At 45.2% G+C, this 69,248-nt stretch overlaps 8 protein-coding genes across 11 annotated transcripts; 6 read left to right on the plus strand and 2 right to left on the minus strand.

Moving 5' to 3' along the window:
- Positions 1-14,282: 14,282 nt before the first annotated feature.
- LOC120667136 (protein FAR1-RELATED SEQUENCE 5-like) lies at positions 14,283-16,597 on the minus strand. 2 transcript variants are annotated; one of them, XM_039947180.1, is made up of 4 exons: positions 16,352-16,597; positions 15,457-15,601; positions 15,296-15,382; positions 14,283-15,218 (listed from the first exon to the last, which is right to left on the minus strand). In XM_039947180.1, the coding sequence occupies exons 2-4, from the start codon at positions 15,598-15,600 to the stop codon at positions 14,310-14,312; spliced, it is 1,140 nt and encodes a 379-aa protein (XP_039803114.1). In that variant the 5' UTR covers position 15,601; positions 16,352-16,597; the 3' UTR covers positions 14,283-14,309. The 2 variants fall into 2 exon arrangements, with proteins under 2 accessions (XP_039803114.1, XP_039803115.1); XM_039947181.1 differs by lacking the exon at positions 15,457-15,601 and having other exon boundaries at positions 14,286-15,218; positions 16,321-16,597.
- Positions 16,598-18,326: 1,729 nt separating this feature from the next.
- Positions 18,327-25,002, plus strand: LOC120667135 (probable serine/threonine-protein kinase WNK2). Of its 2 annotated transcripts, XM_039947179.1 has the most exons (9): positions 18,327-18,544; positions 18,662-18,699; positions 19,738-19,965; positions 20,221-20,444; positions 20,526-20,683; positions 23,056-23,233; positions 23,327-23,407; positions 23,515-23,661; positions 23,737-25,002. In XM_039947179.1, the coding sequence occupies exons 1-9, from the start codon at positions 18,470-18,472 to the stop codon at positions 24,546-24,548; spliced, it is 1,941 nt and encodes a 646-aa protein (XP_039803113.1). In that variant the 5' UTR covers positions 18,327-18,469; the 3' UTR covers positions 24,549-25,002. The 2 variants fall into 2 exon arrangements, with proteins under 2 accessions (XP_039803113.1, XP_039803112.1); XM_039947178.1 differs by having other exon boundaries at positions 20,221-20,683.
- Positions 25,003-26,210: 1,208 nt separating this feature from the next.
- Positions 26,211-27,589, plus strand: LOC120667138. The gene has a single exon (XM_039947183.1). It carries the CDS (start codon positions 26,446-26,448, stop codon positions 27,382-27,384), a length of 939 nt encoding a protein of 312 aa, XP_039803117.1. The 5' UTR covers positions 26,211-26,445; the 3' UTR covers positions 27,385-27,589.
- Positions 27,590-36,560: 8,971 nt separating this feature from the next.
- LOC120667140 (general transcription and DNA repair factor IIH subunit TFB5-like) lies at positions 36,561-38,295 on the plus strand. Its single transcript, XM_039947186.1, has 3 exons — positions 36,561-36,748; positions 37,533-37,596; positions 37,715-38,295. The coding sequence occupies exons 2-3, from the start codon at positions 37,562-37,564 to the stop codon at positions 37,890-37,892; spliced, it is 213 nt and encodes a 70-aa protein (XP_039803120.1). The 5' UTR covers positions 36,561-36,748; positions 37,533-37,561; the 3' UTR covers positions 37,893-38,295.
- On the plus strand, positions 36,720-42,471 carry LOC120667139 (general transcription and DNA repair factor IIH subunit TFB5-like). 2 transcript variants are annotated; one of them, XM_039947184.1, is made up of 4 exons: positions 36,720-36,748; positions 37,533-37,596; positions 40,543-40,610; positions 42,068-42,471. In XM_039947184.1, the coding sequence occupies exons 3-4, from the start codon at positions 40,576-40,578 to the stop codon at positions 42,240-42,242; spliced, it is 210 nt and encodes a 69-aa protein (XP_039803118.1). In that variant the 5' UTR covers positions 36,720-36,748; positions 37,533-37,596; positions 40,543-40,575; the 3' UTR covers positions 42,243-42,471. The 2 variants fall into 2 exon arrangements, with proteins under 2 accessions (XP_039803118.1, XP_039803119.1); XM_039947185.1 differs by lacking the exons at positions 36,720-36,748; positions 37,533-37,596 and adding an exon at positions 39,565-39,684.
- Positions 42,472-43,450: 979 nt separating this feature from the next.
- On the plus strand, positions 43,451-44,935 carry LOC120667141 (cysteine protease XCP2-like). Its single transcript, XM_039947187.1, has 2 exons — positions 43,451-44,378; positions 44,492-44,935. The coding sequence occupies exons 1-2, from the start codon at positions 43,497-43,499 to the stop codon at positions 44,705-44,707; spliced, it is 1,098 nt and encodes a 365-aa protein (XP_039803121.1). The 5' UTR covers positions 43,451-43,496; the 3' UTR covers positions 44,708-44,935.
- A 6,756-nt stretch (positions 44,936-51,691) lies between these two features.
- LOC120667142 (cytochrome b5) lies at positions 51,692-56,628 on the plus strand. The gene is made up of 3 exons (XM_039947188.1): positions 51,692-52,057; positions 55,944-56,010; positions 56,104-56,628. Exons 1-3 carry the CDS (start codon positions 51,980-51,982, stop codon positions 56,358-56,360), a joined length of 402 nt encoding a protein of 133 aa, XP_039803122.1. The 5' UTR covers positions 51,692-51,979; the 3' UTR covers positions 56,361-56,628.
- Positions 56,629-59,255: 2,627 nt separating this feature from the next.
- On the minus strand, positions 59,256-59,915 carry LOC120667143 (subtilisin-chymotrypsin inhibitor-2B-like). The gene is made up of 2 exons (XM_039947189.1): positions 59,746-59,915; positions 59,256-59,694 (listed from the first exon to the last, which is right to left on the minus strand). Exon 2 carries the CDS (start codon positions 59,633-59,635, stop codon positions 59,411-59,413), a length of 225 nt encoding a protein of 74 aa, XP_039803123.1. The 5' UTR covers positions 59,636-59,694; positions 59,746-59,915; the 3' UTR covers positions 59,256-59,410.
- Between the last annotated feature and the right edge of the window lie 9,333 nt (positions 59,916-69,248).

A 69,248-nucleotide genomic window follows, 5' to 3' on the forward strand; every position in this document is an offset into this window, starting at 1 on the left:
CTGCATAGTGCTGATGGACAGAACGAAACAAGAGAATCTTCGAGCATCGTCGCATCGATCTCTGACTCCGATTCAGGTGTTAGTTTGGTTAAGGCCGAGTTGCTTTAGAGAGTTACTGGCCGCCCTGAGCTTGATGTTGTACCCTTTGTCACAAATATTTAGTTTCTCTTGTTGTTTGTGTGTGAGTTCTCATGGTTTTATTTTATGTAATCACAATATTGTAACCTCCCGCTTGCTTCCTCCTTAAATGCATTGCAATGCTCCTGCATTATTTTTTTAAAAAAAAAAGAAAAAGAAAATCCACTAATCTTTTTACGGTTCCACTTTTACCTTTTACACGAAATTAAAAAAAAAGAAATTGATCTTGATCAGTATAATAAAAACAAAAAAAAAGGAATTTGATATCACTTACTACATCCTTCCAAGTTGGCAAAATATCTAGTGCAAACCAGGCACCCGGTGGAAGCGTAGAAACCAAAACAGGCTCCGTTAGATGAGAAACGTTCGGTCCAGATGAGCCTCCTGGGAACATAGCAAAGTTTGCGATTAACCCCTACCCCAACTTGAAAGCACTTCGCAGGGAAAACCTTGGTAGATGTAACATTTGTACAACTCTCCTCGTCTACATCAGCAAGCTTGAGTCGAGTTCACCAGCTCTGATTCTCTTCGGAGAAACAAGCCGTCGACAACCACTAACCGATTTCGGCGCTTTGTGTGTTAAGAAGCGACGGCGAACAAAATGATGAAAATAGTAAAGATTAAACTTCAAGAGACACAAGGATTTAACGTGGAAAACCCCTCCAATGCGAAGGGTAAAAACCACGGGCGCCAGCCAGCAAAAACTTCACTATATCGGGTGTGTGTTTACAACGCTTAACAGCGGCTTACAAGAGGAATAATCGAATTGATGTTCTCCGGTGAACCCTATGGGGTTAGATATATAGGAGAGTCATATGGTCTTCTCAACTTCTACTAGCAATGTGGGATTAAAAGTTTGCACCACATGGGCCTTTGGGATTTATTTGGAATAAATGAAATAATTAATGGGCCAAGCCCAAATTCCAACAATCTCCCACCAGAATTTGGATCATAATATAACATACTCTACCTTGAGACAAATTACTTCTTATAGCATATCAAAATCATCACCTGAACTCAACAAATAATAGAAATTCTAGCGCCAAATAGCTTCTTGAGCTAAGCTGTCAAACCAACTAAGCTTGAGCAAAGCTCAAACTCAGCTACAGGAACTGGTTTAGTCATCATATCAGCTGGATTATCATGAGTACTGATTTTGCATACCTTCAATTTACCTTGTGAAATAACATCACGAACATAATGGTACTTGACATCAATATGCTTTGTCCTTTTATGAAACATCTGATTTTTGGTGAGGCAAATAGCACTTTGACTGTCACAGAATAGATCAATGCAAGAATCAACTCCACACAGCTCAGCAAACAAATCTTTCAGCCAAACTGACTCCATGCACGCTTCAGCAATAGCCATATATTCTGCTTCTGTGGTAGACATAGCAACAACAGGCTGCAAAGTAGCCTTCCAACTCACAGCACAACTGCCAACAGTGAACACATAACCTGTGAGTGACCTGCGCCTATCCAAATCAGCAGCATAATCTGAATCCACATAACCAATGAGTCCCTGATCAGTTCTCCCAAATTTCAAACAAGAATCTGCTGTTTCTCTGAGGTACCTGAAAATCCAATGAACTGTCTTCCAGTGTTCTTTACCAGGATTAGACATGTATCTGCTAACCAAACTCATAGCATATGATAAATCTAGGCGAGAGCAAATTATGGCATACATCAAAGAACCAACATCACTAGAATATGAGACTTTTGACATGTATTCAACATCCTCATCAGAACTAGGACACTGAGCGGCTGACAATTTAAAGTGAGGTGTAATAGGAGTACTAACTTGCTTTGAATCATGCATATTGAAACGCTGAAGAACCTTGTTAATGTAATTATGTTGACTAAGAAATAATAAACAAGATTTTCTGTCTTTAGTAATCTCCATACCTAGAATTTTTTTAGCAACACCAAGATCCTTCATATCAAATTCACTACTCAACAATTTCTTTATTGTAGTGATTTCTTTTCTGCTCTTAGCAGCAATAAGCATGTCATCAACATATAACAGCAAGTATATAGGTGATCCATCAACAATCTTAATGTAAACATAGCTATCATATTCAGATCTTTTAAAACCATGTAACAACATAAATGAATCAAACCTCTTATACCACTGACGAGGAGACTGTTTCAAACCATATAAGGACTTCTTCAATTTGCAAACATAATTCTCCTTGCCTGGCACTATGAATCCTTCTGGCTGGTCCATGTAAATTTTCTCCTCAAGCTCTCCATGCAAAAATGCAGTCTTCACATCTAACTGCTCAATCTCAAAATCATGCATAGCAACAATACTAAAGAAAGTCCGAATTGAACTATGCTTCACAACTGGAGAGAACACATCATTATAGTCAACACCAGGAATCTAACTGAAGCCCTTTGCAACTAACCTTGTCTTAAATTTTAGAGGCTCACTAGGAGACAAACCCTCCTTTCTCTTGAAGACCCATTTGCAGTGAACATACTTCTTTTTCTCAGGTAAGCTCACAATCTCCCAGGTGTCATTTTTCTCAAGAGACTGCATCTCCTCTTGCATAGCTGAGATCCTCTTCTCCTTATCAACAGAATCAACGGCTTCAGAATATGTTGCTGGCTCACAAGTGAAGCGCCCCGACCCGAAGATCAAGGCTAAACCATGTATTAATTACCGAATAAGGTCTCCGGCATAATACATGTTACATCAAGTGGAGTCCAGAGTCATACAGAGCTTTATTTAACACGTACATGAGGAGTAAAGTGACAACACAAAGCTACACAGAACAACCATAGGATAACAACTAGCATAGCGACATGCAGGACTAGCTCTTCATCCATCACGGCTCCACTCGATCAGCTTGGGTGCGGACACGATCTACTCGTAGTCTTCTGGCACAAAGTCAGGATCCTCTGGAGAAAAATCAACAGGGGTGAGTACAAAAGTACTCAGCAAGCTCCACCTCACCCTACAGGAGGGGAAACGACATGCACAACACATAATAAGCACATTCTACTAACAATGCAACTAATGGTATGCAACCCTTGCAGACACAACCCACAATAGGTAGCTCACTAGTTGTCAGGACCACACCGTAGCCTGTCCATACCGTGGACACGGACCATTCGAATGGATTATACACTCTGCAGAGGTCGTACACTGTACCCACACGCTCGGCTGCCCTAACGGACAACCGACATAGCCGACACCCAGCCGTGGTCACGCCCCAGCCCGGCCGCACAAACCCTCGGGCCCTGACCCCAATGGTCTATGCCCGTAAACCCTCCCTGCGACCGTCAGGCTAACCAGTGGGATTAGGCTAAGTCCGGCCCATACCGGAACCTGTGGTCGTACTAAAGTAAGCTAGGTGAGATGTCAAAACAACTCGGTCCTTATGGTTCACCAGGGCAGCCACCATCCCTCAACATATCAACTCGAGCCTACCACCACGGTAGCACTCACCTGCCAGTCTACCACCACGGTAGCGCCGGCTCCAACATACCCAGCTGCCCTGGTCTCAGCCAGATCCCTTCATATTCTATTCTCAGCTCCGGATATGCATGACTACTCAGATGCATGCATGAGCACACTCAATCACTCAAGTACTGGTATATGTAATCAATCCTAGACCCAGGCTACAGCTAAACGTCCTCACATGGATGCAACCGCTCACGTAGGGGTCGATGAAACTTGACTTCGCTTTCGTACGCGTCGGCGGCGGCTTCCTGCTCGTGGTACGGGTCTTCTGGCTCCTTGGCAGGCTCCTCCTCGGTCACTCCGTGATCTACGGGCGAGAACAGCACAACCGGCAAACAAACACAAGCAAGCAATAAAATAAGCTCAAATGGAGATGAAAATAGGAGGAAAAAGAGTTACGTGAAAAGGAGTTGATATGAAGCAGATATTGAGTTTACAGTATTGATTGGTAGAATGATTTGGATTAAGTGCTCACGGCCTAGGGGTGTTTTGGGCCTTTATTAGTGGAGTTAATGGTCGGGGGAGCTGCCTGCCATCTCACCTTGGCGCGGAACAGGTCGAGGAAGAGGATCAATTATTGGAGCTTCGTTTCGTGAGTGAGCTGGGCTCGGGAGGAGTGGTTCAGCTGGTGGAGTGAAGCGGCTCGGTGCGCTTGGGTTGGTGACGGGGCTCGTCACGGCCTTGCTCCTTTTATAGGCGAGGAGAGCAGCAGCGGCGTCGCGCAAGGACGGCAACGGCGTGGGCGTAGCTCGCCGTCAACGCGAACAGTGGCAGCACTGAAGGCGCGAGCGCCGAGGCGGCAAAGCCGGCGAGGGCTCTGCAGCGGCGTGGGCGAGGTGGGGACGTGGGGGTGGGCGGCACGGCATGGTGCCGGCGGCAGTGCGCGGTCCCGTCGTGGGGCCGGCGTGTCGCGCGTGCGCGAGCGAGGGCGAGCGGGTGAGGCGGTTCGGCGGAAAAAAGATCTCGGCCGGCACAGTTCGTGGCGACCCCGATTTTTTTTAGCGAGGTGGGTGCTGCCATGACGGGTCTTTTCAAGGTCAATGGTGTGGGTACTCTATGGCTTCCAGGGAATGATGAAATTATGGCAAAGGAGGTAGGCGCTGTCATGATTTCTGGCATGGTACGGTGACTCAAGAGGTTTTTATGGAGACGAGATGATTTTTGTCGTGGGTGCAAGCATGCGTATGCTGGTTACTGGAGGGAACGAATGTACTAACGCAAGGCAAGAGTATAAAATAGTTTACCTAGTAGTTATGTAATACCTCGTATAACGTTAGTATTATTTTACGTTACTAGTTTAATTGCAACATAAGTTTTATTTTAGTGATTGAGGCAGCCCTACTAAGTTGAGGACCTACACCAACTCAATTCAGAGTCGGTCAGCTTCTAGTTACTTAGTGTACCGGGTCCTTTTGACGACAGAGCCGCCTTTTGCTTCTGGGAGGCAGAGCCTACCAACAGATGAAGCTGGCTTCCGGGTGGCAGAGCCAACCTTCGATGAAGCCCAGACCCTTTTGTGATCCCGGGTGGCAGAGCCAACCTTCGATGGATCACAACTTATACACTAAGTACTTAAATTTAACCGGGAGACTAACACTTATAAAGACGCTTACCTTAATGAAGCAACAAAGGAACACACACCTAGCACACTCTACCTATGCTCACTTCTACCATGCCCTTGGATGTGTGTGGGATGGAGTGGAGTAGTATGGCATGGCAAGGGGTGACACCCTCCTTATATAGGCACTCATACCCTCTTGGATGAGTGACACATGTCACACTCTAGGAGGTTCCCTACAAATATCTAAGTTCCCTACAAATATCTAAGTTCCCTACAAATATCTAATTCTAGAAAATTCTAAATTTTACCATGGCAAGAAAATATCCAAGCTTCTTGTCTTCTTATGATTTTTGTGGAACATTCTAGAACCTTGTCATGGTGAACAAAATTACGCCATGGTTTATCCTTATTTTTATAGAACCTTCTAGAAGTTTGCATTATAAATTTCAACACTCCCCCTTAATCATGATGAAAACTGGGATGTTACAACAAGTATCCTCCACCTGTTCAGCACAACTCAAAGCATAATAAGTCAGATTACACTCCTCAATTAAATGGTTTGGAGGTCCACAACTCCTCTTTGATCTGCGAAGAGCAATAGGTAAATCTACATCCTCCTTATGCTGCAAATCAGACTGTGAAACTGGAGGTGAGTGCTGAACAGTATCAGGAACACTATCTGAAATATCATTACCAACAACTTCATTTTCCTGGCCATCCATAAGCTCCACCTGCACACTAACTTGTGGCTGCAATTTTTCAACTAAAGTATCATCTATGGACAGACTGTCAATAAACATCACAGACTCATTGAAAACAACACTTCTGCTCATGAAAGTCTTTTTAGTTTCAGGATTCCACAATTTATATCCTTTGACTCCCGAACCATAACTAAGAAACAGACATTTAATAGCTCTAGGCTCTAATTTTCCATTATCAACATGAGCATAAGCAGTGCAGCCAAAAACTCTCATGTGTGAATAATCTGCAGGTGTACAAGACAATTCCTCAATAGGAGTCTTCTTGTTGAGTGGAATAGAAGGCGACCTGTTGATCAAATAGCATGCAGTATTAGCAGCCTCAGCCCAAAAATGTTTGTTCATGCGGGCGTTGGACAGCATGCAACGAGCCTTCGAGATAATGGTCCTGTTCATGCGCTCGGCCACACCATTCTGCTGCGGAGTGTATGGGATGGTGTGATGCCTAACAATGCCTTCTTTTCTGCAATAATCATTAAAAACATCCGAACAAAATTCTCCACCATTATCAGTGCGAAGCACCTTGACCTTCTTCTCAATTTGCCTTTCTATCATAACTTTCCACTCTGTAAAAGCAGCAAAAGTATCATCTTTGTTTTTCAGAAAATAAGACCAAACTCTTCTAGAGTAATCATCAATAATGGTAAGTATATAATGAGCACCACCATATGAAGGCTTACGGGAAGGACCCCACAAATCAGCATGAACATAATCAAGTGTACCCTTTGTGGTATGAACAGAGGTATTGAATTTGACCCTCTTGTGCTTACCAAATGCACAATGCTCACAGAACTTCTTGCCACTCAGAATGCAGCCATCCAGCAGGTTTCTCTTTATCAATTCTGCCATACCGAGTTCACTCATGTGTCCAAAACGCATATGCCAAAGGTCAGTCTTACTAGGTTCAGCATTAGCAACATTAGCAGTAGAAACAGAACCATGCAAAGTATAACCTCTGAGAACATATAAATTTGAAGGATTTAGATCACCCAGCAAACATACAAGAGAACCTTTAGATACCTTCACAACTCCACCTGAACCGGTGTATTTGAGTCCTTCTTTATCAAGTGTGCTCAACGAGATCAGATTTCTTTTCATTCCTGGTATGTGCCTCACATTCTTCAGTGTGCGAATCATGCCATCATGGGTCTTGATCTGAACAGAGCCAATGCCAACAATCTCACACGGGTTATCATCTCCCATGCGCACAAAATCACCGTTCTGCAAAGACTCATAGGAACTGAACCAATCTCTATTAGTGCAGATATGAAAGGAACATGCAGAATCAAGAATCCACTCATCATGACCAGCAACACAACCAGCAAAGACAACCAAACAATCTGACTCAGAGTTTTCACCAGCGGAAGCAACACTAGCCTTATCATCAGATTTATTTTTCCTCTTCTCCTTATTCTGCAATTTCCAGCAATCCTCAATCATATGAAATTTCTTCTTGTAGTACTTACAAAATAATTTCTTCTTGGAACCTTTGGATTGGAAGCGGCCTCTACCGTCATTGCTCTTGCTACGATCGTTGTTGTTGCTGGATGATCTTTGCTCTGATCTGCTTCTAACATGCAAGGCGTCGCCCCTTGAGGACGATCCATCTATCTGCACCATGCCTTTCATCTTCTCCTTAGACTGGAGTGCCTCAAAAACTTCCGCAAGGGTTAGTTCATCACGGCTTAATAGTATGGTGTCACGAAAACTTGCATAAGAACTTGGCAAAGAGCGTAATAAGAGAAGACCTAAGTCCTCATCTTCATACTTAACATCCATCGACCCTAGGTCAGCAACGATTTTCTTAAAGACAGATAGGTGACCCATCACCGAATCACCCTCCTGCATCTTAAGGGTATACAACTTCAACTTCATATGCAATTTACTGGTAAGATCCTTTGACATGCAGATCGATTCCAATTTCAGCCAAAATTCTGCAGCAGTCTTTTCTGCAGTACTTCTTGCAGAATATCATTAGATAGATGAATCTGAATAAGAGAAAGAGCCTTACGGTCCTTGCGCTTCTCCTCATCGGTCCACTCATCCTTCTTCTTCTTCTTCTCGAATTTTTCCAGCGCCTCGTCAAGATTATTGGTTTGCGCCAGAATAGCTCTCATCTTGACTTGCCACAGCGAGAACCTCGTCTTGTAGTCCAACATCGGTAGATCATACTTCATCGACGCCATCACGAAACCCTAACTTGAAACCACGGCTCTGGTACCACTTGTTAGAAGCGACGGCGAACAAAACGATGAAAATAGCAAAGATCAAACTTCAAGAGACACAAGGATTTAACGTGGAAAACTCCTCCAATGCGAAGAGTAAAAACCACGAGCGCCAGCCAGTAAGAACTTCACTATATCGGGTGTGTGTTTACAACGCTTAACGGCGGCTTACAAAAGAAATAATTGAATTGATGTTCTCCAGTGAAGTCTATGGGTTAGATATATAGGAGAGTCATATGGTCTCCTCAACTTCTACTAGCAATGTGGGATTAAAAATTTGCACCACATGGACCTTTGGAATTTATTTGGAATAACTGAAATACTTAATAGGCCAAGCCCAAATTCCAACAATCTTCCACCAGAATTTGGATCACACTATACCATTGTGGCCGTGTGTGTGCCTGCGGTGCTGCGTACGCTCGCGCCTGCTCGCGCAAGGCAGCTGCTGCCAGGGATTCAGAAATCCCGTCCATACCCCATAGGCGGCGAGCACGGCGGCACCCAAGTGCGCCAGGCGGATGGGGCTGGTGGTGGTTCAAAGGCGGACAGTGACGGCGTCCACAACACCCCCTGCACCTCCAGCTCTCTATCTTACGGTGGCACTGCTGCTGACGGACCTAGCATGTGAAGCCGACGTCTACGCACTTAGCTTGTTCGATGAAATTAATAAGATGAAGTTGTCTGGGCTCTGCACATAAAGAGGAAGTTGTTCACCTTCAGCTTTTCTCCTGCGATGAATTTTTATCTAGTCAGTGATAATTTAGATCAATTGGCTTATAAAATAGGCCATACATGCAAATTTTAGTCTGTTAGGATCTATCACTCTGTCAGTCCACAAGCTACAATCAATTGGCTTATAAATCTCAGGGCATAATTCATGGTTGTTCAGCATGCATATCAGTGCAATTTTCTTTTCCAGTTTTGCCACCAATACAGCACAAGGTATTGATTGAGCGATAAATCTGCCTTGTGTCGGCATGTAAATCCGTTAAGCACGACAAGTTTGACACTGCAATTGATGCAATTCGAAGATATCTAAGATTTATTCATCAAAGAATTGCACAACTGCTTAATTTGGCCTTATTATAGTAGTCAAGTTAGTGTGGCATGTGGCTAAAATTGACGATTTCTACAAGTAGTAAAATTTCATTTATGTGATACAGTCAAGGTTGTTGTAACTCATAAAGATGTGATTGTCAATCTGTAAAATCAGTATCGACGGAATGCAATGCAATTTAAAATTTAGCTGAGTAATTCATGTGCTTTTCAGAGCCGATATATATGCCAACGTCTTGTACTGGAATCTCACTGATATGGGACAATAGCAATACAGTTCAACTCAGATGCATTACTAATAATATAAGTTTACTGAGATGTGAACATGACAAAGTTGTCCCTTCCATTCCATCTGTTCTTCAATGATGACTCACAGGTCATAAATAATCACATTTGCCTGTGCAAAGTTGGTGCACAGAAATAACTATTCCTATTAGCGAAAGACATTTACTGCATCTTCACACGAGGTGTTAATTTTCCTTTTTCAAAATGAATACCTCCCAGTCAAGAACTGTGAGATGTTTTTATATGGTGAGCCAAGAAGCCTAACTTAATTACCCTATCAAGAAGCACAACTCATCACATGAACCTGGAAGCCATGGAGTATTGCTATTGCTCAAGGTCACAACTAAATGGTAGTTTTGTTGTACATCAAATCTTAATTATATTAAATGTCAGCGATGAGCAATATACAATCATACAAACTTGTCTTGCATGAGGTGCATTTATTTAGTGTACTAGTACTAGCAATACAACATCAAGACAGCTTCATAGTAGCACTATTGTTTCACATCGCAGCATCCAAACTACCTTGCTCCCTCCAACTGTAAGTCTGCAGGTAGAGTTTCCATTACTAGCAGGAGCTAATGTATGAATTACTTAATAATAGAGTGATTGGTTAAGAATGAAAAGACGAACCTAGTCATTGGTTATTTGCTTTCTCCGGACAAGTTCTACGATCATGCAATCCGACCTTCTTGCATGTGCTGCACCTTCGCGGCTGTACCACATTCTTCTTCTTTTTTTGCTTATTCTTATTTTGTTGTGGCCCCTTGTCAGCATGTCCCTTGATTCGTTTGATCCTTCCCTTTGAGCGGATATCAGTGGGGGGATGAATTTCAACTTGCATTGGAACTGGACATCCTAAAAAGTCTTCAAACTCTTCAATTCTGCTTAGTTCTTTGGCTGGAATCATACCACTTATTTTATCCCCAAGTGCAAATACACCATCCCTTAAAATTTGCATAGCATCAGGTGAATTCTTAGCTTGAACGAAAAGAGATTCTATCCTATTGGATGTCTCAGAAATTAATTTTTGCAGCACTGGGTTCACCGGACTATTGGCCCTTTCCTCCAACAAGATACCTTCTGGAGTCAATACAGATTCTCTCTTGAAGTCCTTCCTGAACCTTTTCAGTACATACATGGTTGGGAGTTGGTCGATCTTGGCACTTCTAAGGGCATGGATAATATGCCGGCATGGTATGCCATGCGTTCCAAAGAGCATGCATGAGCAGGAAGCAAACATTGTGGATCTATTGAGCTGTACCAGCCTTACTTTTTTGAAATTATCAGCTACTCTCATGATTTGCAAGTCCCCATCTTTTTGCATGCTTTCAAAGACGCAATACTCTCTAGCAGCTAGCAGCTCCTGCTGGAATTCCCCGAAGACCTCATGGGTAAAGAGCTCACTACCATGTTTTTCCATTCCCCATGATGTTTTCAAGACAGGGGTTGTGTCGAGAGACACATTATCAGCTTCTAGCTCCTTATGTCATTGATCTTCCAAGGCAGTATCAAACCTGAGCCAAAACTCAACCAAAGCATGCTTAAACCCAATGAAACAAGAGAAGTAAGAATTGGCACTTTCCGACCTAGAAGTGGTCCTCAAAAGCCCTGACAAAGGAATATCTCTAAAGTAAGCCGGTACCCATGATGATCTGATATCAAACCTCCCAACAAACCACTCATGGTATTTCAATCCATATTGTATCATAATTCTTGCCCATCGTTCCTCAAATTCTTCTGGAGTTTCAGATGACCACACACATAAACTAAGAGAAGCATGGAAATCATCATCCTCCTTGAGGTCAGGACCAACCTTTTCAGGAACCTTCCGCAGTATATGCCACATGCATAGCCTATGGACTGATGTTAGGAAAATATTTTGTATAGCAATCTTCATGCTGGCATCTTCATCAGTTATAATTACAGCAGGTTCATGAAGCGTCCCCTCAGAAGAGAAGACTTAAATGTGATATAATATCAGTCCTAGGAGGCTGATAACACATTTATTACATCAGATGGTACATCACCGTACAACTCTACGCGGTAATGGGCAGTGAAGCGCCACTATCGCGAGGATAACAACTAAGACCCATACAACGACATTGACTACGAAGAGGTCATCAGAGTCTTGCGCCATACGGAGCTCCTGCGGGTGACCCTATCCACAGGCAAGGTTGGGTGCAGGACGGAACCTCTACTCAATGTCCTCGGGAACGAAGTCTGGATCTTCCTCTGTAAAAATTAAGAATGGGGTGAGTACAAACATACTCAGCAAGTCCAACCACACCCACGGAAGGGTATAAACAGAATATAATGCACAAGATAAATCAAGAATAAGGCTAGGGTTTAATTCGCGGAAAGTTAATTTTTATGCAGGGGTTTGTTTGAAAGAAAGGGGTCTTCAAAAGTCATTATCTTGCATGAGTAACACGTAGGGTTGATCCACACAGGATCCCAATTTTAAGTTGCTACCGGACTCCTCATCCGCCGTAACACACGGCACAACTGCCGGACACTTTTCCAAAACAACTCACGCCAACCCATCCATTCCCAGAAGAAACACTAGTTGTGTGACCAAACCGTAACTCGCCCAGTACCGTGGGCACGACTATTCAAACAGATTTTAACTCTGCAGAGGTGTGCAACTTTACCCACAAGCTGGGTACTACAACACAATCACCTTAGTGTCGGTGCAGACCCCAACAAAGCCATTACCCACCTTAGCTAGACCTGACTAGCCACAACAGGATCCGCCAAGGGGTCATCAACCTATCACCGAGGTTTAACCGGGGCATCAGTCACACAGAGTTTATCCCTTCTCCTTGGTCACCCGTTGCTCTCAGCTCTCTTGATGGCTATCAGACTAACTAGTGGGGTTTATGCTAAGCTGTTGCCCATACAACGGTCGAGTGGTTTGCACGGTAGTGGACTTAGACAAGATGACACACCAACTCGGTCCTTAATTGTGACAAGATAGATATCTCCCTTCCTTACTCAACACACAGGTACGAGCACACCATTTGGCAATTCACACAGAAATGCCATCCATCCCGTCTAGACTCATCTTTCAAAAATTCCATATTTTCCCTTCCCACACACACTCACACATTTTCTTTTTATAAAACAAGTTGTACCGTGTTTAAGGTCCTAAGCGTTCTAGCAGCGATTATCGTCCAAGCAAATCACATTCAGACATTAATCTAGGTTGTTAAGGAATGGTTATAGCAAATCAAGGGGTGGCTATCCAACCATGTTTTCAGCAGTTAAAATATATGCAATTTAGTAAAACAGGCCAATAGGTTGTGTTTATAAAAACTGGGACAAAACATGCATCAAAGTATGAGATTGAACTTGCCATTCTCAAAGCCTTCCGGGAAGTCCTGATCGAGGTACTGTCCTTCGGGTTCGGGGTCGCAGAACTGGTCCTCGTTCACTTGCTCATAGTATTGCTCGTCGACGGGTTCTCCCTCGTTCACACCGTGATCTACGACGCACACAAGCAAGCGCATAATCAGAAAAAGAAATAAAGATTTTATCGTTGAGCTCGAATCGGGAACAATTAAGATATGGAGATAGGAGTAATATTTTTGGGCGGTTTTCTAATGGTACGTCCGAAATTATATTGGAAAATGCGCGGTCGAATTTTGGGAGAATCGGAGGATGTTTGGCGCATGAAATGATAGGTTAAAAGAGTAGTTAGGGGCTAAACCGGGATTCGGGGACCTATTAATAATTATCTGTGGTAAGGGAAGGGGCTTTGTTGGAATTTCTGAAAATAGTTGGGCTACTCTAGAAAAGGACAGGGACCTATGTATAATTATTTTGTATAGTGGAAGGGTTGATTGGAATTATTAAAGATGGAGGGGGTTTTCTTTAAAAGGAAATAGAGAGAGTGAGAGGGCTCTTAAAAGAAAAGGAAGGAAATGAGGGGGTTTTGGGCAAAACTGCCCTCCTTGTTCTTCCTCACGATGGACAGAACAGAGGAGGCCATGGGAGGGGGCGGCGACCTTGGGCCCGTGGCCCTGGGGGGACGGCGGCGGCCGGGAAGTGGGGGAAAACGGAGAGGAGGCCGAGGGGGTCCGATTCCCCTACTCACCTCGGGCGGAGGTGGTCTGTGGAGGGCGGGCGGAGGTGGCCGGCTATGGCTGTGGCGGCGGCGCTGCAGACTTGGGGAGGGGGCGAGCGGTGGTGAGGGTGGTTGTGGTGGAGGAGAGCTGCGCGCAGAGCCTATTTATAGGCGGGGAGAGGCGGCAGAGCGCGGTGGAGGCCGGCCGGCGAGCTCGGCGGCCATTAATGGTGCTTGGACTCGTCGGGGCGTCGCGGAGCGGCGGCGCGATTCGCGGCGGCGGTGCAGACGATGGGACGGCTCGGGCAGAGGCCGAGCGGCGCGCCGGGCATCCCAGCCGCATGGTGCGCATGGGGGAGGTGCTGTGCTCTGCTCTGTGCTTGTCCGTGCGTGGGAAAGGAGAGAGGAAGAGAGAAGGAAGAAAGGAGAAGGGAAAAAGAAAAGGAGAAAAAGAAAAAGAGAGAAGGGAAAAAGAGGAAAAGGAGAAAAAGAAAAGGAGACGCCGGCGGGATTCGCGGAGACGGTCGTGAGCCGGGCGTGGTGTCGATGAGAAGCGACGCGCATGAGAAATGAGGGAAACAGGAAAAAAAATTAGACGGTGACTGATGCGGGTACCGGGACGGTGGATCGCCGGGGGATTTCGGGAGATTAGGAGTTCGGACGGAAAACGATTCGAGCTCAGCGACGAAAAAGTTTTGAGAATTATTTTTAGCGCGTGATTTAATTTGGTTAATTTTTTTGGGATGTTACAGTTCGATACCACCCATTGCATTCAAGAATGTCTTGAACAACCATGTGTAGGAATCTATCTTCTCATTTGATAGCAGTGCAGCCCCAAACAACACATTTGCCTTGTGATGCTTGATTCCAGTGAAGGGTGTGAATATCATATTATACTCATTCGTACTGTATGTAGAGTCAAAAGATACTAGATCCCCGAAATGAGCATAATTTTTCCTATAAGTGGCATCTGCCCAAAATACATGGACTAACCTTCCCTTCTCGTCGATGACATAATCAAAATAAAATGCTGGATTTGCAAGCGTCTTTCTGCTCAGTTGGTCAACAAACATTTGAGCATCCGATGACTTTATCAAGCACCTTAACTTCCCATGATAATTTTGTAGGTCCTTTAATGTGCACCCAACATTCTCAAAACTGCCAAGGCCGACACGAAGGAAACGATATGCATCTGAAGTGCCAATACTAGCCCTATGAAAATTGAACAATGTAATCTTTACCTTCTCACCAACTTCTCTATTTGATCTTATGAGATGCTGCTTATCAGGAGAGACAAGTGCATGTGTATGCTCTTCCACAAAAGTGGTTATGATGTATTTACTTTTCTTTGTCCGCTTGAGAGCAATCATTGCTAGACATCCACAACGAGTAATTTTCCTTTCACATTTTCTTTTCCCATTGAATTCAGGTTCAGATTGTGTCTCATCTTTAGCCTTACGGAACCCCTCTCTTGAGCAGTAGAAACGCTTATTTGTCACCAAACCATTCTTTGCCTTGTGCTGACCCACACGTACTGGAAACCCAACATGTGCAGCATAGGTTTTATAGAACTCTTTGGCTGAGTCTATGTCCTCAAATGTCATGCCAACTGCTGGCTTTAAGGAGTCATCACGTTCCGGTGTGTAAGATGATCCCTACACAAAAAACAACATTCCAATTATATGTTTTGCATATATCAACTGTCTTTTGCAAACAACACATAATTGCTTACACAGAAAGGTGCACTCCATGATTTTTGTGGTGTTGTGTACGCCATACCCAAAGTGATATTCTCACTTTCCAATGTGAAGGACGAATCCTACACAAGAAAGCATGAACATGTTACATGGTACATGGTGCGTAAGAAATGCTGAACATAGAACATTTTCTTACATTGAACGGTACACTCTGTGATTTTTGTGGTGTTGTAGATACAACACCCAAAGTGGCTTCCATTTGCAATATTGATTCTGTATCAGACATCGCACCATGCAAATCAAGTGAAGTAGCATTTCTCGTTTTAAGATTGCATTCCATCCTTTCAACAATGTCAAGATGTTAAGGTCAGAAACTTTGCTTCATGCTCGTGCCTGCCTATACTAAAACAACAATAATGCAAAAAACATTTTGCAATTGTTTTCTTCGAAACTAAAGAATAACTTAAAATGATGCAAAAGAAAAAAGAGCTCAAAGAGCTTTCATATTGATATGAAATTGGTAGGCTAATTTCAGGTATGTGCTTTAAGATTGAATTTAACAAGCAAGATTATTGGCTGGAAGTCATTTGCAACATGCTGGTTTCTGAATGGAGACAGCAGGAAAATAAGCGAATTATCTGCACCATCCAACATCAGTGCTAGCAACTAACAAGCCATGATTGTTTCAGATAAAAGTTCCTGTCAAATAGCTAAAAAGATGGCCAAAATCAAATCATAAGATTGAAAGGATCCCAAACATTCCTAAAGCCACACATCCAGAATCTAGTCAACTTTATTTTCAGCTTGTTATCACATATTTCTGCAGGCACACTGAAAAAAGCAACAGTGCCATCATTTTAACTGATTCGGTAGCCAGCCCATAGATGAAGCATCTTGTAAACAAAAGTATGTAGCATAGCTGCATACAAATAACATGTATGTAAGCAAAGAAACAAACACTAAGCATCTCACATGTATGTAAGCAAAGAAACAAACACTAAGCATCTCATGTGCATCTAGGGGAAGCATCTCACGGAAGCACAATTGTGTGTATCAATACCTAAGATGATGAAGCCACTCATGAAGCAAACCTGGGAGCAAATCAATATTGGTGAGGCATCAATCGTGAGCTGTTCTGCCGCAGAAGTGGCCGTTGCCACCGCCGCCGGAGTCGCCACCGCTGCCGTCCCAAGTCCGATCCCTCCGGCCACCTGTTGTCCCCGTGCTGACCCACAGTCTTCAATAGAAGGGTGTTTCGAGTGGAGGATTGGAGCTGCTGCGGAGCCGTTGCCTCGTGTAAAACCCTACCTCGACATGGTTTGAGTTTGGGGGGTGGGGGTGGGGGGAGGGGCAAGCCAACAGAACAGAACCAGGGAGAGGCGTGGGGGACAAGCCAACAGAACAGGACCAGGGAAGACACGATCTTCAATAGAAGGGTGTTTCGAGTGGAGGAGAAGACACGACAGGGCTTTTGCGCAAATAGTCTATAGAGCAGGGTGTTTCCTACGAAATGCTTCGAGTGGAGCGCAGGGACTGATTGTGAAAATGTGCTGTGCTGGTCGGAAGCTCATATAGACCGAAGTTTTACATCTAATGGATCGAAATTTGGTTTCTACGCTTCCACCGAGTACCTAGTGTCTTCCCGTCTGGGCTGGGTCTGAGTTGGGGTTTTTTTTTACATTTTTATCATTACAGGGAAGGTCACTCGCTGGTTTAGCACTCTTAAACGGGCTTCTACAGATTTAGCACTACTGTAGTTGAAAATCTTAGTTTTTACCACTTTTGCCTACGTGGCAGGACACAGCTGCAGGCCACGTTGGCGCCCAGTCAGTAAGGCGATGCGAAATGTCCTTTGTGCCCTGCCCGTGACCTGCACCTCTCTTCTCCATCTCCGACAGCTGGACCCTGCAGATCCTCTCACCACCAGGTGGGCCTCACTTGTCAGATTATCTCCTACCTGGCAGGTGCGCACGGACGCCGCCCGCCTCATCCGAAATGGCCCCGCCCGCCCCGGCGAAGTGCCCATCCAGGCGCAAGAGAGGTGCAGCCTTCTGAGCGGCCAGGAGCTGGAGCTCGTCGGCCCCTCGCGCGCTGGTGCTGGCCGTGGCGACCGCGCCCACGGCGGCTGCGAAGTCCGCGCTGCGGCTGCCGCCCGCTCCGTCGTGCAGGCAGGCGTGCCAGATTCGGCATCGATCTAGCTGGCTGGGGACGAAGGCCCAAAGTCAAAATGAAGATAGAATGGGAGCAACGGTTTTGCACATGAGATTCTGATTTGTGCTAGACTGCTAGTGTTGTTCGGAATACGAGTGATTAAGATGCTTTTCACTGGAACATGTCTGTTAGATCCAAATCCAATCGACAGAAGCATGGGTCGAGTCACCCATCGTTGTCATCGCCTGCCTCAACGGCACCAGACGGGCAGCCCAAATCAAGCAGGAGCAGGTCAGCTGTAGCAGCACTAGGACCAGCGCTGGTCCTCTCACGCAGCGCGCTGGTCCTCAAATCATCTCCCAGCAGTAGCAGCACCAGGAGCAGCGCTGGTCCGAGGACCAGGGGGCGTGCCGCGTGCGGCCGATGAGCAGGGCGGGCAGGTGCCCGCCTGGCCGCGGCGCGGGGCCAAGGGCGACCAGCTCCTCGCGTGCTCGCGCGTCTTCCCGCCATGGCCTGCTCCCGAGCGTGCGCCTGGAGAGGATGGCGCTCCCGAGCCATGGCCACCGGCTGTGCGCCGCTCCCAATGCCCCCGGGGCTAGGGCCCAGCGGCGCGGGGAGCGGAGGCCGGAGAGGAGAGGGAGGGGAGGAGCTCGGTGACCGGGCTGGTGACAGAGGTAGAAGACGAATATGACAAGTAGGTCACGGGCACATAAACAAAAGGGCAGGGCACAAAGGACATTTCGTCTTGCCTTGCTGACCGGGCGCCAACGTGGCCTGCCGCCATGTCCTGCCACGTAGGCAAAAGTAGTAAAAACATAAAATTTCTAGCTATAGTAGTGCTAAATCTGTAGGAGCAGAGTGCTAAACCAGCGAGTAATCTTTCCTATAATGGTAAAAATGTAAAAAATCCTGAGTTGGGTCGCTCAGAAAGGTTGCTTTCCGGCCGGAAAGGGAGCCGACCGCGAGCCCCCTGTGATCCCAATTAAGCGCCTAACCGCGACGCCCCCAAAACGGCAAGCTCCCTCCCGAACCGCCGTCCGCCCCCCTTCGCCGCCGCGATGCCGCCCACCCCGCCGGAGCCGGAGACGGAGCCGGAGTTCGCCGAGGTCGACCCCACCGGCCGCTACGGGCGGGTAATGCCTCCCCTGACCACGTTTGTCTCCCTTCCCCTCCCTGCCTCTGCTCGATTCCGCCTCTGATGTCTGATCCCTCGGCCCGCCACCGCGCTGACGCATTCTGCCCTCTTGCAGTACACGGAGGTTCTTGGCAAGGGAGCCTTCAAGACGGTGTATCCTTTCATTTTCATTCCACAGGACTTAGACGTCTGATTCCGATTTGGAGTCCTTCAGGGGGGTCGTTTGACTTGGAGCTATCGATTAAAGATCCCTCTTTTACGCGGTCCATGCGGTAGGGGGGGTCTTCTTAGGATCTCAGTTCTTTGCTCAGCAATGGCCTGCGCCCTTTGGATCGATTTGATGCATTCTGATGCGCTCATCGCCCAGAGTTGCAGCCCAGATGCCTCTATTTGTGGCCTCTTGGGGGCGTAGTTAACTCTGTCTGCTGTCTGTCATATGTTGCCTTTGTGTGCAAATTCTGACCTTTCATTTAAAGACGCGACTGGCATTACTCTGCTGTGATTTGCTTGGTGCATTGTCTTTCTTGCAGTTCCCCATTTAATTATGTACCTGCTGTCCTAGGCTCGTTAAGTTGACATTTTGCTATGTCACTTCCAGCCAATGATTTGAGACGTATTCGACTGCCGTGATTACTTAGCAGTTTTATTTTTGGTTTCGTAAAGTAGGAGAAAGGCTATCATGCAGCGCGTTACTGTTATTTACAGTAACATTTCATATATTTGTAAGAATAGATGTGTCACTTTAGTGTACATTTATAATTATTTTCCCCTTATTATGTGCAGGATAAATATATGTTCGATATGTAAGCTTTCATGGTGGCCATTAAAATTACTTGGAATTAACAATGTTTGTGCCACATTAATCTTATGCATTTGATGCATTGGTCATGGGGTACTAATTTTTTAGATGATGCTAATAGAATTGTTTTCCTTACATTGTAAAATGACCAATTCTATTATTTTTTATTTATGATACCATCAAGGTTGTGTGTGTATGCATTTTCACTTGAAAAATTCTTTTTGTTAATCGTGATGAAAAAGCAAAGCTACTTCTACTTTAAGATATCTGTACTCGTGTTTTTTTAATCCTGTGGAGATATTACACAATGATAATTTGTATTGCCAACTGATAGTGTTATCTGCACTAATTCTATGCACTTGGGATCCTTGATTTACATTTTATCGGCATAGATACAAGGCTTTCGATCAACTTGAAGGGCTAGAAGTTGCTTGGAATCAGATCAAAGTGGGCGATTTACTTAGAAACAATGATGATTTGGAGAGGTTGAGATCAGAAGTGCGGTTGCTGAAGACCCTCAAGCATAAAAACATAATAAAGTTCTACAATTCATGGCTTGATAGAAAAAACAACAATATAAATTTCATCACAGAGGTCTTCACATCAGGGACATTGCGCCAGTAAGTGCCTCTTTGAAATGTTGCCATTCAGATGTTTCGCACATCCTACATTAAGAAGCTGAAACCGTCTAGGTTGACATTGTTGTTGTCACCCAATATCCTGCCCCCCTGAAGCATGATAATATGTCATGTTTGCTCCAATACTACAAGCACTCAACATTGATATGAACCAAGCAAAAACTATACGCATGTTAGGTCTCTCAAAATGCACCTCTCTCATGCTGATCCTTATATCTATCTCATTCTTTTTTTCAGGTACCGCATTAAGCACAAGAAGGTAGATATTAGAGCTTTAAAGAAATGGTCAAGGCAAATATTGAGTGGTCTTGTCTACCTGCACAGCCACGACCCACCAGTAATCCATAGAGACTTAAAATGCGATAATATATTTGTAAACGGAAACCAGGGTGAGGTAAAGATTGGAGACCTTGGTTTAGCAACTATCCTGGATAATGCACGTTCAGCTCATAGTATTATTGGTAAGGAGTTCATTTGTTTAAAATATTCTAAGTTTTTCATCAGGCATTTAGATATTCTCATGTGGACTCTATTATTCGTAGGTACACCGGAATTCATGGCACCGGAACTCTATGACGAGGAATATAATGAACTTGTAGATATTTATGCATTTGGGATGTGTTTACTGGAGCTTGTTACATTTGAATACCCATATTGTGAATGTTCTAATGCGGCGCAGATATATAAGAAAGTTTCTGATGTTAGTTTACTTATCCTCTGTTTTTTTTGGGCTATCTAATCAGTTTGTCTTTATGAATTGGAAAAAGTCCATTTTTGGCCATCGAACTATTGCCCGAGTTTGGTTTTGGCCATCGAACTCCAAAACCGGATATCCTTGACCACTCAACTCTCAAAACCGTTCATTTTTAGCCATCGGACGGTTTTGGAGAGTGGTTTTGCTGATGTGGACGCCACGTGACGGTGGGGTCCACCTGTCAGCCTTTCTCTCTCTTTCTTCTCTCCTCTCCCTCTCTCTCCCTTCTCCTATCGCTCTCCTCTCACCCTACGCCGCCGGCCGCCGTCCTCCCCTGGCGCGCCTCTCCGGCTCACCCGCCCGGCGGCGCTGGCCCGTGGCGGAGCTCCAGTTCGCCCGGCGGCAGCGCTAGCCCGCGTCGCCCCTGCTCCTCCTTGCGCCGTCATGCGGGCCGGCCGTGGCGCCCCTGCAACTCCATCGGAGCAGCCGGCGAGGCGCCCCCGCTCCTCCTCCAGTCCTCCATCCCCACCGCCCGAGCTCCACTCCTCGACGCGTGGTCCACCGCTGGCCAAATCGAGCCCCGGCACCTCCTTCCTAGCCACCCCGAGCTCGAGCACGTGTTGTTGCCGGCGAAATCGAGCCGCGCCGCCCTTTCCCCAAATCTGCCGGCCTCCGCAGGGAGCTTGAGTGCTCTGGCGCGCGCACGAGAGAGGATGGCCGGGAGGTGGGGGGAGAAGAGTGCTCCACCGGCAGCAGGGGCACTCGGAGCAGCCGCCTCCTCGTGCGCGCCAGATGCCGGATGCCGCCGCCTCGACTCCACCGCGCCCCCGCCTCGACTCCGGGCTGTCCACGGGCGCCGGATGCCGGGCTAGGGAGGCCGGAGGAGGCCCGCCGGTAGAGCTCCCCTGCCCACGGGCCGCGGCGGCGCGGAGCTCCCCCGCCAGCAGGCCTCTGCTCCGCCGCGATGGCCCTGCACCGTCGGGGAGGAGGGCCGCGGCCGGCGGTGTCGGGGAGGAGGGCGAGCAGGCAGCGGCGGCGCATGGAGGCAGGGGCGGCGCAGAGAGGTGGGGACGGGCAGGGAGGGCGGCGCCGCCGGGGAGAGAGAGCAGGGAAGAGAGAGAGCGGGGAAGAAAGAGAGAAACAGGAGAGAGAGAAAAAAATAATTAAGCTGACATGTGGGCCCCACCGCCACGTGGCGTCCACATCACCAAAACCATCCGATGGCTAAAAATGAACGGTTTTGAGAGTTGAGTGGTCAAGGATACCCGGTTTTGGAGTTCGATGGCCAAAACCAAACTCGGGCAATAGTTCGATGGCCAAAAATGGACTTTTTCCTTATGAATTATGAGACTCTGTGCACGTTTATGGTTAGGATAAAATTTAAACGATGTTTTATTACATAATGGATTATTTCTTATCATTACAGTTAACTATGAACCATATACTATTTTGTAGAAATAAATTATATTTTTCTAATGCAATCTCATACTAGGAATCTTGCATCTACCAACATTATTCAAAGGTGTAGCATCAAGATAAAAGTTCTAAAAATGTGCATGCTCTCTAACTCATACATCTATCCAAAGAACAATTTTGACGTTCTTAAGATGGAAAATGGAAAGATCTTGTAGGCTTCAATGGAGGGTTTCTTTTTTTTTTCATTTTAGTTGCTGGAGTGTTTGTTCATTGCTTGCCAGCATACACAATGTGGTCTAAGCGAAACTTGAATATTAAGTGAGCAAACATGGTTATTCTTGTTCATCAGTGAGTACTGTGCTGGAAGCACAGCAGTGCATACATATTACATTATTAACTGCTAGCATGATTTACTTGAACTGTCGTAATGGATAAGACCTGGTGGCTGTGTACTATGTTATATGCCTGTGCTTTATTATCATTGTTCATAGAAATTAATTATATTTTAACCACTATCGCTTGAACTGTTAGAACGAATTGACGGGTAGTACCTGACTGTAGCATCTAGCTCTGTGGTTGTCTTGTGTACTACTACTATGTTGTCTTACGTGCTCAACCTGCTGTCAAACTGCATATGGCATCATACTGGTGGACGCCATCATTCTCAAAGAGTTCATGACTTATTTTATCGCAAAACACTAACTAGTTTGTTAGCCAGCAATTTCATGCTTTGGAGGAATATGTTTTCTCTGCCACCCTTCTTTTTGTTGTGTGGACTGAACAAAACTACAGAGTATGCATATACTGGGTTAAATTATAGTCTGCTCTATTAAATGGATTTATATCACTATACATGTCATGTGCATCCTAGGAAATATATGCTTAACTGAATTGATTGTCATAGTACTGTCGAGTGACATTGTACCTTTACACTTCCATAATCTCTTGATATGGTATGACAGGGTGAAAAGCCTAGTTCGTTGACTAAGATTGATGATCCTGAAGTGAAATTATTTATAGAGAAGTGCATTGCCAAAGCCCCTGAAAGACTCTCAGCAAAAGAACTATTAATGGATCCTTTTCTCTTAGATGTTAGTGATGAAAAAATATTCTATCCGCTGCATTCAAATAATGCATCAGGTATGTGACTGAATTTGCTATATCTCATGTTAGAGATGCAGGTTTCAGTAAACTTTTTCTGGTTCTCATATAATCATAGAATAAAAATGGCAGATACTGCTGGCAGTCCAAACCCAAGCACAAGCTACAGATATGACAGAGTAGCATCATCTGTGGGCCGCCATGATCACACAGGTATAATCGTATAGTATGAAGAAGTGTAATGGTCTAACAAATGTGACAACAATTTAATGATTCGCTGTTTTTGAGGCTTCTCTCCTTATGCGTTATCGTGAATGCAGGTAGTATATCAGATTCACATCCTACCGACAACTATGCACATGACACCATGGATCCACATGCTGCAATTGGTCGAAGTATCACAGTTGAGAGTCAACGGAAGGATTTGAATACAATATTTTTGAAGCTGCGTATTGCTGATTCAACAGGTTTTTATGATCTAATCTTGTTATCATTGTATTGTTAATCCAGCACTTCTCTATCCATTTTTCCTCTTAATGCAGGTCATGCCCAAAACATCCACTTCCCTTTTGATATTGAAGCTGACACTTCAATCAGTGTTGCAACCGAGATGGTCGTGCAGCTGGATCTAACAGACCAAGATGTAACAGCAATTGCAGAAATGATAGATGCTGAGATACGTGCGCATATTCCTGATTGGGCAGTAGAGGAGTCAGTTGACAACCAAGGGGATGAAGGTGCTCATTCTGAGACCCATAGTTCAGAAGGTGACGAGGGAACTTCTGAATTGCATAATGAACTTGATGCCTCACACAATGGCTTTGTTCAAGAACAGCTTCCTTCTGGAAAGAAGTACTGGTCAGACTCACCCAGGAGAGATGGGGAAATATCTCACTCGATGGTTGTGGAGCCTCAAATTGGTGATAATATTGCTAATGGAATACCAAAGAGGAATGATTTGGATGACATTGTGAGTGGAAAAGGTAAGGAGGACCAATCCTTTGGCTCTTCCATCCACCCTGTGGAAGGTATCTTTGAGCGAATATCGTCATCTGTGGACTTGTCCAACTCATCTGTGGTCGGCAACATTTCTATAGGAGCTTCTGTCGGTAGCAGCCCTCGCTCTTTAGATGACGAGCGAGAGCACAATTGTGGTCAGCATCTGGTAGGAGATGTCACTGAGAGGTTAATAAACTTATTGGCTCAGCAGGAAAAGGAGCTCAGTGCGCTGCAAAGGAAGCATAAGGCAGATATAGATGACATGTTGAAAAGTTTACCTGCAAAGGATCGTGAAGAAATCTTAACTAGGTGCCGCTTGAAGATGGATGAGAAAATCAGAGGTGACAAACTTTAGCTAAACTGTTTCCTGTGCAGCTTTTCTGAGTCTTGGTAGATTTATACATACTCACGCCAAGGATTTGTTTGCAATTGTTGTTGTGCAAAAGCGGATCTCTGTTGTGCAGAGGGTAGTCTTTTTCATTGTTCTTTTTGATATAATGGAGAAGCTGGAAGTGCTTGTCTGTAGGTCTTTCGCTGACCAAGCACTGAATAGTAACCAAACTGTGTGGAGGTTTTTGAAGGCAAGATGAAGTTTCTGCTCACCAAAGAAATATGCAGACACCACTATGCCGCTGTGTGCCTGAATTGTTCATAAGGAGTGCCTCCCTTTTTTTTCCCTTTGTTTTTACTTTTGTATTTTGACCTGCCAAGGATATACATGAGTGTTTGAGCTGTTCCATACTTGTAATGACAAACTTAAAGTCAATTATTTTATGGATCACATGGTTCCCCAAATTCTTAGAGCTGTACCATATGTGTGTACATACTTATGCTTGGTTCACTCATTTCTATGATTGTCTGCATACACACACATATACAGATAGATGTATATATTTGTTAATTCCAAGTGTGGCGTGGAGGCTGCTGAAGCTGCGGAGGAACTCTCCACTCCCAGAGTCCCCAGTGATGAGGTAGCAGATCTGGAGTGGCCAGTGGATGATAAACAACCATTTCTTCAACACATGCATCCTCCCAGATCTCACATGCATATGCCTGGCTGCCCCAGTTTCGTTCGTGTGTCCTTGTGCACTTCTTTTCAGTGGTGCATCTGAATCTGTGTACTTGAAACCTGAGGCTCTGCAACCCAGCTGGTTGGGTTAGGAATGGTGCACACAGAATTTGGATCTGTGTTACAGTGGGAGTGACAAGCAGGGCCACCCTCCAATGCTGTGCTGTCACCATATCTTGGGATCAATCCCCTCCATATAAGGAGGAAAGGGGAGGGAGACTTTTTGACCACTAGAACTGGTTTTGTTTGGGGAGCTTAAACTAAACAACCAGCAGGTTAGTGCAAGACTTACAATACTAACAAAAGATTACATGTAGCTAGGTTACCTTGTTCCAAATCATCACTACTTCATTATTTTTGCATTGTGGTGACTCTACTATAGAAGTTTATTTTAATCTGAGTATATTACGTGGAATCGAGAGATATATATGATAAATGACACATCTCTATCTAACCTGTTGCAGCGCATGAAGGTGTTCAAGGATGATGGTATGCGCCCCACAAACAAAGCCTCTGTCATGGGTCCGATATGCATGCATCAAACCAATTAAGAAGGATACATGCCCAGATGCACAAGTAAACAACAAGCACTCCCCTTGCATTGCATTGCATGCTCTCCTTTCATTTTCGCACAACAGCGACGATTAAGACCCATGGATATCATCGCAAATAAATCGATGAGCAATGAACTGAGATGGACACAAACAAGGGAAACAGAGCAAAATCAAGTCCAGAATCTCCATGCTGAGTTGCTGACTGATGGTAGCTATATATATAACTATATATGTGGTGGTGGTGATGATGATATTTATATATATACAACAAATACATGCATTCAACAAACAGGCCCATCATCGAACAACACATGAATCCAATGCAATTATGCAGCATTTTGCCTGTATCCAGCCGAGCTGAATAGAATAGTGATCCATGATCGTCAGTTCATCACCCACCCTGCGATCATGCATGTTCCTTCTCTCGCCGCAACAACCTCCTTCTCTTTCCGAGTTTCCTCCCCTCTCTGCAAGAGCGGCAAGAGACTACTACTAGTATATAACCTTCTCTTCTTCTCCCCTTCGCCCTCCTCTCTTTCTCTCCCTTTCCTTTTCTTCCCGGCCTCGACTCTCTCCTCTCTCGCGCGAGGACAACGCTTCATGTCGCTGCAGCGCCGCTGTAGCTAGCCATGCAGGACCACGTGTCGGCGTCGGCCTACATGCACCGGAGTGGCGAGCAGCAAGCGGCGCCGCCGTCCTGCGACCTCGCCGCCGTCGACGACGTCCCGGCCAACGGCCACAAGCCCGGCAAGGCCGTCACCGCCTCCGTCTACCGCGCCAAGATCGCCGGCCACTCGCGGGTCGTCACCGTGTCCTGGTCCCGCGACATCCTCTCGCACGCCTTCGCCGTCGCCATATCCGGGGCCGACGGCGCCGCCGCGGAGTGCAGGATCGAGCTCCGGCCGTGGCAGTTCTGGCGGCGCGCCGGGTCGCGCCGCGTCGAGCTCGGCGGCGGCGCGTCCACGGCGCCCGCGACGGTGCGCGTGCTCTGGGACCTCCGCCGCGCGCGGTTCGGGGCCGGGATCCCGGAGCCCCGGGGCGGGTACTACGTCGCCCTGGAGGCCGCGGGCGAGGTGGTCCTGGTCCAGGGCGACATGCGCCGGGACGCGCTCCGGCGCGCGGCGTGCGCGCCCGCGGAGGCCGAGGCCGTGCCCGTGGCGCGGCGGGAGCACGTGTTCGGCCGGCGGCGGTTCGCTGCCAAGGCGCGGTTCCACGACCAGGGCGACGTGCACGACGTCGCCATCGAGTGCGGCGGCGGCGGCGAGGGCGGGGACGCCGACATGGAGATGACCATCGCCATCGACGGCGAGGAGGCGGTGCAGGTGAAGCACCTGCAGTGGAAGTTCCGGGGCAACCAGTCCGTCACCTTCAGCCGGGCCAAGGTGGAGGTCTACTGGGACGTGCACGACTGGCTCTTCAGCGCCGGCACGCGGCCGGCGCTCTTCATCTTCCGCCCGATCGTGCTGTCCAGCGCGTCGGCGCCGGCGGGGATGGCGGCGGGGCTTCTCGACGGGACGGTGGCCACCACCGGCTTCTGCTTGTACCTCTACGCGTGGAAGCTCGACTGAGCCAGCTAACGACATTGCATTGCTAGCTGGGTCGTCTCTGCTGCTAGCTACCATGTTGTGTCTGTCGGCGAAAATGCCTGTGAACTAAAGTTGATGAGTAAGAAATTTTTCTTTGATTTTGTAATTCTTGAAAAAAAAGGTTACATAACTATTGGATATATATAATTCTTGAAATTAAGCTGCTAAGAGGCCACTGCCACAATCCTGTTGCGTGGTCCAGCAAATAAGAGAGGCCACCAGGATCAGAGCTTCTCTCTGTGTGTGCAGAAGCTATTGAATTTTCTCACCAGGAGTACTTATCCGAGAGTTATCTAACACCAGCATCTGAGAGTTGAGGTAAAAAAGAAGCAGATGAGCTCCTCCTGTTAGACTTGGTGTTGACTTTATGCTACATATAGACAACAGAGTACTTCAGTTATTTACATATGTATGTTCATGGTGTATGTGAAGGATACATACACTGTAATATGATTGACAGAGGAGGAGGAAGAGATCTTACTGCCACAACTGCATGATTAGGGAAATGATATGAGAGAGAGAGAGAGAGAGAGAGAGAGAGAGAGACAGGTGGTCTGCAAAACTGGAGTGCAATGTGTTGGGTGGGAGACACATGGGAGGATGAGACGACAGGGAGTGGGTTCCAGTGCTGTGGTGTGCTGCTAGGCAGCAGCAGCAGCACTTGTGGTGGACGACTGACCTGCCTCAGCCTTAGCTCACTGATCCAAGAAAATAAAAAGTTATATATATACATACATGTTGCCACCGCAAAAGGTGACAGATTGGATCCACCACCCTAATCTTCTTTCCCCACACACAGCTGAATAGTTTTATGTTTATCAGCAGCCAATTCACATTATTAACCTAGGCAGGCCATGGGCATCCTATGTGATGTCTTCTTCTCCCACCTCCTGGCTGCTGAAAACATGGCACAGCAGAGCAATTTGACAGTGAGATTCCTGTGAAGTTCTTGGTTCAAACTGCACCTTAATTCTGCTTGTGGAACCAGACAATTTGATCAGCTGCATGCATACAGAAAAACAAATAGATGATACCACGAGCTTGGGGGGTTTATGCGGTGCCTGTCATCAGAAATTTGCAAGGCTGTATTTCCATTTGTTTATCCGAGCTTTGGGGGTTTATGAGTGTTGGTGAGATGCTAAAAGGCTGTCAGATTCCATCATGGGAAAACAATTAATGAAGGGAGGAAGATGGCGCAAGTAAACAATCTCCAGCCATTTTGTCCCCTTGATATGTATGCATCTGTTGGATATATGGCTGGTGCCAATCAAGGCTTTATTTTACTAAACATATATAACAGGTTAATTATACTATTTGTGATTGGTGCCATCTGTCTTCACGGCGTTTGTGTAATGGCATATTTATATACATAGCACACTGTCACACTGCAAAGATATTACCAGTTCATTTTTAATATAACAGAAAGTTCTTTTCATTTTTCGCCTCTGCAGTTGTTGATGGCCAGCTGCGTTTGATTGGAATAGTGCGAACAAAACCTGGCCATGTTCGGAGTTTATTCACCAAAGTGCCGGAATGCACGCTTCAATTATATAGCCATGCCAAGGGTACAACCACAAAAATAAAAAGGGGAAATGAAATGACTGCACGGTGAAAACAATAAAATGCGAAACAAGAAGTTCAAGCATATTTTTATTCAAACTAAAATAACACAATTTTATTTTTTGTTGAAAAAAACATAATATGATGAGTCGGTTAAGAGAGACTTTAAGGATTGGAATATCTCTAAAGAGATAGCTTTGGATAGGAGCGCTTGGAGACTAGCTATCAATGTGCCTGAACTTTGAACTTATTTCTTTCGGGTTTCATCTCTAGTCTACCCTAACTTGCTTGGGAAAAAAAGGCTATGTTGTTGTTGTTGTTGAAAAAACATAATAATTTGGCAGATACACTTAATTAAGCTATAGCAGAAGCTACAACCATAATTCCATAAACTAAGAACAAAAATGTGGTAGCTAGCAAGGAACAAATCAAATCAAAATAAAATGGAAACAACAATTCCATATCAACAGTGTTCCTTCGTTCAAGAGTAGTTTTGAAAACAAGGCCAATCAATTCAGTTTTTTTCCCCAAGACCCTAAACGGCAAAGAGGCCATTAGTCTCATCCCCATTCCCCTGGCCAAATAAGGGGCTGTTTGGTTGGGTGGCTAACTCCCAACCATGCTCCAATAAACCACCCAGTGCATGTTTAGTTGCCTGGCTAGCCTCTTTAGCCAGGCTACAGCAAGGCAAATTGGCCTCTTGGCCTGGCTCCATGGAAACAGAGGAATCGGCCGTCTCCAGTTGGCCAGGCTTGTCCAAGCCGAAGGCGCTCCAACGACATGTCTCCCATCACCTCTCGTGCGTCTACCCCTTTCTTCTTGGCAAAATTAGGTCTAGGACACTGAAAAAAGATGGCTTTTGCCCAAGCATACTAAAAAAATATGTCTTTGCTCAAACACACTAAACTTTGATGTTAATTAGGTGCTGGACACTATCCCAATTAATATAATCGATTTTAATAGAAAGTTACACGAAAAGACAAAATTACCCCTACCTATTCCAAGAAACAGATCGGCTTCTCCTTCTGCCTGCTCGCGACGCTGGACTCCGTGTCGCCCCTCCCTGCGCGGCCGCCCTCCCTGCGCGCCGCCTCTCCTTGCGCGAGCCGCCCCTCCCTGCACGCCACTCCTCCCTGCGGCCGGTTCGGAGCAAGCGGGGGCGCCCGCTCCCAGCGCCCCGCGTGGGGCAGCCTGCTCGGGGCAAGAGGGCGGCGCCCGCTCGGGGCATCCCGGCGGCGCCCGCTTGGGCAAGAATGGAAGGGGAGGAACCTCCTCCACAATTCTTCAGCGACATTTTTCCAGAGAATCATGCCGATCTGTCATGGGTTCCCGACGGGTAAGATTCTTGCTATTTTTTCTAGGGTTAGGATAACTGTAGACTTGATTTTGGTAACTAAATCGAACTCTTGTTCATCCTATTCATCTTTGTGTCCCCTGTATGTCTAGGATGGATCCCAATTCATCCTACAAGCTTGCTGTTCGAGTTGGCGCTTATGTCAAATTAACCGATGATGATGGTCGCGAATATTGCAAGGCATGTAACATTCCAAAAAATTTAGACAGGGATAGCACAAACTGGAATGATTTGCTTCTTGAAATTACTACAGAAATTAAGCTAGGCCCAAAACAAAAATTGCGTGTCACCTATTGGGATAATATGAGTCATAGCTATGAAGAGATTGATTCTGACCGGAAATTGCTTCATGCAATTGACATGTATTGGGATATAAGGAGGTTATCATTGCAAGTGCGTGTTATAAGAAAAGATGATGAGGATCACATACATGATATTGGCCGGCTGGAGAACATGCCTAGTGTTTTGCAGGGAAGCATTGATACCCCAGCCAACCAAACTAGTGCACAAACTTCACTTGAAACTGACTCATCCCTTGTAGAGCCACAAATTTAGCAAATTAGTGAAGTGCCTTGGGTGGAGGATGACGTAGAATATGTTGGGCTGAATGATGAGGATCCAATTTCTGATTCATCATAGTCTGAACCAGATAGTGATGTAGAATACTGTTGATCTTAAGGAGAAGACATGCACATGTAGGCGCTGGCAAGTTACTGGTCTGCCATGCACACACGCCCTCTGTATTATCACTTCATTTCGAGATTATAATATAGAAGATTATGTTCATGAGTACTATTATGTGGCAAAGTTCAAGAAAGCCTATGAAAAATCTGTGAAGCCAATGACAGATAGGAAACAATGGCCTAAGGTTGACCCTGGATTCAAATTGTGGCCTCCAATTTTGAAAAGGGTAGCTGGTAGACCAAGGGAAAGAAGGTACAAATCAGTTGCAAATGGTGGCACTGCAAAGAGATCCACAAGAGTCATCACTCCTGTGCAAACACCTAGCCCTATGACAAGGAGGTATATGTCATCCATCATATTTTTTCTGGTTGTTATCTTTCTTTAAAATAATTATTTACATATTTCTATATTCATTTTAGGTGAAAAATGTTGCTGGAATTTGAAGGCTCCATAGAGCCTGTTGCATGTGAAGCACTATCTCCAATAGCCTTCATGGAGAAGGGGAAGGCAAAGAAGTTGAAGGTTGTCAGGTCTAAGAAAGACTGAGAGTGTCAGATCAGTAGCGTGTATAGTTTTGGTAGCATCAAGATAGCTGAATGTGGCTCAGAATCTATGATTTTCTTTTGCTAAACTTGCTGAATCATTCCCTGTTGCTAAACCATGTCATTGGGGTATATATTGTAGACAAATATGGCTGAACGTGCTATTTGTATTTGATTACTGCGTGTTGAATGGTGAAGAATATGGTGAAGTACATGCTGTTATCATGTCATTTTGTCTATCTAATATGTTCATTTGAAGGGGTAGGGGTATACATGTCTTTTATAAATGTTTCCATACCTCTTTAATGAAGATATGTTATAATATGTGTTATAGTGTCCAGCACTATTGTCATAAAAGTTTAATGTATTTGGACAAAGACATATTATTTTAGTGTGTTTAGGCAAAAACCATCTTTTTTTATTGTCCTAGACCAAAATTTGCCTTTCTTCTTCCTCGTCCGCGAGCGCGTGGAGCGCGTCGAGCTCGAGCAGCCGCGTGGTGTCGCGCTTCTGCTCCCGGCACTGGAAGGCGGCGAGCACGCGGTGCATCTCGAGCGCGACGGCGAAGAGCTTGTCGGGCACGGCGGGCAGCCTGCGCAGGCGCGACACGGCGTCGAGGCGCGCCCGCTCCTCCCGGTCCGCGGCGTGCGCCAGCGCCTCCGCGGCCTCCACCTCCTCCAGCGATGGGCTCGCCGGCAGCGAGCGGTGCAGCCGCATGACCTCCCCCCCCCCCCCCCCCCCCACCCCGTCCACCGACCCGAACGCCGCCGCATCCACCGCGGTCCCCATTCCTCGACGCCCTCTGCTTCTCTGTCCTCTCTCCCCCGCTCACCAGCTCAGGAGCCCAGATCTCCTCCCCCTCCCTCTCGACGCCACGGGAGCCCCCCGCCTCCTCCTTTATGCACGCCTCGGCGCCCGGCCCTCGCCGCTGCGCTTTCTCACCCCCATCGTCGCCATCGCCAACCGCTCGTCACGTACCGCTCGTGGCCCGCGTCACCAGCGCGGCGGGTGGCAGAGCTCGCCCGCGAGCGCGGTCAGCAGCGCTCCTCCACGCGTATGGCCTCCTCTCCCCACCCATCCACTGCCTCCTCTCTTCCATCTCGGGCTGCTGAAATTGATCCTAGAAATTAATTTGTCAATGGGTTGATTTGGACTTCCAATTGCATTCGCTGACCGAGGGAGCTCCACCAGCGGCTAGCTTTGTGCCTCCCATACGCATAGGTCGGAGGCCCGCCGCCGACCCGTTCGCGCAGTTCGTGCTCCCCCCACGGCAGCGGTGGTGCTCCTGCTCCTCCCGCGGTGGCGACGGCAGCGGAGGTCGGACTCCCGCTTTGCGGTGGCGGTGGAGATCGGGCTCCCGCACGCGGCGGCTGTGGGGCCGCACGTCGGCGGCGAGCGGGTGGTGCGGCGCGGGGCCGGCGCGCTCCTGCACGTGCAGGTCGACGAGTCGTGGAGGGAGGATGTTGTCCCCGAGACTGGTAACTTCACCAAGGAGCTCGAACACGGTAGTTATATCAGATGGGCAAGCATCCAAACACAATCTTAAAACATCTCCAATAACTCTTGTATTATTTTAGTTAAATTTAGAGATTATATCCCTTTGCAAAAATAAAAAACCATCTAATTCTATAGGATAGTCTAAGAGATTATGTATAACATGTTTGCTATATTCAAAACTGGTTCGACAGCATCCTAATCCGTCTCATCGGATCGTTTCCTATCCCACACTCATTGCTGCACCCATCGCGACGCCGTAACCGTGATCCCTCTTGTACGCCACGAAGGCACCATCGCATGTTGCCACCGGCGCCTTGACGTTGAAGCTGCGACTGTCATCCATTGCGTCCTCTTCGTCCCCGCCGCTTTTCCCTTCGCCTCCGCTTGCCAGGGCTGCAGGAGCAGCTAGGCACCATGAGCCGGGGCTGCGGCATCAGCAAGCAACTCCAACACTTCACAACTTCACGGTGTGCTCGAGCGAGCCTCCTCCCCGGGGATGCCGCCTTCGGCTACGCGTCCTTCGCCGGGGAGCCGGGGTTCTGTGTCGCAGCGGAGGGCAGCCGAGGCCGCCGCGGCGGCGCACCCGATGGGCGGGCCGCGGAGCCTGAGCGCGGCCATGGAGCGGATCGACGAGGATGGGCCGGCACTCCTCGTCCTCGGACGCGGCGAGCAACGAGGACCCGCGGGAGCTCATCCGCTCCGCGTTGCAGCGGAGGGTGGCCGAGGCCGCCGCCGCGGCGGCGCACCCGTCGGCCGCTGCCGCGGAGCTAGAGCCCGACCGAGGCGCGGATCGACAAGGACAGGCCCAGCGGAAGAGGACGCGGTGGAGGTAGGAGGCGCCGGCGGAGGAGGACGGGATGGGCCCACAGCGCGGGAGGGCCGGGATGGAGACCGCGAGGGCTAGGCAAAGATGCAATGCGAGAGGCCCGGGATACAAAACGACGATAGAAGATGAGGTGGATGCCGTTTCTGTTGGATGGGGTGTTTTTACCTTTCTTTTCTTTTTTTAGATAACTTATTCAAGATAAAAAAATTTCTTGGAGATGCTCTTAGACTAGCCAGGTTTGAGCTGACCATGAAACCAAATACTAGCCGATGGCTAATATTATACAGGCTTGAACTGGTCTGGCTCCAAATTCTAGCCAGGCTAGAATAAGCCCACGAACCAAACAAACCCTAAAGCTCCTATCTCTGTCGCTAGGACAATCTTCCTAAACAAGTCACCTCTTTTGTTTTAAACCTATGTAGTTTCCTGACAGAGCCCAGTGGCCTGATGGATTTCTTTGATCCCTTTTCTCCCGCTCGATCTATTTCAGAGTTCAGAGTCGACAGTTGCTTGGTCAAAACTGTGGTAGTTGCGTAGTACTACTATTTACTATTGTTAGACTCTGCAAATACCTGCAGTGTTTGACTTTGACTACTCCGATCCTTTTCTGAACAAAACATTAGTATATGTATAGTGAAACTAGTTAAACAGCAACAGAAAGGGATCAAGCTAGCACAATAAAACCGACAATGTATATCACACAAAGAGGAGGAGGAGGAGGATTAAAAACTAAGCATCGAAGATGATATACTGCATATTTTAGGCAGGCTTGTGATCCAAGATACGGATTCCTTCAAGATTAATTTGATGCTGCTGAAGGTTAAACTGGTTAAGTAGCTTAGCTAGCATGGAGTTGTGTGAAGCTGTCTTGTTTAGTTTATACTCCATATAAGCATGCATCGGTGGACTGGAGTATGCTGGTTTGTGCCCGGGATCAGCGGACAGGGGTCCCTCGTGGACTTGTGGTGGATTCCAGCAACCACTACCATTTGGCCATGTGCACATGCATCTTCTTCCCTGATGCAAGACAAATCAAATCAGCATGCAGGAGCAATAACAACCCTAGCTAGCAGTATTTCTTAGCTCTTATTACAATGCATATAGGCATTGACAATTTGGCATTCCAATTTACGCAATGCAGGATGGTCGATCAGCCATTCAGCATGTACAGCTAGCTTGTGCATATGTCATATCAAGTACTGCATCACGTATACACGCCTTTTGTATTCTAGCTTGTATTCAAAGTTTATACTTGTCTGTGATGGACCATGCTCCATGCATCATGCAGCCATTGGTCAGTTATATATATGAAGATTCCCAGGAGATAGCAATATTTGGTTGAAAAGAAATGTGGTTTCATATGTAAAGATATATTTGTTAACAAAAAGAAAGGAAGCTGTTTTCCATTGCCATGATGAGTATAGGTTTCATATATCATTAGGAGGCATAGTGTGTTTTTGGTAATGTAATGAAAAAAAATAAAATATTGATGGATGCTTTTTCCTTGGATGCCTTTGGCCAGCCGCCGACTTAACAAAGAACAAGGTGGACCACTTGCTACACGTCGCCTTGCCGGGCCTTTTCCCAAGCTTTCAACACAAAAGGTGCTCGATTTTGTGGGTGGTTATCTTCTCTCTTTTTTTTCTCTCTCTCATGGGATGTGTTTTCAAGCCTGCACACTTGTTTCAATGGGTTGTGCGTACATTTGTGGGCTTCTGTGTTTATATTGTATTTCGAAAAAAAACTACTAGACAAGTCTAAAATAAAAGAGGAATGATCTACTTCGGGTGACTATTTTTAAAATTTCCAAACGGTGTATTTATCGTCCAAAGTAATAAATTTGGTACTTGTGAGTCTTTGGTCATAGTGATTAATACTATATCCAGCTTTATTAGAAAAGCTTGACATATGAGTTTTTTTAAAAAAAATAGTAATTTCGTATTTGTATTCGATTATCTAATTTTGTCATTTTTGTTTCTTCTTGCAAAAACATTTGCTGAACCTCAAAATTTGAATATAGATCATTTCATCCTTTATCCATATATATGTTTAGTTTAATCTTTCATGCACGTTTTGGTACGGGATATGATGAGTATAGGTCTCATATCATTTGGAGTCATAGTGATATAGGTCCCACATATCAGTGACTCAATGTCACGGAGGATGTGACCGTGGAATGTCACTGAATCTGCATCCCAACTCACCTGCAGGTTCATGGCCTCAAAGGCTGGATCCCGTTAGCTTGCTCGACTTGGCTCGTCAGTGGCTCGACTCGACTCAGCTCGTTGAGAAATTTTATCAAGCCAAGCTAAGTTTTAGATCAGTACGCTAATGAGCCAGCTCGAGTTGGCTCGCGAGCATCTGGCGAGCCAAAACAAGCCGAAGACTGCAGCCCAAAATAGAAACCGGCCCACATTTGTTTCAGCCCAATTTTCACCGCATGGCACCCGACCGCTGCGCGTACCGCGCCCTGTGCCGCGGCTGGCGGCTCCGAATGCGCGTACCACGGTGGATGAAGGTTGTTGTCGTCTTTACGAGCCGGCTCACGAGCTAAATGAGCCGGCTCGGGCCAGCAAACGAGCCGAGCCTAGCCTGATCTCTAGCTTGCTATGTTAACGAGCCGAGCTAGCTCATTACTATCTTAACAAGCCAGATCGATTTCAGGCGAGCCGAGCTGAGCTGGCTCGATATCCAGCTGGGACGAGTCACTCTGCACAGAAGCCTCGTCCGTTCATCTCCTCCCTCTGTTTCTCCACCCCTTCCCCTTCTCTCGGACTCTCTCGATCCTTGCTCCTCTTTCCCTTGCGGCGACGACTGGGCGAGCGGCGGCGCCATTTGTTACGTCTTCGTCCAGCCCCTTTGCCGGCGACGAGCATCCTCCAGGTATGCCCCGCCCCTTTCTCTTTTCTTCTGCTGTGCGAGACGGAGCACCCCAAACCCTAAACAAAACTGTTTGTATTCGGATCTGAATCCAGTTACAATATAGTACCTACTAACTTCGATTTTGTTTTTTTGTGTGCACCGGTTATGAGCCAGTGGAATCGCTATGTTCAGTGCATGTTCGGTGTAATTTGTGTGACACTGTCATCAGTTTTGCGGTTTTCAACTAGGGGAATTACAAGATCATTACTGAATTTATGTGCCCAAGAACACCTGAGGCCTGAGCTATAACTTGCCTTAACCAGGGTCACACACCAAAGAAAAAAAAAGAAATGATTTTGCGTACTGCTGCTCATGTTGAGAAGAAAATGATACAGGCTTGTATCCTGCCCAGGGAGGAAAATAAAATTAGAAAAAAAAAGCACATAGTGTGCTGAACTTTTTGGTGAATAAAACAGTGCAGAATTTCTTCTAGTCATAGTTACATATGATTCCATTATTCTGGAAATGCTAAAATAACATCCTCGCGCCTGTATCATGGTAGTTGCTGGAATCACGGCCAGGTAGTTTTAGTCCTTTCATAAGTGGCCATGACGCGTCATAATCCTCTCCCAGTATGTGGAGCATTTTGTCAACCATTTGGTTCTTGCTGGTTTTGCAGCTGGCTTGACAATCACTGCATTAACATCTTAGAACACCACAGATTATGTGTACCTGTTGGTTTACGGTCTGTTGGCTTGCGCTGCTTGCTACTCCAACTAACATTGTTGTGTTGTTGGCAAATCAGGTAATTTTCTTGTCTGTAGCATAGACAAGATGGTTAATGCGATCAAGGGGTTGTTCATCTCCTGGTAAGCTCCTGATACAACTGAAAATTGAATCCATCATTTTAGTTATTGTTAACCAAATATCCCTTTAAATTTGTTCATAACAAGCTACATTCCTCCCAATCCTTTTCCCCCGCCACAGTGATATACCTATGGCACAGTTTATTGTTAATCTGAATGCTTCAATGCCGGCATCAGAGAGGTTCATCGTGCACATGCTCGATCCTACACACATGTTTGTTCAGCCCCATGTGGTAGAAATGATCAGAAGCAAGATAGGGGAGTTCAGGGACCAGAATAGCTACGAGAAGCCGCAGTGAAGGATCATCCCACCTCGCAGTTTGCATTGTTTCCCTCCCTCCCAAAGATGCATACCTTGCACTCAAATCTGCGCACCTGCTATAGAATGGTTGGTTGGATGGCATTGCCATGCCTCACCCTGTCACCCGTGATGATCTAGAATAATGTATGTATTCGTGTTTCTAGTCTCAGAAGCAGCTGTATTTCAGTGACTTATTTGTATCCGGATTGGTCCTTTTATCTGGCCCTTTGCCACTTGGCAACGCACTTGGTGGCGCCGATAAATTGAAAGTGCGTTGCCTGCTTAGGAAAGGGTAAGATGTCTTGCATGTATTGCTGTTGTGGACTCGACTCTGATGTTTGTGAGCTTTTTATGAGTCGATGGTTCCGTGAAATAAAATAAGTAGCACTATTGTCGTCGTATTTTCTTATGGTCGAAAGAAACGCATTCATGATTGATGATTCTTCGTTGTGGAGGCCGGAATAAAAAACTAACTTCATCCATAAAAAAAAGTCAGAAAGAAAATTGTAGCTGAAGAATTGGGCAGGAGGGTGTTGTTGGGTCCGAGTGAGACTGGGCCGACGATCGGCATGGGCCCATAAGTTAAAAGAACGATGGGCCCGAGACTGTTTGGAATCCTACTCGGTTACGGTGTTGGGCTAGCGGTAGAATAAATAAGGCAAAAGTCTATTTGACCTCCTCCAACTATCACCAAAGTTTGGTTTTCCTCCTACAACTATAAAACCGGGTATTTCACCTCCCTCAACTTTTCAAACCGTCCATTTTACCTCCCTCGAGCGGTTTTGAAGGCTGTTTGCTACAGTAACCGTAGTTTTGTCTTTTTCTTTTTTTAAAAAATTTCAGCTGAATCTTTGAAAAATCATAGTAAATCACAAAAAAAATCATAAAATAGAAAATCCAATTTTGTTGGACTCCACATGAGTAGATATACGCAGTGAATATATTATATGGTATACTTTAGTACAATTTTTTACTGTAACTTTAGATATATACTTTTCTGTAATTAATTTATAGCTACAGTTTTCGTCGTCCCATTATGGTGAAATTTTTATGGTGGGCTAATCATTATATGATTGAGCTATAGTAAAAATTTTATGATTATTAGATCATGTATGACTGAGTTATAGATTTATCTATAGATTCGTCTAGATTTTTCTATAGATTTATCTAGTTTATATAGATAAATCTATAGATCAGTCAAACATGATCTAATAATCATAAAATTTTTACTACAGCTCAATTATATAATGATTAGCTCACCATAAAAATTTCACCATAATGGGACGACGAAAACTGTAGCTATAAATTAATTACAGAAAAGTATATATCTAAAGTTACAGTAAAAAAATTGTACTAAAATATACCATATAATATATTCACTGCGTATATCTACTCATGTGGAGTCCAACAAAATTGGATTTTCTATTTTATGATTTTTTTATGATTTACTATGATTTTTCAAAGATTCAACTGAAATTTTTTAAAAAAGGAAAAGACAAAACTACGGTTACTGTAGCAAACAGTCTTCAAAACCGCTCGAGGGAGGTAAAATGGACGGTTTGAAAAGTTGAGGGAGGTGAAATACCCGGTTTTATAATTGTAGGAGGAAAACCAAACTTTGGTGATAGTTGGAGGAGGTAAAATAGACTTTTGCCAATAAATAATAAGCAGATGGCAGGCGGGGGCTGCGACTGCGAGCGACGAGTGCAGAGCACCGCCGCCGCCTCAGCCGCAGACGAGCTAGGTTTTCGCCGGCCAGCTGAAGAGCCGAAGCCGAGATCGTAGCAGCGGTGAGGACGAGCCCAGTTTCATCTCGATCTTCCTTTTTTTTCTTTCCGTTCTTTATAGTTTTCATTAATCGTACCACGAAGCGAAGTATTAAAAAAAATCTGGAATCCATAAGGACGGTGCTTTAGGGTCGGTTTGGATTCAGGGGCTAAAAATTAGCCCATCCCCTTTAGCCACTTTTAGCCACAAACGATTCAAACAGGTGGAGCTATTTGTGACTAAAGTGAATTAGACCTCCCTAAAAAAATTAGCCTCTCCAAGAGGTGTTTATTGGGGCTAATTCTACGTGGGCCCCATTTTTCTCCTCACCCCCATGCATGGAAGAGAGAGCCACTGAGTGAGATGTATGCTTTAGTCCTCAAATTAGCTCATGGATCCAAACAACTCTAAATGCTAAAATTTAGAGGGCTAATTCAATAGCTAAACTTTAGTTCTCAAATTAGCTCAGGGGCTAAAGATCCAAACATGACTTTAGTTTATTTCTTTCATCTGGGTCGTCTTTAGCTGGATATGTGACCCAATATAGCATTGCTACCTTTGTTTCCGTTGATAACATATACATATACTATATATAGCGACATTCTGTTTTGCTTGAATATTTCTAATTGTTACATGTAACTTGAATATTTCTTTATGTGAAGAAATTGCTCTCAATTTGGTCGTGCCCTGCAATACTACCATTCTGTTTTGCTTCATCCAATGGTTCTTTTGATATCTGAACACCATAAAATTCGTTCTCTGATGTCTACTTACAGAGTACGTGTTTTATTTAACTGTGTGCAATTTGCAGTAGTTCATCTAGATTATTTTTAGTACTTTTGCTCCTTCAACTGACAAGTTTTTGTTTCCCATGCAATCAGGTATTTTCTCCTGTAGCGCGCAGATCAGAAAACATGGTTGACGCAATCAAAGGGCTGTTTATATCCTGGTAACCTCAACTGACTGAACCATTTTATCTTATCTTATTTTATTTTATGTCTCACTAGTGGATATGTACGTGCCACATGCACGTGTTTAAAGTCAAATGGTTTAAAAGTAATTGGATTGCATCGAACTACTACTAAAAAATATCATTTGTTGCGTGATGGAATAACACAACAAAGAGAAACAGAGGAGTTTTATGACTTACAGTTTACCAAAGGCCCATTAACATCCTCCATCTTCTCTTTGCCATATAGACGCTCCATCAAAGCGAGAGCAAACTCAATTGCTGTTTTTGGACTCCGGCTGGTCACGGCATTCCGATTCACCACCACCCTTAAGTTCATAGGCATCACATCTGCAGTGAACTTCTCCACGAATGATGGATAACAGCTTGGGCACATATAATTACACATCTAATTTCACCAAAAAAATTAGTGCTAAAAAGCTTGCCGATATGTGCTCTAAGAATTCATCGCCTGACGCATGCAAGCAAATTAAAAAACAAATATTGTTAAATAAAATCCCTAGACGATCGATGTTACTTGATGTCCTACGCCATGGAGAAAATAAATACCTTGATACAACATGCAACTTAGGGGTCAGGATCTGATGGGAAACACAGGTGGATACTGACAGTGCCCTGATTTAATGAAAGTGCCATAATTTAATGAAACAAAAAACAAAGATGGAGGTCAGCGATCTCGACGGCAGTTAGCAAAACAAAAAAAAAATATCGCTAAACAAATCCCTGGACGCCATGGAGAAAACATGCACCATGGCCAAGGTGCAACGGGGGAGGGGGTGGAATCCTCACCGCTGATTTAATGAATCCAAGATCAAAGATGAAGGTCGACACTTGTCTGGGGTAGTCGGCCATCGTGACGACAGCATGTTGCAGTGGGCGCTCGCGAAGGCGGCCCGACGATAGTGTGACGGCTGTCTGCGAGCCAATCTCAGCCGAGCGTGGGAGCGGCGCACCTGACGAAGCACAAAAGCCCTCGATCAACCAGCGCACAATACAAATGGAAGGTTTGACACTGAATCAACCAGTGCACAACACAAAAGGAAGATAAACAAAAGAGGGTTAATCAGCTCACAACAATAAGAAAATAAAAGGAGAGATTTTAGGATGTCTTACCAAAAATTATGGTTGCCTCATCTCTATACAATGGAAAGTAACAAGCGGGTACAAAGGTGGGTAGGTAAAAGTGTTTGGTGTAAAAAGTATTAGGATTTTGGTGGAAACATTTTTCTTCTATCAATTTCGTGGGTCTACACCCTTTTTCGTCAAACCTTTGGGCTGACAAGTGGGACCTCCGTGAGGAGTACGGTGGGCCTAATCTTGGTGAGAAATGGTTTAAATTGTTTCAACTTTTATAGTATAGTTTTCCTCTCTTTCCACAAAAAAATTTTGGTCATAATTCAAACTTGTTACTAATTCCTTTTTGTTTATATATACAGCGACGTGCCCATGGCACAGTTCATTGTCGATCTGAATGCTTCTATGCCTGCATCTGAGAAGTTCATCGTGCGCATGCTTGATCCTACGCACATGTATGTGCTGCCCCATGTGGGACAGATGATCAAAAGCAAGGTAGAAGAGTTCAGGAAGCAAAACAGTTACAGGCCGTGTTGAAGAAGAATCATTCACCCTCCATTCAGAGATATACGTCTTAATTCGGCTCGATCATACCCATGTAACAGCTAGGACTGTAATAGAAATACAGAATGGATGTATAATGCAGTCTTGTTATAGTTGATGAGTAGGCTACATCTACCGATCTTACATGTATTTCCATTGTGATGAATTATGATGATATACGTGTACTTTTCATGAATACATATCAACCTTCATACAGATGTTATCTGAGGCCTTGTTTTGTTCCCCAAAAAAAATTCCTACAGTACCCGACACATCGAATCTTCGAACACATGCATGGAGCATTAAATGCAGTTGAAAGAAATAACTAATTATACAGTCTAACTGATTAGCACGAGATGAATCTTTTAAGCCTAATTAGTCTATAATTAGATATTATTTGTCAAAAAACAACGAAATATGCTACAATACTAAAATTCAATTTTTTTCACCAACTAAACACACCTTGACTTGGGTGGCTTGCTGGAATGCACTGCAGTGCTCCACTAGGATCTACTAGGAACCAAAGATATCCCAGTGTTGACTTTTATATGCCCTGCAGGAGATGAGAATGACATGTACAGATAACATGATCTATGCACATGGCTCAATATGATGAATCTGATAGATGCCCATGTTTTACTCCATGTAGCAAGCGTGGTCCAAGAGATAACGTGTTCTTTATGAAAAAGGTATAGAACCTTTCAAAAAAACAAGCAGGCATAGAAAGAAAACCAACCATTGTTGTGTTCCATGTTCAGCGGAGACAAGAAGCATAACCTGTAAAAGGTCCAGACTATTGACAGAGATAGGCAGATAGCCTATTGCAGACTTGCAGTTGTTGGTTGCATGTACAACAAGTTCCCTTCGGTTCAGACTTCAGATGCATGCCAGGTTAGTTCCTTCCCCTGAAGGAATTAATAGGTTCGGACTTCAGTGTCATTCAGATCTGCAAAGTCTCTCTGAACTTTGCAGCCAAACAAGCATCGCGTCGCATGCTGTTTCTGCACCCGGCATGCTTGGAAGCAAAGTCTATCGATCAGACTCAGAGACCAAAGCTTCAAGCCTTGGCATGATTCAGGAAACACTCAATGGGTGGCACTGGCACCGGCCACATTTCAATTTCCTTTCCCTTTTGCGCAGTGCCTTGGCTTTGCTTCCAAGGGATCACCACGATGACGAGTATATATACATGCATCCTCTCATGCGATCTCACAATCAAACAGCAACCGATCGTTAGTGATCAAGAAGATGGCTTCGTCTTCTGCTCGTCTGATGAGCAAGCTCTCCCTCGCCGCCGTCCTCCTGCTGTGCGCCGGCGCGTGGCTGCTGGCGGAGGCTCGCCCCCACGGCGACATCGACAGCGACTTCTACTCCATCGTGGGGTACGCGCCGGAGGACCTTGGCAGCCATGACCGGCTGATCAAGCTGTTCGAGGAGTGGGTGGCCCAGTACCGCAAGGCGTACGCGAGCTTCGAGGAGAAGCTGCGGCGGTTCGAGGTGTTCAAGGACAACCTGAAGCACATCGACGAGATCAACAAGAAGGTGAGCAGCTACTGGCTGGGCCTGAACGAGTTCGCCGACCTGACGCACGACGAGTTCAAGGCCACCTACCTCGGGCTCAACCGGCGGCCGAGGAACGCCGCCGGTGGCGGCTCCTTCAGGTACGGGGGCGTGGGCGCCGGCGACGTGCCCAAGGAGGTGGACTGGCGCCAGAAGGGCGCGGTGACGGAGGTGAAGAACCAGGGGCAGTGCGGCAGCTGCTGGGCCTTCTCGACGGTGGCGGCGGTGGAGGGCATCAACCAGATCGTGACGGGCAACCTGACGTCGCTGTCGGAGCAGGAGCTGATCGACTGCAGCACGGACGGGAACAACGGCTGCAACGGCGGCATCATGGACTACGCCTTCTCCTACATCGCCGGCAGCGGCGGGCTGCACACGGAGGAGGCGTACCCGTACCTGATGGAGGAGGGTGACTGCGACCAGAAGGCCGGCGACGAGCAGGTGGTCACCATCTCCGGGTACGAGGACGTGCCGGCCAACGACGAGCAGGCCCTGGTCAAGGCCCTCGCGCACCAGCCCGTCAGCGTCGCCATCGAGGCGTCCGGCAGGCACTTCCAGTTCTACAAAGGGGTATGTGGGTTTATTTATTTTATCATGATATATATCCTACCTTCCTGAGTCCGCCATTGTCGCGCTCATGCAACGCATCAAGCAATGTGAACGATGACCTTCTCGTGCTGCAGGGCGTGTTCGATGGCCCGTGCGGCGCGGAGCTGGATCACGGCGTGGCGGCGGTGGGCTACGGCACGATCAAGGGGCAGGACTACATCATCGTGAAGAACTCGTGGGGCCCGCACTGGGGCGAGAAGGGGTACATCCGCATGAAGAGGGGCACCGGCAAGCCGGAGGGCCTCTGCGGCATCAACAAGATGGCGTCCTACCCAACCAAGGACCAGTAGTGCCCGGCATCAGCATCACTTTTCACTACTGTGTGCATGAACATCAAAGATCGATCATAGCCTCTCTCTTTTATTTTTACTTCTCATCATGTTTTATGTCTTCTTTCCCTTTTGTGTTGAGCGTGTTTAATTTCTCGATTATATTGATCGAGGAGCAAAAGGCACTCATGCACGACCTGCTCGGTTGAAATGATGGATGGAATAAACTTTCACCTTTAATTTGTTTTATTAATTGGCCTATATGGATTTCATCCTTCTTCAATTTCTTTTCGCGGTTCAGTAAAATAGTGTACAACCAACAAAACATTAAACATCGCGAACATTTGTTCTATGAATATTGCGAAAAAAATGAGTCAAACTGACCAAACAAATTAGTCTATAAAAGCGAATAAATTAGTCTAAAAATGAACAAATTATTCAACAGTAGAAATGGGGCCTCAATCGACATCCGCTCCACAGAATGGCCGACGCACAGCTTCGATTCGATCTAGGGTTTGGGTTCACGGGGAATGGAATGTGCAAATATACATACACACACAAGAGAGAGAGAGAGAGGGCGACGGTGGCAAAGACGAGGCGAGGAGGACGAGGAAGAGGAGGAGATAGCGAAGCGTACCGAAACCAAAACAATCGCAACCAAGCGCTCGAAAAAACCATCAATGGCGGCTCAGATCCTACGTTGCGAAACCACTCCTCCGACCAGAACCTGCCGCGAACCTCTCCCCCACGACGAGCAGCAGCACAAGCGCGAGGAGGAAGAAGCTTACCTTGGCTGATTCCATTTAATGAGCCGAAATTACCAACACGAGCTCTTCAGGCGATGGATCCAAGTTTTGTAGCGCAAGCGATGTATAGCTCCTGCGTATGCCGTTTGGTAAAAATAGGTCGCTCCCTCTAAAAAAGAAAAGAAAAAAAAAAGTTCGCTCCAAGCAGGCACAGTGCAAGCGAGAACTTGTTGGGGATTGCTACCCTCGAACTCCGAATACGGCCGAAGGTCATGTTGCGAAGGTCGTAAAAAATATTCTCGACCCTAACAAATGGCTCTGAGGCAAATTGAGACTATTTCCTTTGCAGGATTGGAAAATGGCGATTCTCGAAGAACCCGAAGGTGACCGAAGGTCCGTACGCAGGGACCAAACCTTCGGGGCGGATGCCGAAGGAGCTATCGCTGAAAATGCTGGTTAGAAAGGTGGCAGCTGAAGTTCTCGAAGGTCCACGATGGTACCCAATGATCGCCCCAAAGGTGGCTGCCATGTGGAGAACGAAACTACGAAAAGATGAAGACTACCTTCGGAGTCACATGGGAAGCGTGATTTTGTAACAGTATGTAATTTGTACACTCAAATATCCAGAAATGACCACCTGTCAATATTCCGAGTAGGTAGGGACATTTTAGGAATAATGTAATGAAGGTTGGAGGTATAAATACTCTCTTCTAACTTTCACTATACAGGTTAAGTCTTGAAGGGGATATACAACCATTTTTGCTCGGTGTAACCTTCGAGCTTGATTCTCTTTCCCTTTCTGCTCGGCCATCACAACTTAGATCCCAATGGAACTAACAAGAAAACAGCAGTTTTGTTCACGGCAAATTTGATTTATATCAAATGAGGTTAAACAAAGCGAATTACCATAACTATGGACAATGGTCGTGCTTGTGGATTGTGGAGTGTGAAACATACAGTACAGATATCTGTGAGCATATATTGTCTGCTGCATGACTCTGGCCCATGCAACTGTACAACGCTTTAATTTGTTGCAGGCTTGCATGCAGCTAGCTGTTGGGACTAGCACACACTGTTCAGGAATGATTTTATATTACGATCCCACGCGAGAGGTACGGTATTTTCATGACAACAACATGCATGAACATTGCTCGCCAAAGATAATGGACAAATAATGGGTCGTGTACGTAATTAAAAGGGCAGGAAATAAACGTAAAAATAATTAATGTGCAAGAGAGCACAGAAATAAAGATGATAGTCATCAGTTGCTAGCTGAGAAGTCCGGGTGACTGTGAGCAACTGATGAGCAATGTGTGCATGCATGCCACAGAATTTATTTATTTGGCATCAGATTAAAGTACAGGGATTGTTGTTGCGCCATCAAATCAGTAACTCAATCGTTTTATTTATTGGTTGTACCGTTAAGTTTTTTAAGAAAAAATGAAAACATTTTTTCCTCCAAAGGATTAAGGATGGGATCATTTTAATTTCTTTTCCAGTTAGGCGATCAGTAACGAAAATTAAGTAGGCCTACAACCACTACTGGTCTTTCGGGAGGTACTAGCATGCATGGCAGCATGGGCTTAAGTTATGTCACACCCGGTTTTAAGGACAAAACCAAATACATAGCTATATGTATACTAGGATCAAGTTTCATACATATAGAGACATTATAAGTGAATAATCAGTAACAGCATCACGAAAAGAGAAAATACAGCAGATAAAATACTATCAGAGTTATACAACTTATCCTGGAAACGAAGGCTTCAAACTGCACAGGCAATCGATCGGGGACTGCGTACGCCTAGAACTCAGCAACATCTTCAATAGACTTCACCATAACTTTCTCCTTCTGAGCAGCAGTAAGCAAGGGTGAGTACACTTATGGTTGGTACTCAGCAAGGCGACAAGAAATAACCAGAAAGTGATTTAATTTCATCTTTAAATTAAATTAATCATGTGAGGGTCCAAGCCGCTCTTGACCGTGAGCACGACTAACCGGTTAGTTTTAACTCTGCAGAGGTTGTACACTTTCACCACAATTCGCGTAAAAGTTCCGAAGAACTTTGAACCCAACCATGCAAGTGCGGGCCAAGCACCATATCACACTTCCTTAGGTATGACTACATAGGGACGCTACGAGGCTTTTCCAAAGAATCACTATATGTACGCACTGGTCCCTTGCTTTCTGCGGTACCTCAGAAGACGAAGCTTCCTTCACCCGCTCCTCAAAGTTTGATAACCCAAAAATCCACCAATCAAACGCCCCAGGCACGACATATAAATCATCTAGTTACTTAGCCAAGACCAGAGCCATATGGTATTGTGGTTGTACGGTTTTCTTGGGTGGTTCTCCATGTTCCGATTAAATCAAGTATTCTCATAAATAAGCATAGATAGAAGTATGGTTAGGGTCACTTGCCTTTCTCCAACGAAAAGCTACTCTTACTGCTCTTCAGCTCTGGCTCACTTGGAAATCTTGATTCTTCAATCTTCAAACAACGATCTTTCTACCCGAAGCAATCATCGGGCAACATACAAAGCAAACAAGTACAACTAAGAACAATACACCAAAACAAAAGAAAAACTTTAAAAGAGTGTACTAAAGGATAAGGCTCGTTGCTACGGTTACGAGAGTAAGAAACGCGGAAAACAGAACTAAAACGACGATTCTATAGATTAAACGGTGCTTCAGGGATCTAGTCGTGATTAACTAAAGGGTTAAGGACTAACAGAAAAGATTTGTAAGACACAACAAAGTATGCTCACAGAGGATAACAAAGTGATAAAGCTATTGCACACGTCACAAGGATCACGTGAGCGCAAAAATTGATGAAAACAGAGCTAAAACAGAAAAGTTATGGCTAAAACAAGGTTCTAAGGACTTGTTTGCGAGAGTTTTGAACTTCCAGGGGCTAGCTCTAAAGAAACCAGGGACTAAAATGAGATTAAACCTAAACTACAGGGGTTAGATTGCAAAACTACAGGCTAAGGACGGCGGGTTCGATTTTAGAAAAGATCGGAGTGTTTTCTGTAAAGATTTGGACTAAAACAGAAATAGTTTTGAACTGCGGTGGACAGAGGGTCGATTTCCTAAAAGCCTAGGGGCTCTTTTGCAAAATTGGCCCAGTTGACCGGTAAGGCTAGGTTTGACTCGAGTTTAGATCTAATCGTGGCCGTGGATCGTAGATCGGACGGCTAGGGTTTGATGGGGCGGGTTGGCGGCGGCGCAAGGCCGCCGGCGGCGAGTTAGGCGGCGGCGCATCACCGGCGTGTCGCGTCTACGCGATTCGGGCCCTGATTCAACTCGGGTCTTGCTCTGGGAGCACGCGCGCGGCATGTTGAACGCGTCTAGGGCAGCGGCTCGAGCTAAAGTGGGCGGGGCAGCGCTTGCGGCGACGCATGGCGGAAGGGCGGCGACGGCGAGCTATCTCACGCGAAGGAGAGGGTAAGGGAGAGGGGAAAAGAGCCGGAGGGAATCCTCACCACACGGCGAAGCTTCTGCTACGGGTGGACTCGACGGGGAAGCGGCGGAGCGGTGAGATGCGTGCGACCTGAGGTTCCGAGCTCCAATGGCGGCGTCGCGGCAGCTAGAGCTAGGGTTTGCGAGCGAAGGCGGCGCTGCGGCTTCGGTGCGATACCGGGGAGCTAGGGCGCCTTATATAGGGCGGGGCTCGAGGTTCCTTGGCGTGCGCGCCACTCCGGAGCGGCGCGTGCTCCACCCGGACTCGGGGGCGAGTCCCGGCTAGGCACGGCGTGGAAGACGGGTCCAACCGGCGGGACCCACCGGCGCGGGTTGGGCTGCAGGGGAAAGAAAAGAGAGGGAGATATAGGCTTGTTGGGCTGAAAACAAGGAGAGGAAAAGAAAAGGTTTTGCATTTTTGAAACTGATTCAAACAAATTCAATTCAATCTAAATTTAAATTCAGAGAATTCAAATTCAAATTGAACAAACAAATAAAATAATGCATTGCAGCATGAATGCAACACAAACAAAATGACCTTATTTAATTAAAAAACAACCAATCTATTTTCTTTTACACTAAATTCTCTGTAAAGAAAATAAATGTTGTGAGAATTTTAAAATTATGAGAAAATTATTGTTTTATTTTTAATTTCAATCACATCCTGAAATTCAAAAATTTCAGGGTGTGACAAGTTATGTGCGAGCATCGTATGTACTGTTACGACGACTGTGTGAGTGTGACCCCAGCATACATACCTACAGCAATGCTGCTGCACGTCTACTTCCGTACAGTATAATAACTTGGACTTGGAGTATGATGACCTGGCCGCGTGATGGGCGTGGGCATCGCATTCGCATCTGCACCTGTCAAGCCAGAGGCACGTGTTTCCTCAGACATTGTGCCCTCTGATCAGGCACTACCTCATGGATGATTTTTGGAGCAGTCCTGTGCCTTTAGAAACCACTGCTGCTTTGTTATGCTAGGCTTTACAAAAGGGAGGGGAAACAAAGTTCATATGAAAGCAGGTAGCTCAAGTTGTCAACTCTAGCTATCTAACTACTGAATACAAAAGGAGGTCGGTCAATTCTGGCCGCCGTGCAGTGCGAAACGTCTGACCATCGCGAGTGAAGAGAAGCGCACAACAAATCCGGGGGCGCAGCCAACACCACCCACTGATAACAAAATGCAGTATACAGAATAATAAAAAGAAAAAACAAAATGCAGTGTAGCCCAACTACCATGCATCTACTTCTAGTCCCTGCCCTGCTCTAGAAACTTCTCTTCTCTAATCAACCACCACTCATATTTTTTACTTCCATCCATCTCCATTCTCCATTCAGCAGCAGCTGCATTGCAGTTGCAGACTACTAGCAGCTGGCTAGAGATTACTTGAACATCTCTTTGGTGGTAGGTAGTATATATATACTTTTAAATTTACCTCATGATATATATATATATATATATATATATATATATATATAACAGATGGAAAATCTACTTAAAAATGGAAGATCATACCCTGTCTCTACCACAGGCCAAATTCTTTATTACTGGTTCGGTCCGGCTGTAGTCGGATCGAAGATCCAGATCCGAGAACAAACGGGACCGATATATATGGAAAATTATTTCTCTTTTTATGTATAATAAATTAAGTAATTAAATGACAAAGCATATTGCTACATCCACTCGACCTGGAAACATGCACGTCTCTTGCAGTTAGCTATTTACCAACCCGAGAAATAATTTCAGCATAAATGTTTTCCTTCCATATGTATCCCACACTCTTTGGAAAAAGCAGGATTCTAGCTTGCCCCCTCTTAAGTCTAAGAAAGAAAAAAACAAGCCATTCTCCTCCGAAAGTCAAATGAGTAGACTAGACCAGTAACCATATCTTATTGGTCATCCTATTGTTGATAAATCAAAGAGAGATTAGATTGCTCTTGATGACGATGGCCGATGTTGAAGAGGCTTTCTATTCATCCACCTACTTTCAACTGAACAATAGTAAGTTAAGGAGTGTTGGGTTTGCTTGATAAGGGATTCTTGTTTTGACAGCTACATTAAGGGCAACGCAACTACCTCTCTCTCTTTCAATTGCTAAGGCATTAGAGATCTGTTTAAGCGAGTGCTGTGATGGATGTCCAACTCTAGATCTTACATCAAAGAAAAACCAGAAACCTTGTTTTCTCGACTTCTATTGAGCTTTCTAGCGGAACTATCTATTAAGGCGGGAGAATATAGGCCCCATTTAGTACGACTCCTCCAACAACTCCGCCAGCAGCTCCAACCGGAGCCACACCACCAAATACTCGTGCGGGTGGAGCGCTCTTGGGCAGTTGGGCGGAGCTCTTTTTTGAGGTGCTCCGACGGTGGAGTCACAAAAGGCTCCACCTGCCTCGGCTCCGTCCTACTAGGGAGAGCTTCCACATGGAGCTATAGTATCTACCATTTCTGTAGCGCCCTAGCCTTATCTTGAAACCAGCTACCTTTTAAAGCTCTCTAACCCTAAGTTGCATCTATTTCACATCTCCATCCAATATATTTAATGTAACTCTCGACGTGCTCTTCAGTTCAGCATAACAAAACAACGCTTTAGCATTGTTTCAAATCGTATGACAAAGGTGGTTTCCAATCCAAAACGAAACAACAAAGACCATGCAAAAAGAAGAAAATTTGAGACACCAACATGACACGCGGCGGTAAAATGAAACCCACTGCTCTGCCGCCCCCTGCCGCTGACATGTGGGTCCGACCGTAGAGTTTGTGTTGGCCACGGGACGGGTGGGGTGGGGTGGGGTGGGGCCCGTGGGGGTAGTTGGCGAGCGGCCGGGAGCCGGAGGCCGGAGGCCGGAGGCCATAGCAGTGGCGAAGAAGGATCTGTGGCGGAGGTGGACTCGGCACTGCCGTGGTTTTAAAAGCAGAGCAATCCCCCCTGCCCCGTGCCCACCTCGATTTGCCCAATCCAAGGTCGCGGTCGCGCGCATCTATCTCGCTCGGGGAGTTGGGGATCTCACCTTCCCCCGTCGATCTCGACCCCCATCCATTCACCCCGCGTAGCGCAGGAGAGCCGCGGCGGCGGAGATGTCCAAGGTCTACACCCTCGAGGAGGTCGCCAAGCACAACTCCAAGGACGATTGCTGGCTCATCATCGGCGGCAAGGTATACCGGCATCCCATCTCTCTCCACTCGCGTGCGCATCGGCCATGACTTCTTGGTTCATCCCCAGACTCTCTTCCAGTCCTGCTGCTCCCCCAATTTCTGATCCAAGGCTAGGTTCTCTGGGTCGTAGCGTAGTCACGGGAACTGGCAGCCGGCCGGCCCCGGTCAGCTGCCAACGAGTCGTCGGCCTCACCGGCGATGTCCTTGGTGCTCCCAGCGGCGGCGCTCTTGTTTTCTCCAAGATGGATTCTTTCTGCATGTGCTTGGTCAGTCAGTGCGACGACCTAGCAGATCCGGCCTAGGCCACTATCTCCTACTTTTCTCTCTGCTGGTTGGCTGCTCCAGTATTTGCTTTTCGTGTAGGCTCTTGCAATTGCAAGCCCCTGCTTTCGGGCCGGCCGGATCAGCCGCTAGTTGTTTTGACTGACTGTGAATCGTCTAGGCTGACATATTAAATCGAATCTGCGTGTTTGGTTCCTAACTGCAAGCAGATCCCATATTTTGTTACTTGGCTCGTGCGCCTTTTTCTTATATGACTAGAAACATACGTGCGCGGCGTTGCCGCGCGATCAGCACCGAGAGTTTTGGCTATAGGAAACCAGTTGTCCAGCTGTGGTGTTTTTTTTTTCATATTTGGCAATATTTGAGCTTTTGTAAGCTTTGTCAAAGTGAGCATCAAAATACAAGCTTTCAATATCTTTAGGGTGGCTGATTATTTAAAATCAACAGGCTGCTTCTTGCAGATTGAATGAAATAAACAGCAGTACCCCTATGTAATTTCTGTGATTTCTGCATTTTTAGTGCATAAACCTTTGCCATTCGACTCTTAAGAGGGTCCAATTTGTGACAGGATAGTGAACAGCAACCGGAAATTATCATCATCAAACAGTGGTCAACATGCAGAATGTTAAACAAGAGACAGGGTAGGTATATACTGCAGATTGATGTTAAAACTACTTTAGTGAACACACTTGTAACTACTGCCTAGACAGAGTACTATAGCTACAAAGTGGAGAGAGCATTGCTTCTTAGGATAATTGGCAACAAATGGCTTAGTGACTGTGTTATTGCCATCACGATTAACATTAGCAAAAACCAAACAAGTGAAGGACAAACTAAGCTTTCTAATTTGATGCCAAACAAACACCAGCAATAGTGGTATGATTTCAATCATCTGAACGAAGGCCAGTGATCACCGTCGAGCTGTCAGTTTCCAGAATCATCTTCATTGCTCCCTGCAAGTGTATTTTCAGATGTGACAAGATTAGTGAGGAATCAAATGTGATGTTTTAATAACCGTAGAATTAATAATTTAAAGAGCTAATTGGTCTGCTATTTAATTTTTTAGGAGCATAGAAACATAGCAATGGAAAGTATATTCTTTGTAATTTAGAGGTTTATATATACTAACCTTGTATTGAGTCTGCATAGAAGGTAGGACTTCTGTAGCATATATACATAACAAAAGATACATCCTGTCCAAAAGCTGTGACATATACTTATCCAAAAGTTTTTTTTTGTAGATGACAAAAGGGACTGCTTGATATTTTTTTTTGCATTCTGATTATTCTTCTTTTTTTAGGCCTTTTCAGCATATTGTCATCTGATATGATAGGAGCTTTTCTTTTTCTGTATACCATGCTTGTATATCTATGTTAGCAAATAAAAGGATCAATCATAATAAAGTTAGTTAGGTGCATTTCACAAATCCAGAAATAATTTATGAAAGAGAAATAATTCATTTCTATTTTTTTAGAATCTAATAGCAGGAAAGAATATATTACAAGCATAGAATGGGGATAATATGTACCTTGGTTCGGTTATTTGTGCTTGTCAATTTTCCAGAAAACGGTTCCTGCATCATTTAGTGAAAAGATTATTAAGAAAAAAAATAGTAGATGATTTATTCTGGAAAATCATAATATGAACTTTAATTACAATGCAGTTCAAATGAAATTGTGCTTCATCAGGGAGGAAGCATAAATTTGTATAGAAAGTTACTAGCTAATCACACATTATATTAGTCGCTTGTTGGATCAAAAATTCATACGTGAGCATGTAATGGACTATTCTAGTAGAGCGATGCGCAGTAGGAACAAGTTGATAGGGAAAACAATCAGGTCATTAGTATACTTGATTTACAAGTTCCGGAGGCGCGGGACGGGTACGGGCGTACGGCATAGGGGTGTGCGCGCAGCCGGTGGCGACAGCGGGGCGATGGCACAGCGACCACGGTTGCTGGCTGGCGGCGCGGCGAGACCGGCCGGCTGCTGGGAGGAGCGCCATCGCGGCTTGGCGCGGCCATGAATGGCGGAGGTGCGGGGCGGGACGGCGCAGGAGCGCGCGAGCAGCTCGTGGCGAGGGCGGTGGTGGCCGCCTTGGCGGAGGACTTGGGCGGCGCCGCAGCAAGGGCAGGTGTGGTGGTAGTGGGCGGGGCCGCGGCGGGCGCGGGGGTGGTTGCGGCGGCCGGCGCGGTGGCCGGGGCGGGGGTGGCAGACTTCTGCGCCACGGCGGAGTGCGCGGCCAGGAGGCAGAGCAGCGCGAGGCAGGGAGTGCCGGTGCGCGCCATTGCGGGACGCGTTGGTGTGCTGCGGTTTGTTCGGCTGCAGAGAAGACAGAGCAGAGAAGACGAAGAGTCCAGAATAGTGTAGGATCTGACAGGCCCTGGGATGGTTTAGACGGGCGTAAATCTGAGTCATGCGAAATAAAATCAATGGCTGTTGATAAACAGTCGACGTGGCCCAATGAGGTTTGAGAGCTTGGCTCAGGATTCGTTATGTAGAGATGTCATGTTTCATCTTCAGTCCTCATGTCTTTCATGACGTGGTGTGTTACTTCTTTTGTGCAAAGTGCCATAGTGCAGACAGGATTGAACTTTTTTTTTGTTGTAAAGCAGTTAAAGCTTGCTGAACCGTAAGAGATATTTTGCCCCATGTCCTGCTTGAGGCCATTAGAACATCAGTTACAACTACCTGAAAGATACTTGAAACGAATGCATGCTAAACCTTTTCCAGCTGTTTTGTCTCCTCCAATTAAACAGCTTATAATGCTATCAGCATCAAACTGTCCATAATTCTGCTGAGTCGGTTCGCAGACTTGTAGTACATTACTTTTGTAGCCTCCATATTTGGCACTTCACACAAGCTCATTGTAAATTCTAAGTTATGTTCATCGGGCTGCCATATTTTTGATCTGCTAGGGAAACACGTCATCTTGTTTTTTCTTGATCTTCACATTAGTAAGGTTGTAAATTGGTGTGAAAGTTTAGTACTTCAGATGCTTACCTATCATATAAATATATAGATGCTTTTTATTGCCTTTCCTCAATGATCAATGATTTTCTAAGATAATATAAGACATTTTTTTTTTACAAAATGGAGGCATCTCCAGCCTCTGCAAAGTCCCACAGCTGAACCTTGATGAATCTTGATTGCTGCTTAACCTTCAAAGTTTTTATTTTGTCTTTACTTCAAAACCTGAAGGTTTCATTCCCATGAAATCAATTGATAATGACAGGTTGATTATCTTTTCACACTTTTGTTATTGGCCGATCTCATTTGCTAGTGGCATGCCAGATTGCCACCAGCTCTTTGCCTCTTTCATCAATGTTGCTACTCATGCCCATAGTCACCGAAGTTCCCGGAATGACAGATCGAGGAACGGGGAATGATACTTGAGATGTATTTTACACGGCGGGAATGAAATGTTCCCGAGTTCCCATCCTAGAACAGTGTTCCCGGAATGTGGAACATAGGAGCGTTCCACGTTCCCGGTGACTATGCTCATGCCACCGGCTCTTTCATTGATGTTGCTACCTTGACTAATAATCAGAAATGTTATCTTTTCTCCTTAATAACCTCACCAGTTCTGTGTTTTGATGTTATAGGTGTACGATGTGACAAAGTTTTTGGAAGACCACCCAGGAGGTGATGATGTTCTGCTGTCCTCAACTGGTAAGCCTTCTTGTCTTTGCGTACCCCTAACTAGGGACTGACAAAGTTGGCAAACATACGCTGTAACCTACGACACATCTGTACTTTCTACAGCCAAGGACGCAACTGATGATTTTGAAGATGTCGGGCACAGCACCACTGCCCGTGCGATGATGGATGAGTACCTGTTGGGTGAAATCGACTCATCAACGATCCCTGCTAGGACGAAGTATGTCCCCCCCAAGCAACCGCACTACAACCAGGACAAGACCCCGGAGTTCATTATCAAGATCCTCCAGTTCTTGGTTCCCCTGGCAATCCTGGGCTTGGCTGTTGCTGTTAGGATCTACACCAAGTCAGAGTCTGCTTAGCTTTGTTGCCCTTGCCCCCTTGGGGATTATAAGAGTCAAACTTGTTGAATAAGTTAGCAAGAGTTCTGTGAGGTTTTACATGTGTAACATGTCATGAATTCGTCGAATGATCTGAGATATTGTGGGTTCTGTGGTTCTTGGATATCCATTTTGTGCTTAAAGTAGGATTGGAATTCGTCGTACTACACTATTTGCTATCTCAGTTGTTGGTAATCCTGTATATTGGTGGTCACTCATTGTTTCAAAACAACAGCTATCTTCTGTTGCTTTTTGGTGGTGTTCTGTTGACTGGTGTCAGTTACAAGCCAGATATTCTGTTCTAATTATCTGAGTAAGCTGCTACAGTGATCACGTTCGTACATTTTCCATGCAGGACCTCAAACCAATGTTTATTTTGATCCAAGGAAGAAGAAATTTGATAATGCTGATCTAATAGGGCTATTGTAACTTCAGTTCTAGATCTAGAGCGAGAGGGATGTTGTGCAAGGGGACCACCACAGTGTCCGGGATGGTTGGATGGAAAGCAGCAGGCGCAGCTCGATTCTGAAGTTTTATATATATATATATTCTGGAGTTCATGTTTATTAGCTCTGGCTCGTTTGTCTTCAGAAGCACACTTGTCTCTGGTTTGTTTTCTGCAGTCAGGTTCTGCTTGTTTTGTACTCAGTCATGGTTAGCCTGGTGTTGGACTGTCTTTTCTTATGAAAACGGGGGACATGGGTCCATATAATATTTCACAACCGAGCAAATATTTTTTTTGACAAAGACAACCGAGCAAATATTAGTCCATATATATGATCAGATCAGTTTTATTCTCTGTTATCTTTTATCTTTTGGCCAAAGTTAAGCTGCATGCTCATAATTCATTTCTTTATTGAGGAGCAGGGAACATTATTTATTCATGCATTCCATAAATTTTATATCAGATAGCCGCTAGCTAGCTCCATTATTTGTGCTTCGATCTCTAGGTCTTCCCTTTTATGGTGAAGACATTCAGGAAAATCAAGGGTGAGCTAGCAGCGGCTTTGATCCAGCAGGAGGCGGTTTATCGTTGGTTCAGCCCACCGTCGGGGTCCGAGCGACGGTGTCGACGAAGACGCGGACGCGGTTGGACCTCCAGTCCATGGTCACCGGCGAGCCGCCCGGCAGGACGACGACGTCGGCGTCGGGCATGTCCTTGAGGATGATCTTCTTGGCCTCCTCCGCCGGCAGGCCCACCACCTCCGGCCACGACGTCTTCTTCTCGCCGCCGGTGGCGTCCACGGAGCTCATATCGTCGTCGATGTCGATCGATCTGCGCGCACAGATGTCAGAGTCAACAATTAAAGAGATCGATCGATGGAGAGTGTTTGTGGAATGAATTACTCGAGCTCGCCGAGTGTGCAAGTTTGTGATGATGAGTAGTGCCGATCGTGTGCTCGATCGATCTGCGCCTGGGGGAGGCGGCGGGGTGCCTGATTTATAGGCCCACCCGGGCAGAGGTGAGTGAGAGATCGAGGATCATCGTCCTTAGCTTGTCGACATGGTTTTCCATCACTAATTGGTCCATGACGATGAGGATAACGATGCCCCCCCCCCCCCCCCCCACACCCACACCCACACAAACCAACCAGCACCGACGACAGTCCTTTACCACCTACCGTCCTCTGGTTCAGTTCTCACACTCTAGATGCCATGGCACCATTTTAGCTAGGATCGGAGAGCTGCAGCGCGAGACGACACAGATCACAGATGCCAGGACCAGCTCCATTCTTTCCTGTGAGGCGTGTCCCACGTGCTGTGCCTGTGCTAGCTAGGCGACACATGATCGTGACAAATATTTACAAATCATATATAATTGATCAGTGTACAGTACGGTCAAAATATCTAGGTTGCGCATTTTCCTTCTCCACACATCAACACAAAAAATCATATACTAATATATAGTGGCGTGCCTTTTTATCTGAAAAACCTGTTCGAAATGTAACATTAGTAAGAAGCAAAAGTAACCACACAGAAACAGGATATGTGCTTTCCTTCTTTTATTATCTGTGGCTAGATCTTTTTTATAATTATATGTCATCACCTCGTTCACATTCTAGATCAGCTGCCATGTACCTCATCTTTTTTTAAAAAAAATAAATAAATCATGTACCTCATCTTGGACCGGAGATATAATAAGGCCACCACACCAACACGTGTAAGTAAGCAATCAACCTAAAGAACAATATCTGCCAACCAGATATCACTATGTATAACATATATATGCATACTTTTCTTACAGGTGGATAATATAGATAAATTTTCATTGATTTCTTGACCTTATGCCTCTACACTACTATATCCAAATGCGCTTTTGACAATCTTTTCACAATGGGAATTGGATGTGGGACACTGGGTACGTGTTGGAGTACAAACCATATTTCGCTTTAAAATTAGCATATGAAGCATTGAGGCCTACTGTGGATTGGAGATAGACAACCTTTAAACAGCAGGGGCAACCTCAAGCCAATTTCCGCCACATTGTCTTTTTCTTTTCAGTCATATTTCACCAACAACTCCAACCGTGTTTCACGAACGATATCACCGGATCAACGTGTAAACCAGCGCAATGGGAGACCCTACAATTTTGCCCTGGAGGACAAGGGCATGTTATACTAATAACAAGTGTTGATTTTGACAAATTTTGAATAGTGGATGTGTTTATCTGCATGCAAGCGAGCTCTATAAATTTGGGAGCCTCCCTCATCAGCTGTATGTAATGTGAGAGCCCTGCTCATCATAGTTATGGTATATGTTCCATTTTAGAAATTAGACACATTCATGTCCGAATGATTTGTGCATCTCTACGTACCATTACACACCAAGGTGAAGAAAACGAAGCTAGCTTGATGAGAGTAAGAAACAAGAAGGCGGTTCTTGTAAGGCTACACACAATCGATGCTTTATTCACCTTTTACATCCCTTATTTATTGGATCCATAGGGTAACAACACACATCCATACATACATAGGATGGCTTTATTTGGAACGCGCATGATGTTGTGAGCAAGAAAGCTATGGGCAGAGCTGCTAGCCCACATGAGGCGTCTGGGCGACGGTGCCGACGAAGATGCGGACACGGTTGGGGCGGAAATCCCTGGTCACCGGCGTGCCGACCGGCAGCACGTGGATGTCGGCGTCGGGCTTGTCTTTGAGGATCACCTTCTTGGCCTCCTCTATGCTCATCCCCACCACCTCCGGCCACGACGTCTTGCCGCCGCCGCACTGATCAGCTGCTTCCGCGGAGGAGCTCATCTTCTTCTTCTTCGGTCGCTAGCTAGCTGCGGATCGATCGATGCTTTATTTGCAGTCAAAAACATGTAGCTATATATGTGTACAAAGAAGCTGTAAAAAAATTAAGGCAAGGGATTCCACTCACGGTCTGAGCTGATGATGAGTTGATGACGGTGAAGAAGAAGAAGAAGAAGTTGATGGCTACAAGTGTTTTTTCTTGTGCTTCTTGTACTGCTGGTTCGGCGAGTGACGAGCACCGGTACGCCATTTATAGAGCTTCAGGGCAAGCTTGGATGGATCAGACTTTACCGAGGATCATCCCGTGAATAGCTTGCAAATGTGGATCTGACTGTGTACGCGCATGCACGTGGCACACAAGCGACCAAGTTGCTGTTCAAAGCCTCGAGTACCTCTAAAAGAATACTAAGGATAACACACACGAGGCACACGGTGTGGTCCATCAATGGCACCAACCAGCCAGGACACAACTTGCAGAAAAATCAACCACCAATATATATGTCCATTATAAAAAAATATTACGTCAAAATATGATTTAAAATTATATTTCCTGCCATTTTTATAATATAAAAAAAATACTAACTCGATGATATATGCATGATGTGCCTAATAAGCTTACAACAAGAACAGGACACTGTGTAGGTGAAACAGGGGATCTACTAAGTGGTTTCAGTACCTCTAAGCTTTCCTCCCTCTCTTTCTCTCTCAAGATAAATTCGAGGTAAAAATGGGTGCAGAAGGACGATGAGCTGACACCACATTGTATTATTAATTAGACATATATACAATTAATTGTTGATTGCTGATACTAAATGTGGATAGTAAATCACTCCGCCAGCAACGAAAGGACGGTATCCTTGAGGTTGCAGCAGCTGGTGAAAATTGTCCTCTTGGTTGTACATGAACTCCATCGTCCTTGCCAAGTTGACTATCCTCTCCAATAGCTGCTTCGGATAGACATTGTTGGGATTCAGCCACTCGTTGTTAAAATCTTTCCATGAATCCTCTATTCAGTGTGCGTATCTTCTCACGTCACGTGCCACTTCAATCGAGACACTGTGCTCCTTCATGTAGCTATCGATTGTAGAAGCAACATGAGGGATCAGTTGCTCTCGCGGCATGATGATGTTCAATATTCAGATGTATTGGTAAGAGAAAGGCACAGCACATACATCAAGCAACATCCTATTCAGCTTGTCATATGATGATACCAAAGTGTGCAGCAAGATACATGAACTGTGTAAACTCAGGGCTGAGAAAAGAAGAAACATACTATTACTAATTGGAGGCCACATCAACCCACATATAATCCTTGGTGGACACTCTAAAATAGCAATAATCTAGAAATTCTCACAAAATAAGAACCATCCGGCCATCAATCCGACAACTCTACTCATAATAGTCATTGTTTGTTATCTTTCTAATAAATGACCCACATATGACATTATGAAAATAGACTAAAATAGTCCTCTAAATATCTTACTATTACTAATTGGAGGCTTCTTTTGAACCTTCATGTGAAGCCAACTAGAATCCTAGCTGGATACTTAAAAAATAGAGAAATCCTATAAATTTTCACAAAAATTATAAACATCAGCCATTAATCCAACAACTCTAATCATAATAGTTATCAGATCTATTATCTTTCCTAATAAATTACTCACCTCTGTCATTATAAAAATAGAATAAAATAACCCCTAAACATATATCTAAATTACCAACCTATGTCATTATTATAAAACTAAAGTAACTCCCTAATCTTCATGTAAATTACCCATCTATACCATTATAAAAATAATATAAATAATCTACTAAATTTGCATATAAATTATCCATTTATATTATTATTAAAGCTGAAGTAATTCCTAAATCTGAATCTAAATTATATAATTATAACAAAATATTAAAGTGGACCAAAATAAAATTCTAAATTACTATTTCTATCATTATTAATATATTATTTATTTTATTATTTATATGTACAAATACTGCACAGGGTGTGTATCACCATGTATTCATGTATGATGGAAGATATAGGAATACTGATTCACAAATAAATGGTTCAATTAAAAATATATATCAAACACATATAGAGGTGTGATGCAAAATGAAATATATTGCAACTCCAAAATGATAAATATATATTTTAGAGTATGTGTTACAATATCTAATTGATGAAAGAGGGCGTGAGATAAATAATTATAATTATTAGTTATAAATCTTACTTTTATATTAGTTCTAATGACCAGTGCGAGAGCACGGGTTGATAGGCTAGGATATCTAAATTATCCACATCTACCATTATAAAAAGATAAAATAACCCACTTATCTTTGTGTAAATTACCCATCCATATAATTATAAAATAACACCCTAAATTTGTGTATAATTTATCAAATTATATCATTACTAAAAGTTAAAGTAACTCCAAATCTGAATCTAAATTATATAATTATATAGAATATTGAAGTGCACCATATAAAATTCTAAATTACTATTTATATCATTATTAATATAGTTTTTATGTTAATGTATAAAAATATTATCCATGATATGTATCACCATATATTCATGTATGATGGAAGAGATAAGAATACCAATTCACAAACAAATGATCCAATTAGATATATATCAAACACACATGGAGGTGTGATGCAAAATAAAATCTATTGCAACTACATATAGATAATGATAAATATGTATTTTAGAGAAATGTGTTGAAATATTTAATAGATGAAAAAGGGCGTGAGATAGGTAACTATAATTATTAGCTATAAGCTTTATCTTTATATTAATTCTAATAAGCCCGTGCTGGAGCACGAGTTGAACCAACTAAGGACAATCAAGAAAACTAATAAGGCGGCGGGCTAGCTTCCATCCAGCAGGCGGCAGCTACTGCACTCATCAGCCAGCCGCCGGGGTCTGAGCAATGGTGTCAACGACCAAGACGACGCGGTTGGAGACCCAGTTCAGAATCATCGGCGAGCTGGCGGGGAGGAAGTGCAGATAATTCTGCCTCTACTTGATGGTGTTGCAGTTGATTTATTTGGAGTTCCTACTGAGTACTGACACAGTTGATCGTCAGGGTTCTTTTGGAGTAAAGGATCGATGCTCAACTGATGCTCAACGTGAGTTTATTGATGGTGCAAGGAACATATGGAGGACAAAATTAAAGACCTATTTGGTTGGCTGCCGCTGTTTCACTACGTCAAAAATAGTAAAAGGAGACACCCATATTGGTGACGCGAAAACATCGCACGTCACTAATATAAGATTAGCGATGGCTAATAACCGCAGACATCACTGATGTAAAAGAGTACCATTTGTCTTATCCTGGAACGCATATTCTGATGACAGGCAACTTTTATGTGCGTCACTAATTAGTTATTGGTGGCGGTCGACATTAACACGCGTCACCAATGATGACTTACAATTGTGAGGCGTAATTAGTTGCGGGTCACCAATATAGTATAAGGTGATGCGCATTTGTTCACCGTCACCTATTAGTTGCTATCCTATCAGCTATTACACTCTCGACATCTCTCATCCACGACATCTGTCATCGCCATCTCTCATCCACGACATCTCTCAGCGTCGGGCGGCCGCGCGCCGCCAGCCCCGGCCCCCGTGCGCTCATCATCGCAGGGTGGCCGTGCGCCGCCAGCCTCGGCCCCGCGCGCTCCGGCTGCCGTCTCCGGCTGCCGAACAGCGCACCGCCACCCGCACAATGGCAGGCTGGCAAGTGAGCCTGACCCGGCCGCCCTCACCGCAGCATGCAAGCCGAGCTCCGCCCTCACCTCGTCGAGCTGGCGGCATGGCACCGTCGCCTTGCCATTCCCCAACTAGCCGACCGGTCCTGCCTTGCTTGCTGTGTGCCCGCTCCTACGCCGTGCCGCTGCTGGGTGCCCGTGCGCCCCCTACCTTTTGCTTGTTGTTTTGCTGTGCGCCACACTGTTTGCTCAAGCTTGAGCCACCGACGAAGCTTCCCGTGCCTTTCTTGCCGCTACTCTTGCTTGAACCCAGGCCACCGGCGAGAGGTTGCCCTGGTGCCGGCCAGCCTCCCAGGTCACAGCTGACATCTTGTCTCTGTTGGTTGTTGCTGCTCCTGAAGAAGGTTGACTCATGGACCTGCTCTTGGTTGTTCAATTATGGTAAGTTGAACTCACGGCAGATCAATTTGTTATTACTAACCAGAAAGCTGAACCTGACGTCTCTCCCCCCTCCCGAGTCCGGTGAGCAGGCCGCCGATCTCACCGGCGTCGCCGCATGCCGACCTCCGTGGGGAAGGACGGCCACAACGCGCTCCACCGTGGATCGTTTTCCCGACGACGCGTGTCTTGACCACGCATCCTCCTCAGACAGGCAGGGCCTCCTCTCCTGCGGACTTGGGTGGACAAGGTGCAGGAACGCCCTCGCATCTTCCACCTCGGACACCTGGGCCAGGAAGGTGAGGGACGAGTCCTGGGCGCCGCCATCACCAGGAGGTCGATTCCCTTCGCGGTAATCCTGACCCTCTGCTTCATCCTCCCGCTCCTGCCTCCTTCCCCTGCGCCGCCTCTTTCTTTCCCCCTCTCTGCAAGTCCTCTTATCCTAAATTGCCTGAAGGGAAGCACCGTACTCGCCTTGGGAGCCCTCTGTGCTTTCAATCCGAGGATCTAGATAGAGATTTTGTGGAGGGAGTTCAACATTTGTGGTCCCGCAGCATTAGGGTTGGACCGTGCAAAACAATCGCAACCTTCATCCAAGGAATTCCAAATTCATCTGCTGCCACTCCCCTCGGTGGTCTGGAGCAGAGATAGTGGGCCTCGGTATTCGGAGATAATAGATCATTTGCACAAGTGCTCAAGTCGAAGCGAGAACCTGGGAAGATGCAACAGCAAGAGGATTTTGGAGGTTGAGAGCTCCACGTGGTGATTTTCGTGGGGGAAGAAGAGGAGGCCATGCCCCTGAGTAGTTTGGGCCCGAGCGACGCTTCCAAAACAACTGAGCTGATGGAAGAAATCCCAGGTTCAGCGGTCAGGGAAATTGGCAGTGGAGGAATAAGGATCGAGATAGACAATCTGAATCTACACAGAAGAAGCAGTTTGATCTGAGGGATAACCTGAATCAGGGAAGATCTGAGCATGGGAAAAACTCCCAGTAGAACACAAATAGGGAGGGTCCCTCTCAGGATGCTAATACTCAGAAGGGTGGTGTGGCTGACAACAGCCCTGAGTTGAGCAATGTGGGAAAAAAACATGATACTGGAACTAGTTCTGATGCTGGTGTGAATCAGATGAACAAAGGTACCTCTGTGACGGGTTGCGAGAAATGTGGGCGATTTGGACATAAATCTGAGGATTGCTTCAAACCGGTTATCTGCCCAAGATGCAAGCAGGAAGGTCATCTGGCCAGGGTTTGCACTGAGGTAATGCCTTGGGAATTTGTGGCTCCATATTGTGGCATTGCTGCTCAAGGTCATGGTTTTCATCTTATCCAAGGATCTAGTGGAGAGGATAAATTGAAAGATATGGATAGCTGTGCAATGATTACCATTACAAGTGGCTCTGTCTCTGCAAAACAATTGGAGAATGAGTTCAAAAGTCATGATGGACCTCAGTCCACATGGAGATGGTTTGCTAAGAGAGTCTCAGAGAATGTATTTCAAATGAGATTTCCAACTGCAAAGAAGGTAGAGGATCTGGCCTTTTTCACTGGAATGCAGATGAGGACAGTCCCTGGGGTGACCTTCAAAGTAGAAAAATGGAATCCTCATGCAGGTGCTAAGGCTAGTTTGGAAATAGCCTGGTTCAGAATTCTGGGTATACCAATGGAGAAAAGAACTGTTCAGAGAACAAGCTGCATAGCTTCCTTAGTGGGTCTTCCACTTGAAGTAGATAAACCCAACTTGATGAGAGGGGAGTATGTAAGAGTGCTGATTGGATGCAGAGACATCACCAAAATACCTACTAGTGTGGAAGGGGTAATTGACCAGCACTTCTATGATTTTATCTTCCAGAGAGAGAGATACCACAAGAGGGGATCACAAACTCATCTGGTACAAAATGGGTCAGAACTGACCGCCCAAGTGGTGATAATCCTTCACCCAAGAAACACAAAACATGTGATAGAGTTAACAATGAAGATGAAGTCAAAGAAAGTCAGGATCAAGGGGATACAAGTGGCAGTGATCATGATAGGAAGCACATATCTCATAAAACAGTGGTTACTGAGGATACTCACTCACTTGAAGAGTTGGACAGTGCTGGGAGACAACCTATGCCCTTGCAAGCTGATGGGTCAAGAGATAATTGTCCTGTGGAAAGGAGTCCAATCAGAACGGACAAAGGTGAAAAGAAGGTGGAGGAGTGGGTAGAGAACAATTCTCAGGATGGAGTAAGTGGGAAAGAGAGTGATAGTCCTTATTTTGATGACATCCTGTACCCCTGGTGGTCAGCACATCAATTTTGGAACTTTTGAAAACCTGGAGATAAAAAAGTTGTGGTCCTTTCAGATTCAGGACAATGCTACAACTGTCATAAATAAATATGGATCCAATTTCTTAAAATCAAAATTTGACCCTTTGGCAGCCATTGAAGCAAAAAAAGGCACTTCTGTCTGGGAAAAACCTCTCAATTCAGATTACCAGTGATATGAAGGGGAGTCTAGATCAGCAAGCTGAACAGGAGGCTGGCCAAAAGTGTACAAATGCTGAGGTTCAAGTCTTTGGGATGGAGCAGCTCTCCTTTCCCAGCCCCTACAATGGGACCCAAGAAGCACCAGAGATCTTCTCAAGCCAGGAGGAGCATGTCCATCTATCACAAAAGAGTTCAACTGAATTACAGAAAGAAGCTCCAACTCCAGAGGTCATCCTTCATGCATCACCAGAATGGATTACGGAAGAGGAAGATGTGGTAGAAGATGTTGTCATTGTGGAGCTGGGAGATAGGAATGGGAGAGATACATTGGAGGAAGCAAGAGCTAAGATGGCAGCAAGGGACATGGAGCTAAGCCCTCCCATTGTGGCTGAAGATAACCTGCTCCAACCTATGAGACAAAGTGAAAGATTGAAGGCGCAAGGTCTGAACACCAAGTTGGCTATGGACAAAGCTGTAACCCTCAAGAAGAAAAAGAATCTGGAAGGTAAAGGTCTAAATACTAAGAATTCCTTTGCAATTCTTGATGATTCTATCCTCCTTAATAAAGCTATGATTATGGGCATTAATTTCAACACTCTAACAATGGATAATATTGACATCCTAAGGGATTTAGAACTTGCTAGAAATGAGGAGTCAACTAATGACTCTATTAATATAACTCAATCTGCTGAGATCCTCCCCTTTGAGGAGTCCAAATTTATTGAATGGCACTCAGATGATTCTGATAATGAGGAATTTACAGAGGTGATATCTTCAAGAATGAAGAAAAAGTTGGCTCAAATGAAAAGGAAAAAGTCAGTAGCAATTCCCAGGGACTCCCCCCACATCCTCTTGATGGTGAGGGACACCCTAAAGGGAATGTACCCAAGATTTGCTCTAGGTACAATCTCAGGAAATGCAAACCCATCAAAATTAGGAAAAAATGATAGGTCTCTTTTGGAACTGCAGAGGGGTGTCAAAAAAAGGGATGAACACTTTCTTGAAAGAGTTGCTTTTAGAACATCAAGCTGATTTTGTTGGTCTGCAAGAAACCAGCAAGAGAAAATATGATGACACTTTCTTCAGGAAGGTAGACCCTGCCAAAAACTTCATTTGGCACTGGTTGCCGGCCAAAGAAAGATCTGGGGGCATGCTTTGTGGTGTTCGTGTTGACAAGTTTGAGGTGTTAGATTGGAACCTAAGACAATATTCAATATGTGCTACTGTCCTAGACAAAAAAAAAACTCAAGAAAAAGGTCACTCTGGTGTCAGTTTATGGTCCACCTCATGATGACAATAAAGAAGAGTTCATGATTGAACTTTCTCAGATTTGCACAAACCAGAGTTACCCTGCACTAATTGGTGGAGACTTCAATATACTAAGATTTAGCTCTGAAAAGAATAAAAAATTTATTGGTAACAAATACTCTGATATGTTCAACCATATCATTAACACTTATGAGCTGAGAGAGCTAGGCCTTTTGGGTGGCAAATTTACATGGAGCAATAACCAGCAAAGACCTACTTTGGAAAAACTAGACAGAGTTTTAATGAATGATGATTGGGAGAAGCTATTCCTTTGACAAGTCTAAGGAAAATCCCTAGATATATGTCAGATCATAATCCTCTGTTATTATGCACTGACAATACTCCTGTGGGAAAGAAAACTTCCGCTTTTTGTTTTGAAACCAGCTGGATCAACCATCCTGATTTTCACCCAAAAGTAAAAGAAATATGGGAAAAACCTGTTAGAGGGAACAACATTATAGATATCTGGAATATTAAAATTAAGAGGGTGAAGAAATACTTGAAAGGATGGTCACAAAATATTAAAGGGCATAGAAGAAAAGAAAAGAATGAGCTACAAGATGAACTTTTGCTTCTTGAGAGTCTGGAAGAGGATGGGCCTCTACCTGCAGAATTACTCCAAAGAAAAACTGACATCCAAACAGTCCTTTCGAAGATGTTGGCTGAAGAGGAACAATTCTGGCATAAGAGAGCAAATTCCAAATGTCTTCTAAAAGGAGATAACAACACTGAATTTTTTCACAGAATAGCAAATGGGAAAAAGAGGAAAAATAAGATTTTCAGTTTGTCACATGACAATACCTCCATTGAAGGTGATGAGTAGTTATTGGAGCATGCTACCAATTACTATAAACAACTGTTTGGGCCCTCTGCAGCCCTCTCTCTGAAAATGGACCCATTATGCTGGAACACTGATGAAAAAATCTCTCAGGAAGACAACATCTAGCTAATTAGACCATTTGATATGGAAGAAATCAAGAATGATGTCTTCTCTATGGAAAAAAAACACTACCCCTGGACCTGATCACATGCCTATTGAATTTTTTCAGTCATGCTGGGACTTCCTACAATCAGACTTTTGGCTCCTGTTTCAGGATTTCCATGAACACATATTGGATATAGGCAGACTTAATTATGGGACCATTATTCTGCTACCAAAGACAAAAGAAGCCAATGTAATCCAACAGTATAGGCCTATTTTCCTACTTAATGTAATCTATAAGATCATCACCAAAGCCTTGATGCTAAGGCTAGAAGGATGCCCGAGTAAGATCATCAACATTGCCCAAAATGCATTTATTAAGGGCAGACCCATTATGGAAGGAGTTATGTGTCTGCATGAGATTCTACATGATACCAGATGTAAGAAAAAGGAAGGGCTAATTCTCAAGTTGGACTTTGAGAAAGCTTATGACAAAATAAGTTGGACCTTCTTGATGGACTGCCTAAGACAGAGAGGTTTTGATGAAAAATGGTGTATGTGGATTTGGGATGTAATGACAAGTGGTACTTTAAGTGTGAAAGTCAATGACAGCATAGGAAGTTACTTTAAATGTGGTAAAGGAGTAAGGCATGGGGACCCTCTGTCTCCCCTCCTATTCAATATAGAAGCTGATACACTCTCTAAAATGATATCCTTGGCACAATCAAATAAAATTATTACTAGACTCATTCCTGAGTATATTGACAATGG

Source organism: Panicum virgatum, chromosome 3N (assembly GCF_016808335.1).
Source record: "Panicum virgatum strain AP13 chromosome 3N, P.virgatum_v5, whole genome shotgun sequence".
NCBI lineage: Eukaryota > Viridiplantae > Streptophyta > Magnoliopsida > Poales > Poaceae > Panicum > Panicum virgatum.

Excerpts from the sequence above, each read along its gene's own strand:
- LOC120667136 (XM_039947180.1), bottom strand. The coding sequence starts at position 15,600 with ATGGAATGCAATCTTAAAACGAGAAATGCTACTTCACTTGATTTGCAT. Across the intron at positions 15,383-15,456 it reads CACAGAGTGTACCGTTCAAT|GATTCGTCCTTCACATTGGA; the intron begins GTAAGAAAATGT and ends TTTCTTGTGTAG. Across the intron at positions 15,219-15,295 it reads CATGGAGTGCACCTTTCTGT|GGATCATCTTACACACCGGA; the intron begins GTAAGCAATTAT and ends TTTTTTGTGTAG.
- LOC120667135 (XM_039947178.1), top strand. The coding sequence starts at position 18,470 with ATGCCGCCCACCCCGCCGGAGCCGGAGACGGAGCCGGAGTTCGCCGAG. Across the intron at positions 18,700-19,737 it reads AAGGGAGCCTTCAAGACGGT|ATACAAGGCTTTCGATCAAC; the intron begins GTATCCTTTCAT and ends TTATCGGCATAG. Across the intron at positions 20,684-23,055 it reads TATATAAGAAAGTTTCTGAT|GGTGAAAAGCCTAGTTCGTT; the intron begins GTTAGTTTACTT and ends ATGGTATGACAG.
- LOC120667138 (XM_039947183.1), top strand. The coding sequence starts at position 26,446 with ATGCAGGACCACGTGTCGGCGTCGGCCTACATGCACCGGAGTGGCGAG.
- LOC120667140 (XM_039947186.1), top strand. The coding sequence starts at position 37,562 with ATGGTTAATGCGATCAAGGGGTTGTTCATCTCCTG. Across the intron at positions 37,597-37,714 it reads AAGGGGTTGTTCATCTCCTG|TGATATACCTATGGCACAGT; the intron begins GTAAGCTCCTGA and ends CCCCCGCCACAG.
- LOC120667139 (XM_039947184.1), top strand. The coding sequence starts at position 40,576 with ATGGTTGACGCAATCAAAGGGCTGTTTATATCCTG. Across the intron at positions 40,611-42,067 it reads AAAGGGCTGTTTATATCCTG|CGACGTGCCCATGGCACAGT; the intron begins GTAACCTCAACT and ends TTATATATACAG.
- LOC120667141 (XM_039947187.1), top strand. The coding sequence starts at position 43,497 with ATGGCTTCGTCTTCTGCTCGTCTGATGAGCAAGCTCTCCCTCGCCGCC. Across the intron at positions 44,379-44,491 it reads ACTTCCAGTTCTACAAAGGG|GGCGTGTTCGATGGCCCGTG; the intron begins GTATGTGGGTTT and ends CTCGTGCTGCAG.
- LOC120667142 (XM_039947188.1), top strand. The coding sequence starts at position 51,980 with ATGTCCAAGGTCTACACCCTCGAGGAGGTCGCCAAGCACAACTCCAAG. Across the intron at positions 52,058-55,943 it reads GGCTCATCATCGGCGGCAAG|GTGTACGATGTGACAAAGTT; the intron begins GTATACCGGCAT and ends TTGATGTTATAG. Across the intron at positions 56,011-56,103 it reads TGTTCTGCTGTCCTCAACTG|CCAAGGACGCAACTGATGAT; the intron begins GTAAGCCTTCTT and ends TACTTTCTACAG.
- LOC120667143 (XM_039947189.1), bottom strand. The coding sequence starts at position 59,635 with ATGAGCTCCTCCGCGGAAGCAGCTGATCAGTGCGGCGGCGGCAAGACG.